This window comes from Oncorhynchus keta, chromosome 31 (genome assembly GCF_023373465.1).
Source record: "Oncorhynchus keta strain PuntledgeMale-10-30-2019 chromosome 31, Oket_V2, whole genome shotgun sequence".
NCBI classification, from domain to species: Eukaryota; Metazoa; Chordata; class Actinopteri; order Salmoniformes; family Salmonidae; genus Oncorhynchus; species Oncorhynchus keta.
Genome location: NC_068451.1, coordinates 21,484,007 through 21,555,439, shown reverse-complemented (window position 1 = coordinate 21,555,439; position 71,433 = coordinate 21,484,007). Strand labels below are relative to the sequence as shown.

Sequence of the window (71,433 nt, the reverse complement as noted above, 5' to 3'; positions counted from 1 at the left end):
GTTGTAGTGATGGCTGGCATGTAATCACACTGCCTTCCTCTTTCCTCTCTGGGTTATGTAGGCTGAAGACCTCAAGACCTTTAGCTCCATCTCCTGTGGCTGCTTGGGAGCCAGATTGACCAGGGAAAGCATTGTGACCTTGCCGCCTGACACGGAGCGTAGCGCCACACAGATACGCCAGCTACAGCTGCTTTAGCAGGGCAACAACAGCACAACAACAAATAATAGAAGCAGGTTAGCCTGTTGTAATTAGTGGTAGGCCAAAAGGGTTGGGATGTAATTCTTTTGCTCAGGGAATGGAGAGACCCAGCAGCCCCTGTGCAGCGCCCTTGGAGACCCTGTAGGGTCACGCGGGGTCGTTTTTCATTAAACAGGCTGCCCTTAGACCTAGAGGGCTGAAAGCGTTAAACCCTGCTATTGGTGGAGATAACATATTGGATGTTGAACATACTATATCTGTCTATCTCTGTCTCAGTCTGTCTCTCTGCTCTAAGCCGATCGGCCCAAGCTGCCGCCATGTTCATTTCAAAATGAAACTTTCTCTGGGTGGTGACAAGTGGCACGCTCTGATCTGTTACGTTACAGTTACTGATCCAACTGTCACCCTTAACACCCCTGTCACACACAGGCAAACACACACAGGCAAACACACATGAGTGCACTCACACACACACACACAACTTTCTATTTCTCTCTTATTGCCCTCCTTTTTCATTGCAGTGCTTATTGTATTACCCTATCTCTGCTTCTGACCTCAGGGCCGGCCCTAGCTTTTTGGAGGCCCTAAGCAAGATTTGGTTTGAGGGCACCCCACTTCACAGGTAAAACATTTAAGTGGTGCCCTTCTGGATGGCAGAGAGAAGTAATTTAAGTTTTAAAGCACATTTTGCCACATTTTTGCCATGGAGTGGACAGAAAATGTTGCAGCACATGACCTGCGTGCCTGGTCAGTAATTTGGACATGATTGCTACAAGGTGTAGATAGCTGGCTAGATTAATTTACCAATTAAACATTTTTTTGCTGAAATGAGCAAATTGACTGAATGTCAGTGACTGACATTACAAGACAAAAACTGCTGATGCATAACCACATTTCGAGCACAGACTGAGTTCCAAAATATATCTATATATTTTTGGTTGGGGTCCCCCTAGCGGCCGGGGGCCCTAAGTGAATGCCTGCCCTGATTTGCATCCAAAGACTTTCTGTTCCCTTCCATCTTTTTTCAAAACAACTTGTTCATGACGATCATCTCTCTTATAGAAACTCCTTTCAGTTTCTCTCTCATTCCTTTCATTCCTTCTACACCCCTCTCTTCTATCTTGAATTTTCCTCCTTGTTTCTCTGTTTCTTTCCATCCATCCCTCGTTTCCCTCTTTCCATTTCCTCTTCCCTTGTTCTTGTCTGCCTTCCTCTCACTATTTTCCCTCTACCCCTCCCCTTCTCTCCATCTCTCTGTCTGGCCCAGTCTCTCTCTCCTCTCCCCCTGTCTAGCCGCAGAGGCTCCTGCGTTAGCCGTGTTGCTGACAGTGCTTTTTGTGTGAGCAGTGAGCTCCTCCATGGCCTCCCTCGCCTCTCTGCCTCCTCCCCTATCTACCCCCTCCATGCAGTGGAATTAACCTTTCAGCCCTGGGTTTCTGTATTTAATGACTGTCTGAGGGGCCACCTCCAACTACATGCCCCCCCCCACTGCGCACGCAAACACACATGCGCACACACACACACACATGCACACACACACACACACACACACACACACACACACACACACACACACACACACACACACACACACACACACACACACACACACACACACACACACACACACTAGAGGGGCTCCATGCTGCTGCCCTCTCTTTACTACCTGCAGAAGCTGTGGAAAGCTTATTAACACCACAGACAATGCCTGCTGCAGAGGGTATATTCCTAATGCATGGCTGAGCACACAATGAATGTACTGTACAACGGTCGTAGGTGAGTACTGTATAATGTATGCTGTTTGTACTGTATGTGGTTGAATATGGACTGAATACTGCAGATTGTACATAAAAAGCACTCTAAGTGGGGTCAAATAAAAAATACGTACTGGTAGAAAAGAATATGTTTTGTCACTGTAGAAAGGTTCCAATATGCCTCCCAGTCTCCAGTCCCCATTCACTTTCAGGTGTACACTTTATGGTAATATGTATATGAAAATGATTTTTATACATATATATATAGTATACACCTGAAAGTGAATGGTGACTGGAGACTGGGAGGCATATTGGAACCTTTCAGCACGAAATCAAATATTCTGAAGTGGAAAATGAATTCAGCGTAGTCTCCAACTCTACAGCAGCGCAGCTGAATCCCCCCAGGAGTATTCAGTATATAAAATAAAGTAGAGTGGATACTCGCTGTCCCATGCATTATGTATGAGCATAAATGTTACAAAACGGGCTGCAGTGGAGACATCCATGTTGCCTTTGTATCTTTGAAGGTTCCCTTGCTCCCTCAAACCCCAGACACTATGAGTTCTGTACTCCCTCGGAAAGGATGAGCAGAGGAATCATATTCTCTCCTGCTGCTGCAGCTGTTTAATACAGCTACACTGTACAGGCATATTGAAGCGTTTTATTAGAAATGTAGAATATTCTAGTAGATTTTAAATTATGTTGTTTCTCTACTCCCTATGCCTAGTCTATATAATCCCTATCCCTAGCCAATATAATCCCTGTTCCTAGCCTATATAATCCCTAGCCAATATACTCACTATCCCTAACCTATATAATCCCTGTCCCCAGCCTATATAATCCCTATCCCTAGCAAATATACTCACTATCCCTAGCCTATATAATCCCTAGGCAATATACTCCCTATCTGTAGCAAATATATTCCCTATCTCTAGCCCAATATACTCCCTATCTCTAGCAAATATATTCCCTATCCCTAGCCCAATATACTCCCTATCTCTAGCAAATATACTCCATATCCCTAGCCCAATATAATCCCTATTCTTAGCCAATCTAATCATGTCCCTAGCCCATATACTCACTATCCCTAGCCTATATAATCCCTGTCCCTAGCCTATATAATCCCTATCCCTAGCCCATATACTCCCTATCTCTAGCCCATATCGTGTTAACGGTACAGGTTCCCCTAGGGGTACCCCCCTCAACTGAAACAGTGGCGCACAGAATGCAAAAATATTCTTAGAAATATTTAACCTCCACACATTAACAAGTCCAATAGCTCAAATGAAATATAAACACCTTGTTCATCTACCCAGCAAGTCAGATTTCTAAAATATTTTACGGCGAAAACATAGCACATATTTATGTCAAACCACCACCAAAGACACAGCTAATTTAAATAGCCATTTTGTCGAACAAAATATGTAATCACAAACGCAGGATTAAAAGAAAAATAATTCACTAACCTTTTGAAAATCTTCATCAGATGACAGTAATAGGACGTGCTACACAGTACATTTATCTTTTTTTCAATAATATGCCATTTATATCCATAAATCTCTGTTTACAATGACGACATGTTCAAAAAATGCTACTAAAATGTCCGTAGAAATTATGATAACTCCACCAGATAACAGCAATACACATCATAAACTTTGACTAAATATACATGTTCTACATATAGTTAGAAAGATACACTGCTTCTTAATGCAACCGCTGTGTTACATTTATTTTTAACGTTACAGAATTTTTTCACTAGGCAATAATCTGAGACGGCGCTCAGACATTAGCAATATTTCTCCGCTATGTTGGAGTCAACAGAAACACAAAATTACCACATAAATATTCCCTTATCTTTGATGGTCTTCGATCAGAAGTCGTGCAAGGAGTCATACTTACCAAAAACAGCGTTTGGCTTTCAAGTCTGCATCTTTGGGTTATCAAACGCAACAAATTCCGGCTGAAATGCAGCCAAAATTCCAGGAGTTGCGCATCAAAACTTCAAAATTACATATTATATGTCGACTAAACTGGTCAAACTAAGTGCAGAATCAAGCTTTAGGATGTTCTAAATGTGCAAAACAATTCTCAACTCGAACAGCTGTCTGAATCGCTGTGACAAACCAACCTCACTACTCACTGGACCCTTATGATCACTTGGCTAAGCATGCCTCTCCTTAATGTCAATATGCCTTGTCCATTGCTGTTCTGGTTAGTGGTTATTAGCTTATTTCACTGTAGAGCCTCTAGCCCTGCTCATTATACCTTATCCAAACTTTCAGTTCCACCACCCACACATGCGATGACATCACCTGGATTCAATGATGTTTCTAGAGACAATATCTCTCTCATCATCACTCAATGCCTAGGTGTACCTCCACTGTAGTCACATCCTACCATACCTTTGTCTGTACATTATACCTTGAAGCTATTTTATTGCCCCCAGAAACCTCCTTTTACTCTCTGTTACGGATGTCCTAGACGACCAGTTCTCATAGCTTTTAGCCGTACCTTTATCCTACTCCTTCTCTGTTCCTCTGGTGATGTTGAGGTGAATCCAGGCCCTGCAGTACCTAGTTCCACTCCTATTCCCGAGGTGCTCTCTTTTGATGACTTCTGTAACCGTAATAGCCTTGGTTTCATGCATGTTAACAGTAGAAGCCTCCTCCCTAAGTTTGTTTTATTCACTGCTTTATCACACTCTGCCAACCTGGATGTCCTAGCCGTGTCTGAATCCTGGCTTAGGAAGACCACCAAAAACTCAGAAATCTCCATCCCAAACTACAACATTTTCAGACTAGATAGAATGGCCAAAGGGGGCGGTGTTGCAATCTACTGCAGAGATAGCCTGCAGAGTTCTGTCCTACTATCCAGGTCTGTACCCAAACAATTTGAGCTTCTACTTTTAAAAATCCACCTCTCTGAAAACAAGTCTCTCACCGTTGCCACCTGCTATAGACCACCCTCTGCCCCCCGCTGTGCTCTGGACACCATATGTGAACTGATTGCCCCCCATATATCTTCAGAGCTCGTGCTGCTAGGTGACCTAAACTGGAACATGCTGTTATGGCTGCTGTCCCTGTACAGGGTCCAACATCAGGGGAAATTTCAGAGTGACTAAACTAAAAATACAATTTCGTAACATTAAACATTCTTCAAAATGCAAGTGTCTTACACATTTCAAAAGATTAGAATCTTGGTAATCAAACTACGTTTTCCAATTTAAAATAGCTATTACAGAGAACAAATCCCATGCTTTTGTTTGAGAGGAGCAATCAAGAACAGAAACATTTTCTGCCATGATAGTTATTACACATTTACATCTGAAGGTAAAATTCTGACTTACATTCTGATATCTTGCTCTTATTTCTCTTCCTGAGTATCCCATTGATCAAATTAAGTGCCGCTTTCTTTGATAAAATCCATTTTTATAGCCTAAATCTAAACATTTTGTAAACTATTTGTGCAGTGAATTCCATCTCTATCAATTTTTTACGGAGCATCTATGGCGTTCTGCCTGTTATGGCTGCATCCCTTTGTTCTCAATTTCCGCCTGAAGACATACCCTAATCTAACTGCCTGTAGCTCAGCCCCAGAGGCAAGGATATGCATATTCTTGGTATCATTTGAATGGAAACATTCTGAAGTTTGTGGAAATGGTAATTGAATGTAGGAGAATATAACACAGTAGATCTGGTGGAAGAAAAGAGAAAGAAAGAGCATACGTGTTCTGTTTTTTATTGTTGTAGTATCATCTTTCACATGTACTAGAATAGCCACACAGTCAGATAGGAAGCTGGAGATAATTTTGATGGATAACACAAGAGGGCAACTGTAGGTGTGCAAAGTTTCAGACTGATAACTTCAGAAATGGGTGAGCTACATGACATTTAGCATGAAGTCACCCAGGTGTCCCACACAAGTTGCCCAAATGTACCCAAGTGGCCGAATTGGTGAAATTACCTATAACTATATACAGCAGTGCAAATAACTGTATACAACATATCAAAAAGCAATTCTAAAACACACACACACACACACAAAAAATGTTTAAAAAAATATTTGAAAAAAAAATATTTAAAATAAAACAGTACACACCCCTTGGAAGTCCTCGTCATAATATTTTGCTGCCTGTGCCATGTCCCATAGCAGTCTCTTTCTGATGTAAAGCAGAGGCAAACTGAACAAGTGGTGCATTTCATGCGACACAGAACACAACGACGCCTCCATGCTATGCCCTTTTGGCTCTGAGGCACAGTCATGCCTGCAGTAATGAACTGTGGCATATGAACACCACTGGGGGCACAGGTAGAGCGGGCAGCTTGGCACGTGGGCCTCCCAGTCGGAGTCGCTATCACTGTGAAAGAAAACATTTAAAAAATATTTGTATTGTATGAGCCTTTTATCATCACATAAAATAAACAGATATGTATTGATTGTATAGAGCAGAGGGAACAGTCACTAAGGTGTTGCATTCAACTCCGGCCATTGTATATATATATACACACACACACACACACACACCCAAACAAACCAACACACACACACACACACACACACAAAAACAAACTACACATTTCATTGCAAAAAAATATATATATATATTTTATTTTTTATATATAATATATATATATATTTTTATATTTCATAAAACGGCATTAGCACTTACCCGTCCAGAAGTACGTCCTGTCCTTGCAGAAACAGCTCCTCAGTTCGTTTGAATGATAACACTCCAAGATTACTCAAACAAAAAATCTGTGTCACTTTCACTTTTACTTTAGAGTTTGACTTCGCTTTACATGAAGTATTCACCAAATCTTCAACGAAATCGTTGAAACTACAACTTTCCTAAATACAACTGCGCGTAAAAAGCATTACAGCAACCCCTCTGATCGTCAAGGCAAAAATGGAGATCCCTGCGCGTGCGATTACAACCAAGGAATTGTGATCCAACCCCAAACCATTACATACTGGCGTTTACCTCAGCTCATTGGCTATCTACCCAGCTAGATTTCAAGAAGATCAGTGGTCATTGGGCAGAACTATAGTCAATCAATGAAGCTTCGCTAAAATTATTGGTGCGTCAGGTAGTCATTTATCGGTGTCTTCAAATCAGCTCACTTCGGTCAATTCTCCCCGATAAAAAAAACAATGAAGTTTGACTGTGTTGCAAACATCCAGAGGAATGCACTGACACCCACCATGACTATATAAACGATTGTTTACAGGGGCGAATCACGCGGAATGCTCCGTAAAAAATTGATAGAGATGGAATTCACTGCACAAATAGTTTACAAAATGTTTAGATTTAGGCTATAAAAATGGATTTTATCAAAGAAAACGGCACTTAATTTGATCAATGGGATACTCAGGAAGAGAAATAAGAGCAAGATATCAGAATGTAAGTCAGAATTTTACCTTCAGATGTAAATGTGTAATAACTATCATGGCAGAAAATGTTTCTGTTCTTGATTGCTCCTCTCAAACAAAAGCATGGGATTTGTTCTCTGTAATAGCTATTTTAAATTGGAAAACGTAGTTTGATTACCAAGATTCTAATCTTTTGAAATGTGTAAGACACTTGCATTTTGAAGAATGTTTAATGTTACGAAATTGTATTTTTAGTTTAGTCACTCTGAAATTTCCCCTGATGTTGGTCCCTGTACAGGGACAGCAGCCATAACAGGTTCAACCCTCCAGACGAGCTTCAATGCCATACAACTCTCCTTCCGTGGCCTCCAACAGCTCTTAAATACAAGTAAAACTAAATGAATGCACTTCAACTCATCGCTGCCTGCACCTGCCCGCCCGTCCAGCATCACTACTCTGGACGGTTCTGACTTAGAAAATGTGGACAACTACAAATACCCTCGTAAAACTGACCATCCTACCGATCCTCGACTTCGGCGATGTCATTTACGAAATAGCCTCCAATACCCTACTCAATAAATTGGATGCAGTCTATCACAGTGCCATCCATTTTGTCATCAAAGCCCCATATACTACCCACCACTGCGACCTGTATGATTTCGTTGGCTGGCCTTCGCTTCATACTCATCGCCAAACCCACTGGCTCCAGGTCATCTATAGGTAAAGTCCCCCCTTCTCTCAGCTTGCTGGTCACCATAGCAGCACCCACCCGTAGCACTCGCTCCAGCAGGTACTGTATATCTCTCTGGTCACCCCCAAAACCAATTCTTCCTTTGGCCGCCTCTCCTTCCAGTTCTCTGCTGCCAATGACTGGAACGAACTACAAAAATCTCTGAAACTGGAAACACTTATCTCCCTGACTAGCTTTAAGCACCAACTGTCAGAGCAGCTCACAAATTACTGTACCTGTACATAGCCGATCTATAATTTAGCCCAAACAACTACTTCTTCCCCTACTGTTTCTATTTATTTATTTATTTTGCTCCTTTGCACCCCATTATTTTTCTCTACTTTGCACATTATTCCACTTCAAATTTACCATTCCAGTGTTTTACTTGGTATATTGTATTTACTTCGCCACCATGGCCTTTTTTGCCTTTACCTCACTTATCTCACCTCATTTGCTGACATTGTATATAGGCTTATTTTTCTACTGTATTATTGACTGTATGTTTGTTTTACTCCATGTGTAACTCTATGTTGTTGTATGTGTCGAACTGCTTTGCTTTATCTTGGCCATGTCGCAATTGAAAATGAGAACTTGTTCTCAACTTGCCTACCTGGTTAAATAAAGGTTAAATAAAATAAATTAATAAATATACTTACTATCCCTAGCCAATATACTCCCTGTCCCTAGCCTATATAACCCTGTCCCTAGCCAATATATTCACTATCCATAGCCAATATACTCACTATCCATAGCCAGTTTACTCCCTATCCCTAGCCAATATACTCACTATCCCTAGCCAATATACTCACTATCCCTAGCCAATATACTCACTATCCATAGCCAGTATACCCCCTATCCCTAGTCAATATACTCCCTATCCCTAGCCAATATACTCCCTATCCCTGGCCTATATACTCACTATCCCTAGCCTATATACTTACTATCCCTAGCCAATATACTCAATATCCCTAGCAGGTATACTCCCTATCCCTAGCCAATATACTCCCTATCCCTGGCCTATATACTCACTTTCCCTAGCCAATATACTCCCTATCCCTAGCCAATATACTCCCTATCCCTAGCCTATATACTCCCTATCCCTAGCCTATATTCTTACTATCCCTAGCCAATATACTCACTATCCCTAGCCAGTATACTCCCTATCCCTAGCCAATATACTCACTATCCCTAGACTATATACTCACTATCTCTGGCCAATATACTCACTATCCCTATCCAATATACTCACTATCCCTAGCCAATATATTCACTATCCCTAGCCAATATACTCACTATCCCTAGCTTATATTCTTACTATCCCTAGCCTATATTCTTACTATCCCTAGCCAATATACTCACCATCCCTTGCCAATATACTCACTATCCCTAGCCAATATACTCACTATCCCTAGCCTATATTCTTACTATCCCTAGCCAATATACTCACTATCCCTAGCCTATATTCTTACTATCCCTAGCCAATATACTCACTATCCCTAGCCTATATTCTTACTATCCCTAGCCAATATACTCACTATCCCTAGCCTATATTCTTACTATCCCTAGCCAATATACTCACTATCCCTAGCCTATATTCTTACTATCCCTAGCCAATATACTCACTATCCCTAGCCAGTATACTCCCTATCCCTAGCCTATATTCTTACTATCCCTAGCCAATATACTCACTATCCCTAGCCTATATTCTTACTATCCCTAGCCAATATACTCACTATCCCTAGCCTATATTCTTACTATCCCTAGCCAATATACTCACTATCCCTAGCCTATATTCTTACTATCCCTAGCCAATATACTCACTATCCCTAGCCTATATTCTTACTATCCCTAGCCAATATACTCACTATCCCTAGCCTATATTCTTACTATCCCTAGCCAATATACTCACTATCCCTAGCCTATATTCTTACTATCCCTAGCCAATATACTCACTATCCCTAGCCTATATTCTTACTATCCCTAGCCAATATACTCACTATCCCTAGCGTATATTCTTACTATCCCTAGCCAATATACTCACTATCCCTAGCCTATATTCTTACTATCCCTAGCCAATATACTCACTATCCCTAGCCTATATTCTTACTATCCCTAGCCAATATACTCACTATCCCTAGCCAGTATACTCCCTATCCCTAGCCTATATTCTTACTATCCCTAGCCAATATACTCACTATCCCTAGCCTATATTCTTACTATCCCTAGCCAATATACTCACTATCCCTAGCCTATATTCTTACTATCCCTAGCCAATATACTCACTATCCCTAGCCTATATTCTTACTATCCCTAGCCAATATACTCACTATCCCTAGCCTATATTCTTACTATCCCTAGCCAATATACTCACTATCCCTAGCCTATATTCTTACTATCCCTAGCCAATATACTCACTATCCCTAGCCTATATTCTTACTATCCCTAGCCAATATACTCACTATCCCTAGCCTATATTCTTACTATCCCTAGCCAATATACTCACTATCCCTAGCCTATATTCTTACTATCCCTAGCCAATATACTCACTATCCCTAGCCTATATTCTTACTATCCCTAGCCAATATACTCACTATCCCTAGCCTATATTCTTACTATCCCTAACCAATATACTCACTATCCCTAGCCTATATTCTTAATATCCCTAACCAATATACTCACCATCCCTTGCCAATATACTCACTATCCCTAGCCTATATTCTTAATATCCCTAACCAATATACTCATTATCCATAGCCAATGTAAACCATCTAATAGTGTGGCATCACTTTTTTGTTGTCAGCTGTTTTTTTGTCATCTATTTTTCCTTAAGATGACCCCCCCCCAACCCTCATACACACTCCTCTCTCTCTCTTCCTCCTGTGTCTTTCCCAGTCTAAGAAGAGGAGGATACAGTATATGTGGAGTCAGAGAGTGGGAGAGTCCTATTGGCATTCTTTCTTATCCACACTGCACACTTTCGTTCCAAGCGACATCGTGAGATCAGGCGAGACATAGAGAGTGGCTCCGGGGCCTCGACGTTGCTCAACAGGTAAGCACAGCTTTTCTCTCTCTCTCATGCAAATCCCTACGCATATTCAAAGACTAGTGGCTTCTTTATGAGAGATGCACTGTCTCTCTCACTTTCGCTCTCTTTTTCTCTCTCTACCACAGTCTCTCTGTGAGCTCTCAGGAGACAGTAGGATGAGTCAGTGGAAGTTTGAAAGGAGGTCTTCTCTCCTTCTGTCTCTCTTTTTTTCTCCCAACTTTCTCTCGAGGCAAGTGACATGTGAGGGAGTCAGAGAGAGAGACACATTGAGTCGAAGTTGACGACCCTACAGAGCAGAAACAGAAACCAAGCCAAGCAGACAGACACTCTGCTCAGGTTGGTGAGAAGAGCTTCTCGGAGACATACTGTCCAGCTGCCACTGTAAATTGCTGGACGAGGCTGATGCAATCTGGCTCGTCCACCTGCCCGTCCTTGACTTGGCTTGAAGTTTGCTCTGTCTATTTGCGTCTGGAGAAGCAGGCAGGCTCATCCAGGCAACACTAATCAGACTGTCAGAGGGCCACCATGTTTTCATGCACAATTAATGATTTTAGTTCAATTAAGCCATGTGGATAACCTAATCTGCATCTTTGGCCTATAACTGATTCTGCTGGTGAGTGTCGGTGGTGTAATGGGTTCACAACAGACCTCCCTTATGAGGCCCTGTAATTGGGCCCACAGGTTAATGGTGAGATTGGCGGTGTGTGGGTGAGTCTGATATTAAGATGTAGGACCATATCTGAATTGCATGGTTGCATGTGGTTGAGGCTTCATTTTCTGCACATTGAGTGATTTCATGGGGTTTTGCATCAAATTGGTCCAGGATTGAGTGTATTGAATCGTTTGATGATGTTATGAAAGAAGCCATTAAAAATCTACCTGTCGGGGTCACGCCTGATGCCTCTGCTCTCTCCAATACCCTGGAGGGGAGAACGACTGACTTGTCTCCGAGAGCGAATCAAATTTCAAATCAAACTTTCTCATTTGCATCTGTGGAAAGCTAGTGAGGGACAAGGTCAGAAACTGTAGTAGCAGTGAAGGTAGAATATCTACTGACTTATACAGGCAAGTTACAACAATGCTTATCCTGGGTGGTGAGCACCAGTTTTCAATCTCTTCCTGGCTCATACAACTCTTTTGTTATCAGTGAAATACAGATTATATTATACAGGTACAAGGTTTTCCTAGACAAATACATTATTTAGTTTGATAGCACTTGAATAAATGTGGAAAAATTCATGGAGTGTGAGTACTTTCTGAAGGCACTGTAGATACTGAATGAATGTAATTGTTCATGTATTCCATTATACTGTGTGCATGCGTGCGTGTTATGAAGCTTGTTGAGCTAGTTATGGATAATGACAGAGATCTGTGCAAGGACAAGAACTCGATTAGCAGCCAGGGCTGAAGGCCTGCTTTTTTAGCTGTTTGTGTCTCATATTGTGAATTTTGAATATGTGTTTGTGTGTGTGCTTGCATGCATGTGTTCATGCATGCATACTCGTGTATATGGTTTTCTCCGGTAGCCTAGTGATTAGAGTGTTGCTGGTTTGAATACCTGAGCCGACAAGGTAAAATATCTGCTGATATCTGCTGATGCCCTTGAGCAAGGCACTTAACCTACCATAGCTGACCCTGGAAATCAACACATTCCACTGCACCTATCTGGTGTTTGTGACAATAAAGCACAAATGATTTATTTTCTGGATGATTGTTTTCTGCAATTGTTTTGTCCATTAATTTGAATTCTTACATGACTTCATCAGAGTCCATCCAACAGACACAGCCCTGACCCAACCCTAAAATAAACATTGTCAAGGACAATGAAACGAAACAAAAATACACACTAGAGAATGAACCAATTCTCCATTTTGTGCACGGACCTATTTTCCCAATTAATTAAGCCCTGTGTTTGGGTTAGCAGTGGTGGTGGCAGTGCGGGGAGGGGACGGGAGGTCAGAGTCAGTAGGCTGCGGCTCTTTTCATTAATATGTCCGCTAGAAACGTGTTGAGTCATGTAGCCTTCCTCTCCAGACCAGTTTCACCTCTCTCCCTCTCAGCCAAGTTGTGCACTTGTGCAGTTCTGCATTAACAGCATCACTCCCACAACAGAGGAGGGAAGGCATGGGGAACTTTCATTACACATATAGAAACCAACCAGCCAGCACTTTACTCTCTCTGGTATTTAGATCTCAGATGTGAGGAAAAGGGCAGACTGGGATGGTTAATAAGTATGAGGAAAATCAATTTCATGAACATCGTCGGGGTTGAAATGCTTATGGTGTTTTAAAGGGGCAATCAGCAGGTCAGGTTAAAACAAAGCGTCTCTCTACCCATGTTTTCATCAGGTATTGGGCAGGACAAATGTCACCACTCTCAAATTCATAAACAGAGCAGGGACTGACAATCCATGATATCAAAAGTATAATTTTAACCATGTTTTGAGGCTATGCAGTGTTAGTTTACATTTGCGCTTTTGTTTTGGGATTCTGAGGGGATACGACAATTGAACCAAGCTCATGAGGTTAAGTTATATTGAAGTTATATTCTTCAAGAATCATTGGGTCCTGCATACAGTGAGTCCAAAAATGTATATACATGTAGCAACTGCAGATTGACCCTTTAATAAAGGTGTATTAGAAAGAGGGAAAGGGAGGCAGAGAGAGAGAGAGAGGGAGAGAGAGAAAGAGAAACAGACAGGGAGAAAAAAATAGTGAGAGTGAGTGAGAGAAACAAAGAGAGTAATAGTGTGTGAGAGAGAAAGGGAGAGGGGGGGAGAAGGCAGATTTGTTTTTAATAGCTCAGAACAGACATCTAATGTGGTGAAGGGGGATCAAATTGCCCTTGTGTGTTCAAAGTGCATGTTGGGGGCTCTGAAATGCACTGATGTTTCTGAGAGCCAGGAATAATTGAGTGTGAGCTAATTCTTATCAAAGCCTGTTGGAGTGCAACTAATCGACTGAGGGGAGATGCCTCAAAGAACCGTTGCTTTTAATTCATTTTGTTTATTCAGATGAGAAAATGTTTAGTTTTCAATCAAGTAAATCACTATTATTTGTTCCACCGCGACAGATAAGTTGATTGAATGCAAACTAACTTAAAATGCACATCGGGTCCCTTTCCAAAAGAAACAGGCAGAGGGGGAGTGTTAGATTAGAACAGAATGTAATGGACATAGACATAGTGTTACTCATGGATTTATCTAAGAAACTGTTGATGGGTTAATTCACTAGTGCATGCAAGAGTCATCCAATGATCAGCAGCCAGGTTAGTCTGTCTTCACCAACATAGCCAGCTACAGTAGCTAGCACAATATGTGGCTAATATCGCTTTGAGAATACTTTGTATGTGCTCGGGAACTCAAAACTTGACATTGAGTCAACTAAGCCTTGACTAACATAACCAACATGACGGTAGGCCGTCATTGTAAATTAGAATTTGTTCTTATCTGACTTGCCTAGTTAAGTAAATGTTAAATACAAAATAAATAAATTGACAAACAGTTCACTGTCTGTCATCTCTGTGATTTGTCGTTTCAGGATTCCGCAGGGCCTGGATTAAACGATTGGAGCCTGAGGTTTGAGATGGGTTTGTCATCAACAACGTGCTTCTCTAGTCCACTTCTTCTTCTCCTCACTCTGCAATGGGGTAAGAAAAACTGCCACAATGGACCTATTGTCTCCTTTCGAACTCAGCAAGGCCTTCTGTTAAGTTACACACCATTACTCTAGTCTATAGCACTGTGCTCTCATTGACTTTATGAGAGGCATAACCTAGAGTTCTGTTCAACTCAATGGATGAGTTTGCATCAAGGTTTCTGTGGACTGTTGTAGTGTTGTTGATAATTGTATGCAGCACATCAGGTATTATTCCTCGCTAATACCCTTTGCTTTTCACTTACCTTGCATTGTACACTTCTGGCATTGGATTGTTACTCATCGACAATCACATTGATACAATGAGACATTGTGCTCAGGCCTCAACATTACGCTTCCTTGCCAATGTACCAGCTGCTTCTCAGAAGAGCAAAACCAACTGAATGGGAGCAGAAACAGGACATCTTAACGACAACACATTGTCAGAAGAGAAGGATGCTGTGACGAGTGGCTAATCGTTTTCTCAAAATACGCTGTCGAATCACCAAGCTGTCAAAGTTGTTGTTCTTCCAACCGTCTGTTTACTGCTGCTGGACCTCCTCCGACAACGACAATCTGTTCGGATTATTTTGTAAATCATATTCAAAAATGGTGGCCGTCAATCAACATGAAATCCCACAGTACTTGTAAGCCTTTGCTCTGTGAAACAAATCTAGTTCCAGTGTTGATCGCATCATTATGCAGTTACAGCACATTTACTGACACATACAGTAAATCAGCTCCAAAATAAATCTAACAATCACAATGAATATTTATCATCCACACTAATCTGTTAATGGAACATATCCCACTGCACTGCTGACATAATTATTTCAAGTTGATGAGGTCTGATAGCATGGATTTACATTTACATTCTCTCTCTCCTGCCTTTCAAAACATCACAGAGAGAAACAGAGAGACATTGTTCAGTAAGTTAACAAGTGGCCGGTATCATCTTCTCTTAACCTGCTTTCTGTTGACCCTGTCCAATGTTTTGATACTAATAACTTCAACTGCAATTATTACAGATGCTTTTCATAGCGGTTCAGCTTGTACTCCAGAGTATGGCTAGCCTCTGTTTCCATCTCGTTGTGACAGCGAAGGCCAAAGAGCTTTGTGGGCCGCATCAGCTCCATAGCATAATTCCAAGCCATTATCTCGTTCAAATAGACACCAAATCCTTGGATGGGGAAAGGAAATCAATGGCCTACGGTGTTTGCCTGTCTTACCACTTCCATCCCCCATGCACCTCTCTAGGCAGTGGCAGTAGAAGAAGAGAAGAATCCATTTGGTTCCTGTTTGTTTTTCAACTTCCTTTTGCTGCTCATTTGTACACGGAATTGTTGTGTATTCATTTATGTAAACTGATATGCAAATGTGATTTTGTGGCTGTTTGTTTGTATGCGTCGTCTATAATGGCCAATCTTTCCCTTCACGTTTGACGTGAGGTGACTGATGTCCCCTTGATCTGAGAGTTCTCCCTCTCACTCACATTGCCGAGGCGCAGCCGAGCATGCAGTTCGCAAACAACTTTGTGATTGGCTCAAAGAGGGTCAAGATTCAAGCAACCTTCCAGAAAGAGGCGGTGTAAATAGCTCCTCTCCTCTCCACTGCATAGTTTAAAAATAAGATGCATGCTTATATATTAGGGCCCCTAATTAGCATAGGACTTTGCATGCAGAGCTACAATCGCATTATCTTGTGATCCTGGTCTCATTGTTCTAGCCTCCACCTCACTCACTCCCAGGCTGGCTGAGTGGCGGTAAGGTTACCTTCCAGCCACCAGTGCAGTGTACCGGAGCATTTCACTTCATACAGGGAGTGAGGGATTGCCCACCCCCACCTCCCGACACCCCCACACCACCTATGACAGACGACGTCATTAAACCAAATATCATTACTCTCACCTGTAGAAATTAGCCGAAGGGACATCGCAAGTGAAGAAAAAGCAATGGGTGAACGAGGGCTTGTTTGGACCCCCCTGCCCTCTCTTCCTTTCCATTCCTTATCTCCTGGACCGAGGAGGGGTTTCATTCGCAGTAATTACATTATTGACTCATTTGCAGAGCCGAATTGCTCCAATTTCCCATCAATAAAACATATGATGTGATGAATAATGTGGCCCGGCTCTACATTCTTTATTTGAGCCCTCATCCCCTGCCTTCCTAGCGTTCCCTTCTTCCCCTCCATCTTCTCACCCTCCTCCGCTCCCTCCATCCATTTCACAATCCTCCTAACCCATCCCTCCCTTTGTTCCCTCTTTCCTCTCCATCCTCTCACCATCTTCCCTCCTTTCCCTCCCTCTCTTCTTCAGGTGTGGTGGAGGTGGGGGCCCAGCAGGCGTTCAGGACCCAGCCCAAGAACATGACGGTGCGTGCGGGGACTACGGTGATGCTGAGGTGTGAGGTGCTGAGGCCCTCAGGGGTTGTCCAGTGGGTGAAGGATGGCCTGCTTCTGGGTCCACAACAGAGCCTGCCGGGGTTCCCTCGCTACAGCCTGTTGGGGGACCCTAAGAGAGGTGAGAGCTTCTGGTTGATGGTTAGGGCTAAACCAGGATGTGGACTTGAAGCTAGGGTTAGGGTTATGGCCAGGATTGAGCCGGGCTGTGGACATGAAGCTAGGGTTAGATTTAGGGTTGTGTTTGAGGCTAGGGCTACGGTTGAACCAGGATGCAGACACATAGGGTAGGGTTGGTGTTTGCATTAGGGTTGAATACAAAGTAGGGACATTTTAATAGTAAGGGCAAATGGTTGGGAAAAGCAATATATCAAAATTGGGTAAGAAATAATGACAGGGAAGCAGAAAATGATAACACACATGGGTAGGAGCCCAACACATGTGTTTTTACAGCTTGTGCAGATGCAGAACACAAGCTACCAAATTAAAACATTGAGTGGTAGACAACCCATGGACAAGATGAACATGAGGAATATGTCTAAATTATGGAGCACAGAGATGCAGTCGCAGAATGAGGGCCTACACAAGCCACGCAAACAGGTCAAAAGGGCCAAGAGTTCAAGCATTGTGTTGCTCTAAGACGTGTGTGAATTTAATGGTTCTTTATTGTGACATATTTCAAATGACAGGTTGTTCACTGTGAGGGTGAACGGTGCGTCTGTCAGGATTAATTGCATTGGCTGTAAGACAGACATAGTAGCAGTAAGCCTACACTGTATAGCCTTGATATGCATGGAGGACACAGTCACAGGCCTAAATGAAGTTACCACGGAGACCTGATGGTAGTGGCTTAACAGAGGACGTCTAAACAGAGGCCATCTGTGACTACAGAGACTATGTGACTGTGAAATAGCCTCGCGTGTACCAACATTGTCACCCTCAGAAGCAAATAAAGGGAAAATGAAAGTGGCAAGAGAGCGTGGGAGATAAGAGATAGAGAGAGATGACAGCAATACAATTAGACCCAACCCAATCATGAAAAAACTAAAAGATAATTACTTGATACATTGGAAAGAATTTACAAAAAAACAGAGCAAACTAAAATGCTATTTGGCCCTGACCACTGTGCCTGACCCAAAATATAGGACATCTGTGACTATGTGCAGACTCAGTGAGCATAGGTTTGCTATTGAGAAAGGCCGCTGAAGGCAGACCTGGCTCTCAAGAGAAGACAGGCTATGTGCACACCTGCCACAAAATTAGGTGGAAGCTGAGCTGCACTTCCTAACCTCCTGCCAAATGTATGACCATATTAGAGACACCTATTTCCCTCAGATTACACAGATCCACAAAGAATTAAAACCAAATCCAATTTTGATTAACTCCCATATCTATTGGGTGAAATACCACAGTGTGTCATCACAGCAGCAATATTTGTGACCCTGTAACGGTTTTCTTCCGTTGAAGGAGAGGACCAACATGCAGCGTGGTTAGAGCTCAACAAAGACCATAAACACTACAAAATAACAAATGTGGACAAAACAAAACAGTCCTATCTGGTGCATAGACACAAAGACTGAAGACAACCACCCACAAAATACACAAAGAACATGGCTGCTTAAATATGGTTCCCAATCAGAGACAACGATATACACCTGCCTCTAATTGAGAACCAATCTAGGCAACCATAGACTTACATAAACACCTCGACTAGAAAACACCCCATAAACATACAAAACCCCTAGACCAGACAAACACATAAATCCCCCATGTCACACCCTGACCTAACCAAAATAATAAAGAAAACAAACATAACTAAGGCCAGGGCGTGACATACCCTTTGCCCCAAGAAAAGTGCAACCAGTGAAGAACAAACACCATTGTAAATACAACTTATATTTATGTTTATTTATTTTCCCTTTTGTACTTGAACAATTTGCATATCAACACTGTACATAGAAATAATATGACATTTGACATATCTTTATTATTTTGGAACTTTTGGAATGAGTGTAATGTTTACTGTTCATTTTTATTGTCTATTTCACTTTTGTTTATTACTATTTCACTCGCTTTGGCAATGTAAACATACAGTACCAGTCAAAAGTTTGGACACACCTACCCATTCAAGGGTTTTTCTTTATTTGTACTATTTTCTACATTGTATAATAATAGTGAAGACATCAAAAATATTAAATAACACATATTGAATCATGTAGTAACCAAAAAAAGTGTTCAACAAATCAAAATGTACTTTATATTTGAGATTCTTCAAAGTAGGCACCTTTGCCTTGATGACAGCTTTGCACAATCTTGACATTCTCTCAACCAATCACCTGGAATGCTTTTCCAACAGTCTTGAAGGAGTTGACACATATGCTCAGCAATTGTTGGCTGCTTTTCATTCACTCTGTGGTCCAACTCATCCCAAACCAACTCAAATGGTTTGAGGTATGGTGACTGTGGAGGCCAGGTCATTTGATGCAGCACTACATCACTCTCCTTCTTGGTCAAATAGCCCTTACACAGCTTGGAGGTGTGTTGGGTCATTGTTTTGTTGAAAAAAAATGCTAGTCCCACTAAGCGCAAACCAGATGGGATGGCGTATCGCTGCAGAATGCTGTGGGAGCCATGCTGGTTAAGTGTGCCTTGAATTTTAAAAAATACTGACAGTGTCACCAGCAAAACACATTTGATCTTTATTTAACTAGGCAAGTCAGTTAAGAACAAATTCTTATTTTCAATGATGGCCTAGGAACAGGGGGTTAACTTCCTTGTTCAGGGGCAGAATGAAAATAATATCCATTGCTCTTGTTTCTTGGCCCAAGCAAGTCTCTTCTTATTATTGGTGTCCTTTAGTAGTGATTTAGTTACAGCTATTCAACTTTGAAGGCCTGATTCACATTAGTCTCCTTTAGTCTCCTTTGAAGAGTTGATGCTGAGATGTGTCTGTTACTTGAACTCAGTGAATCATTTATTTGGGCTGAAATTTTTGAGGCTGGAAACTCTAATGAACTTATTGTCTGCAGCAGAGGTTACTCTGGGTCTTCCTTTCCTGTGGCATGCCTCATAAGAGCCGGTTTCATCATGGTTTTTGACACTGCACTTGAAGAAACTTTCAAAGTGCTTGGCATTTTCCGGATTGACTGACCTTCATGTCTTCAAGTAATTAATGACTGTTGTTTCTCTACATGATTCCACGTGTGTCATCAAAGTGTTGATGTCTTCACTAGAAATTATACTACAAAATCAAAAATAAAGAATAAACCTTGAATAAGTAGGTGTGTCCAAACCCCTTTAAATTGAAATGGAATTGAGAGAGAGAAAGAGAAGGAGAGAGAGAGAGAGAGAGAGAGAGAGAGAGAGAGAGAGAGAGAGAGAGAGAGAGAGAGAGAGAGAGAGAGAGAGAGAGAGAGAGAGAGAGAGAGAGAAAACAACGAGAAGGAGAGAGAGAGAGGGAGAGAGAGAGAGAGAGAGAGAGAGAGAGAGAGAGAGAGAGAGAGAGAGAGGAAGAGAGAGAGAGAGAGAGAGAGAGAGAGAGAGAGAGAGAGAGAGAGAGAGAGAGAGAGAGAGATGAGAATAAAAGTATGTAGCAGGATCCGCACACGGCATGTATAAAAAGTAATCGCCAATTAGAAGGCAATCCTAAATATGAGCATTGCATTTGCTCATGATCAACCAGCACAGAGCCGCATGGTCCTATTCCATGGTGCCTTGGCTGTCGTGAGACACACAGCACGAGCAGACAGGCACACGGGAGCTGACAGACATTCAGGGACACACTAAACTCTAGAAATTGCACACATATTCACAGACACTGATAGGCAGAATGGCATGCACTGCACACACACACACACACACACAAATCTATAGAAGCAAAAACACAAGCGTTATCACTTGACGCCACTCGATGATACTTGTCACTGATTTTCACCGTCAGTGATGTCTGTTGGCGCTGAAAGAGCTCTCACACTCTCACATACGCTCACACACACACTTGGCAAGTTGATTGCAGCATTTGTGGTGAGTAGTTTCAGGAAAGAGGGAAATTATTCATAATTCGAAGTCTTCCCGATGTATGATAGCATAGATGTGAAAATTGCTGCTGGTTGGTATTAATTATCTTGCCAACTTTGTTGATGAGTCCTTTTTTAGGACTGGGAGGTTGTCACACCAATATGTTATTTTATACATGTTAGTACACTGTGAGTCAGAGTGCAACACAGAGCAGGAAGAAGCCTCCCAGACCCCAAACATCCTATAATACACACGTTTAATTGCATCAGTCAACATATTAACCCGTGGATGGTGAAACACTATCAGGAGAGAAATAAAGATGGAGAGGTACTTTGTCTGTCCTCCTCAATCGATACATACCATATTCCCACCAATATAGAACAACATGACAGATCTGGAGTCAGACTTCATACACCACACAGCTATCCCTCTTCGTTGGTTAGTGTGCTATTTTCCAAACCAAAGTATCCTAATGGTAAATCAACAGGGTGTGAGACCAAGTTGCAAGCCAAATGTCCCCGGATTCGTGTACACGACGCTAGAGAAAATATTTACTGAATTGGACTAAAGCCTCTTGTGTTATAAACAGATGGAATTCCAGTGTGAATCTGGTGCTAAGATCCTCCTCAGTATGTGTGGAAACCAAGCTCTCTCACAGTGGTCGGTAGTCAATACCACTCTCTCTCTCCTCTTTTTGAAGGGCTTCAACTTGGTGCCTGATAAATGAGAATCCGAGAATCTGTTTCCCCATAGGTATCAATGATGCAGGCAAACATTACGCTGAATCTACAGTATTATAACAGCTCTGTACCAACCACACCATCTGGCAGCATTACAGATATTCAAGTCTTTAATTTCCCACACAAAACATCTGTGTTCATTCAACCATGTTTCCTCGGTTGAAGGTAATTCAAAGCTCAGTGCTTTTTGGACCCAGTTCCCCATGGAGACACAGGGGCTTGGTAGTAAATGTTCATAGATGTGTACAAAGAGAGCTATTTCAGGTGAAGAGTGAATGGTAGAGACTAAATGGACCACCTCTCATTGTAATTACAGTTCATTGTGTGAAGCTTCACAATTACAACATAATGTGTCATTAAAACATGAATTACTGTCTTTGTGTCTCTCTCTACTCCAGGACAGTACTATCTCCAAATCGAGAAAACCGAATTGGAGGACGACGCCCCCTACGAATGCCAAGTGGGCCAGTCCGAGAGCAGCCGGGCAATCATCTCCCATACAGCGTGGATCAATGTGCAGAGTGAGCAAAACCACTGTTACTCCACAGGGGGGCACGTCGGGTGGTGGGTCATCTTATTCAAGACAAAGCATGACATTAATGTATGAAAATCTTCAGGAGCTCAGCCACACACTGAACATCCTAACCTGTAATCTACAGGTCCTTGTCCTTGACACAATGTGTTATTTGTTGCTATGCACCTTGAGTCTGCTGTTTAGGCTTATTTTGGGCTCAAAATTATAGAGATTAAACCTATTTCTTCCTTTTATTTGGACATAAACAGAGTACAATAACATAAAGTGGCCATTTTTGTTACTTCTTGGATATTTAAGCAATAAGGCCTGAAGTGGTGTGGTACTGTATATGGCCAGTATACCTGTTCTTAGGTACTACGAAAGCGGAGTTATATTTGCCATATACCACAAACCCAGGAAGGTTCCTTATTGCTTTAATATACTGCTTACCAACATATTAAAATAATGAGTGACATATTCTCATTAAAAACATTATTTTCACAAGTCAATTCATACTATTTCATCCTTCCACCAAAGGAAATATTTTCCCATCATTGCTATGCAATCAAAGAATGCTTTCCATTCCGCCTGGCTAACATTCTTGTCTTTTGTTTGTTCGCCATCGACCGAAAACAGATTCACGTCAATCTCTGCCATTGAAATGACAGCAAACGAGCTGTATTTCCTTTTGTTTGAGTTTTTTCCATTGAACATTCTTTGGATACATCCATAATAATGATTCTGATTTCGCCTGGCTCAGTCAGAAAAGTTGCTGTCTCATCAGGACACCGTTCACTCTCTATGACAGAGGACGATCTCATTTGTGAATTGCAAAATGTTTGCAGAATTGCAGAGAGGCAGACAGCAAGGTGAATACAGTAACCCCAACCCAACAGTTGCACAGTCCATCTGCTAATCCCATGACCATGAACTGCAGGACATATCTAAGATTATTCCTTTATCGCACACAACAGAGAAATATGACAATTGAGATATGTTCTTGATTCTATGGACCACACACAAGCAGTGTGTGAGCCTCCGTCCGTAACAGCCACTCATGGTGCTCTGTGTCAGTAGCTCCTGGGTAAGTAAATCATAATAGAATGGGAGTGAATGAGAAGTATCCACACAGACGTGGGAAGGAATGGATGTAATTGTGTGAGTACACCAGGCCGCCTGTTGTCACTTTATGATGAACAGCATACTCTCATTCTCTCTCTCATTCTCTCTCTCATTCTCTCTCTGTCTCTCTCTCTCTCTCTCTCTCTCTCTCTCTCTCTCTCTCTCTCTCTCCTCTGTCTCTCTGCTCTCTCTCTCCCCCTCTCTCTCTCTCTCCTCTCTGTCTCTCTCTCTCTCCCTCTCTCTCTCTCTCTCTCTCTCTCTCTCTCCCTCTGTCTCTCTGTCTCTCTCTCTCTCTCTCTCTCTCTCTCTCTCTCTCTCTCTCTCTCTCTCTCTCTCTCTCTCTCTCTCTCTCTCTCTCTCTCTCTCTCTCTCTCTCTCTCTCTCTCTCTCTCTCCTCTCTGTCTCTCTCTCTCTCTCTCTCTCTCTCTCTCCCTCTCTCTCTCTCTCCCTCTGTCTCTCTCTCTCCTCTCTCTCTCTCTCTCTCTCTCTCTCTCTCTCTCCTCTCTCTCTCTCTCTCTCTCTCTCCTCTCTCTGTCTCTCTCTCTCTCTCTCCTCTCTGTCTCCCTCTGTCTCTCTCTGCGCTGGCTTTCTCTGTCTCCCCCTCTCTGTCTCTCTGTCTCTCTCTCTCTCTCTCTCTCTCTCTCTCTCTCTCTCTCTGTCTCTCTCTCTCTCTCTCTCTCTCTCTCTCTCTGCGCTGGCTTTCTCTGTCGTCCCCCCCCCTCTCTCTCTCTCTCTCTCTCTCTCTCTGCGCTGGCTTTCTCTGTCTCCTTGCTTTTGGGAGCTATGCCATATGTGGAGAGCATGGTGACTCTGAAAGAGCTTTTCTTCTCCTGCTACGGTGTATTTATTTCCCCTTCTCCATCTCTCGCTCTTTCGCTCTTTCTTTTTGGGAGCCATGGATTGTGTATACCGGGGTGCTGGGGTGGGGGGTGTTGCCTTGGTGACTCTCACTGCCTCTCTCGCTCTCCTGGGAAGGGAGCAGATTTTTCTGACATCAATGGGAGAGACTGAGAGAGAAAGGAAGGAAGGGGGAGTGAACCCCAGCTCTCTCTACACTTCCCCCTGTTCCAACCAGCTCCGTCTTTATACACCTGCAGCTACAGCAGGACTCAGTCCCACATTTATCACTGCTGTGACGTGAAGTGTGTTGTTGGGTGGGTGTGTACACACTCATTCCCAATACGTAAAGGCTATCCACCCAGGTGCCTATGAGGCACCAGATCAGAGAGGTCCAGGCCCAGATCAGAGAGCTCAGGGTGTCAGGAGACTGTAGTGTAATAGTTTGTCTGGAGGAGACCTTCAACTCTCTTGTCAGTCCAACATGCGTAGATCCTAATGCTCCCACACTTCCCAGCTGCTATCCCTGCATATTTTCCCTGAATGTTTTCCAACTGATTCCATGACAGATGGATATATTGATACAATCAGACAGGCAGACAGACCAGCCTGAGGCCACAGACTAATCTAAATCCTGCAACAGCAGTGGACGTCAGTCCTGGGGACCCAGAGGTGTGCAGACGTTTGTTCCAGAACAACACTAAAACACTTGCTTCAACTAATCACAGGTTTTAATATAAGTTGATGAGTTGAATCAGATGTGTTATTATTGTAATACTGGTTTAGAACCAAAGCCAGTACTGTGAGTGAAATGAGTAACACAGCTTGACAGCCTTCCAATGAGTTAAGAGTTCCTCCAGACTACCACAGCTCCCATGATAACACAGACAGCCTTTACCAGTCAGCCAACCAAAACACTATCGCACTATCTCCTTTAAGAAAAGAGAGATAGAAGTTGTCACGCCCTGATCTGCTTCACCTGTCTTTGTGATTGTCTCCACCCCCTCCAGGTGTCGCCCATCTTCCCCATTATCCCCTGTGTATTTATACCTGTGTTCTCTGTTTGTCTGTTGCCAGTTCGTCTTGTTTGTCAGCTCTTGTCTTTTCCCAGCCTCTCTTTTTCTCGCCCTCCTGGTTTTTGACCCTTGCCTTGCCTTGCCTGTCCTGATCCTGAATCTGCCAACCTGACCATCTGCCTGCCCCTGGGCCTGCCTGCCGTCCTGTACCTTTGCCCCTTTCTGGATTTCCAACCTCTGCCTGACCTGAACCTGAGCCTGCTTGCCGTCCTGTACCTTTGCCCCTTTCTGGATTTCCAACCTCTGCCTGACCTGAACCTGAGCCTGCTTGCCATCCTGTACCTTTGCCCCTTTCTGGATTTCCAACCTCTGCCTGACCTGAACCTGAGCCTGCTTGCCATCCTGTACCTTTGCCTCTGTTGCTGTAATAAACATTGTTACTTGTTCAAGGATTGCATCTGGGTCTTACCTTATCCTGATAGAGGTAGCAATGCAAAGAGAGTGAGAAAGCATAGAAAGATCATGTAAAACCAAAAGAAAAGTGAGCCTTGCTCTCTAGTTGGATTCCCCCAGGTCGGAGTGGTGGATTGTGGGTATCATCATCACCAGCTAATTCAGGACGGATCACCACACGCATCGAACAGTCGAGAGGGAGGCACATAAATGTCAATAAGTCCTCTCAGCGGGCCAACAAAGAGACATTTGAGACATTTCTATCAGGGGCGAGATAATTCCTGTGTGTTTTTCCTAACCTGCCGAGTTCAGATAGGGGATTACGGCAATAGGCAGATCAAGCCGCAGCAAGTAATCCATGACAAAAACAACCTCTCCACCACCCCCGCGTCCTCCCGCCGAAACTTATACCCCCGGCCCCCGCCCGTCAGAATACCAGAACACCTGACACATCCACTGTCTTTTGTTTGAAACCATTAGCGTTACCATATAATCCTATTAATTAACAAGTCCCTCTTTCCATTTTCTCCTCTCTCTCTCTCTCTCTCTCTCTCTCTCTCTCTCTCTCTCTCTCTCTCTCTGTCTCCCTTCATCTCGCTCTCGCTCTCTCTCTAAGCACAGGCCTGCCTGTATATCCGGATCCTGCAAATAATATTCTAAATGTTTTTGTTTGATGTGTCCCGTTTTTAAGAATACGTTACTCATGCAGTTAAGCTGCAGTTAGGTATTTCTGTGGGAGAAGACGGGGATTGGGGGAAAGGGGGGTGTTTAAGCTTGTTATCAGTGTTGGTTGGGGGTTAGAGACAACAGTTAGAGGTGCGAGTATACTGCACAATGAGCCTTCATGTTATGGCACTTCTTTATGAATAATGCAGCAAGTCATAAACGGGGGCATTTACACAAGCAGAATGGAAGGCAGAGTGACTTTGTTCAATGGGTATACCTTTGTTCTATTTGCCTGTGAAATTGGCCCTCTTTTTCAGCACAGTGAGCAAACAGGTACTAGCTGCCCAAGGCTGCGGACCAAAAAATGAGCCTTAGCTAGGTATGTGGTGTGCTGCGGATATGAGAAGGATTTTACGATTTATTGCTCAATAACGTCAAAGATGTGGCATTCAAGGCCAGGTCAAAAAGCTAGTGAGTGTTCTGTTGTTGTTTCGTCTGTCTCTAGTATCCAGTTCTCACTCACAGGGAAGATGCTGTGCCTTTGTGACAGGGGATGGAGGTGGGGGTTGTTGAGTAAGATGTTGTTTCTTATGTAATGTGAAAGATGAGGGGGAGAAGGACTGACTGAGGCCTATTTCTGTCTTGGACACCTGCTTCGCTTACTGTTCAGCACTGGGGAGAACGGAGGAGTGGAGGAGAGGGATGAGGAACGAGGGAGGAGGATGAAAGGGGAGGACCGCTTCAATGGCTTTCAGCCTCAAAGCTCACACACCTGAGTCCTTAGTGTGTGCGTGTGTCTGTGCGGCGTGCATGAATGCATGTCTGGTTTGATCTAGTGTGTCTGCACATGAAGAGTTTCATTCCAAAAAGATACATATCCATTTTCAAAAATGTTGCTAAATGAGCTTTTAATGTTTAAAGAAATTAGGAAATAGATTGGTGTGTTTATCTAATCATGGCATGGGGTTGTTCAATGACTGACAGGTATTTGTTTAAAATATAATTTGATGGTTTCTTGTCAGAGTGACAAACAATCATGTTTTTGGAGGCAAAATGCTGTAAATCTGCCTCACTCTCATATAAATAAGTAGTACTGCTTGGTTCTACACAGCCAAATATAACAAATAAGTACATTTAAATGTACTGTATTACTAATTTAGCAGATGCTCTTATCCAGAGCAACTTACAGTAAGTGCGTTTAAGATAGCGAGGTGAGACAACCACATATCTGAGTCAAATATACAGGTTACAAACATTCCATTCCAGCAAAACAATGGTTATATAGAGTTTTGCAAAAAAACACAATTGTAATTCACAGATGGCAATAATTTCTGAGCAAAAAACACAGGCTCTTTAAAGTGCCTTCTTGTTTATCTGTTTCCCGTTGATCAGATGTTTTATTCAAACAGATCAGAGGAGCTTTGTGTTCTCTATGAAGTTACTGTATGGTGACCACCTGCTGTGTCAGAGGCACACAGCTACCTGAATCAAGATAGATCAGGGGGATTCAGTCAGGGTCTGTGTGTGCAAATGTGTTTTCAGACTTGTTGATCTGTCTGTCTGTCTCTTTCTCTTTCTCTGTCTCTGTCTCTCTCTGTGTGTGTGTGTGTGTGTGTGTGTGTGTGTGTGTGTGTGTGTGTGTGTGTGTGTGTGTGTGTGTGTGTGTGTGTGTGTGTGTGTGTGTGTGTGTGTGTGTGTGTGTGTGTGTGTGTGTGTGTGTGTGTGTGTGTGTGTGTGTGTGCTTATCGCTGTGTGTCTGGCTAATCTGCTTCTTATCCGCCTTTCCATCCATCCATCCGTCTATATTTGTCTAATGAATGGAATTTTGCGTCTCGTTGTCTCTCGCCTTCATGGCAGCAGCATGTCTGCATGTTTGTCTATGTTGAGAGTGGGTGTGTGTGTGTGTGCGCACATGAGTTTGTGTGTTTATGCATGACTGTGCATGTTTGTGCACATGTGAACATGCATTTGTGTATGTGTGTGTGTGTGTGTGTGGGGGGTGTATGTATGTGTGTGTGTGTGTGGATGGGGGGGGTGTGTGTGTGTGTGTTTTGGGAGGTAGTAGGGGGGAACTCAGCTGGGGGTCACATGGTCCACCTGAGTGGCTGTGGTGGATACGGGGCTCTCATTCCCATCACAAGCTACAGCACACCCTCCACTATACTGCACCTCCCTCTGCAGATTTAACAGCAGTGAAAGAGAGAGAGATGGAGGAAGGGGGTTGGCTAGGGCTGGGGAAGGGGAATAGGGGATGATGGAGTAAGTGTGAGATAGGAAGAGGAAGCGAGCATGAGAGTGAGAGAGAGGAAGCAAGAGAGAAGAAATGACATACCTGCCCAGCTCGTTTGCGAACATCATCATTCTTATTTTAGGAGATATGTTAGATGGCGAGACTCTCCTGGAGCACAACAAGTGATGCAGCCGTGTGAATCATGTGGGTTTGAGTAGATTGAGCGTGCAGGAGCCTGTCAATAGACACATGGCCCAGTCATCGGCCAAGCATCCCGGGGAGTGGAGACTGGTGAGGGAGGGGGAAAAAACACACAAACAAATGCATCTCATTATTTCAGTGCTCACCTCTGCAGTGCTCAGGATAACCCATCACAGTCCACACAGATCCAATTGCTTCCATGAAATCAGTTTGAAGCTGCAGCCAGATCTCATCTGTCTCAATAGCAGGGCTGGCGCCAATAGGACTACTTTACTACACACAGCAACAGCTCCTCCCAGTGGCACTAGGTGAATTACCCAGATTTGAAGGAGAGGAGAGAAACTATCTGGCTGACTGTTTATCCAGCCATAACCATTGGATTTATGTCAGCATTCAGCAGCGGATGACAGAATGACCCCTTGATGAAACATATAGCTTTTCCCCTGGATGACTCGCATGATAAACAAACAATAGCTGCTTGTTTGTCTCTCTTTCTTCCTCTACTCTTCCATTCTCTCTTTCTCTCTCTCTCTCTCCCTCTCTCTCTCTCCCTCTCTCTCTCTCCCACTCTCGTCATCCTCACTCTGCTTCTCTATCTGCCTCTCTCTTCTCACGAAACCATGCTGTAAGTTGATATCTGTTGAAAAGTAGCAGTGACCTTTTTTTCTTGTGTGTTATGCTGGCTCTCACCCATTCACAGAAAGCTTGCATTTGCTTGGTAAAATAACAGTTTAAAGATCTCTTTCCTCTCCTCTTTCCATGTCCCTACTCCTTTACCCTCTTCTGTGACAGTTTGTTGTGGAGTAGATGATCATGTGTCCAGAGTAAATGACAGTTGTGCTGAAGCCTGTTTGTTGATTAGCACATCTGGTGACAGTTTCCCTCTGAATTCCCGTCCAAATAACTTCCACTCTCTTCAACAAAGTTTTCTTTCTCTGAATTCCTGCATGGTCCGAAAGAAATGAAAGAGAGGGTGGGAAGAGAGAACTAGGAGTGGGAAGTGCTTTGATCTGCTGTGTAAGCATGTATTCAGCTGGGGGGTGATCTGAGAGGAGAACTGTTTGGCGCTAACACAGATTATCATCTGTCTCCTTTCATCACCAACCCATCTCTGTATGCAGATCCCAGTCTTATCTACTGTACACCACACTAATGATATGGACCCACTGATTCTCCAGGAATATAACAGAACCTGCCTTATTGGCTTGGTACAACTGTCTTTCTTCAACATCTAAGGGTCTCAAATGTTTTTAATGCATTAATGACCAAAATCATATTTTTCTGTGATCTGTAAACAGAATCACCAATTCTGGTCAAGACCTAGTCTGTACTGTATATCTCTTACGACGACCCAGAACCACTGTTATAGACACCAGTCCTCTGTTCTCCCCTCAGTTCCTCCCTCTAAACCTTACTTTGAGCTGGAGACCACAGAGCCATGGGTAGCAGGGAAAAGCTACATGGTCACATGCATCGCTCCAGACGGCAAACCAGAGGCAGTGATCACTCTGTTTAAAGGTAGGTCACCAAGTACGCTATCAACCCACTGCACACAAACTTAATAATGCTAGTACATACATGTTTTTCCATTAGGAATAGCAGAGACGTTAAATGTGAATCAGTACTGAGTTGAGGGAAAAACATGTTTGCAAAGACATGTTTCAACCTACACTATAATTGTAGTACACTATATCTCAATGTCCTGTTTTTACAATGACATTTGAAAACTATGGCCGTGTGTGAAATCTGTCTTGCCTACTACTTACTAAAACAACATACTGTGTACTAATAGTACTACATACTAGTTAGAATTTACTGGTTAGTATAACACATGCAGTAAGCAACAAATATCGTAATACTTATCATCCATACTGAGAAGGCGTCATATTTTTTCAATAAATGTTTTACCTTTATTTAACTAGGCAATCTAATGCGCAATCGTGCTTGTTCCCTGCCATTCGTTCATTTTTGTAGAGCACATCCCCTATTCTGATTATCAGCTCTCGTCAAACACCCTACACCCCAACCCTGGCACTCTGCCACCTCTGGTCTTTTGTTCCTCCCACCCCTACAAGGTGCCTGCTTCTACTCATCCCAGGCAAAGCTCTTCTCTGTCCTGGCACCCCAATGGTGGAACAAGCTTCCCCCTAACGTCAGGACAGATAAGTCCCTGCCCATCTTCCAAAACGTCGAAACCCCCAACTCAAAAAAGTATCTTTGTAAAAATGGTGGGGAAAAAACAAACACCCTGGCCTTGTTGTCTCTAACACACACTCTTTCCTCCTCCCCCTCCTCTTTCTCTCTCAGATGGAGTTGAGCTGACAGGTGTAGAGTCTTTCCCTATGTCTGGCTCTGAGGACAAGCTCCAGAACACACACGCTACAAAAGAGTATGTGTTCCTGTTCTCTGTCTTGTGTGTGTGTGTGTGTGTGTCTCTCTCTGTGTGTGTGTGTGTGTGTGTGTGTGTGTGTGTGTTATCCCTAATTGAAGCACTTCTGCATTCCCACAGAACTACAGTACAGTGTAATGAATTGGTGCCGACTGTAAACTGTCACTCGGTGCCTTGTGTCAAATCAAATGAGCTTTTGTTATAGACACAGAATTACCTTTCAGTTGCTAGACAGATGCAATCCTATCTGATTCACCTGGTGGTACATACATACATTCACCAGTGCTGCAGATGAGTCTAATCCAGCTCCAAAGATAATAACCCCTTGTCATCTGCAAAAACACGATGTAGAAGGTATTAAGAAGATAATTCAGCTCTAACGCAGAATAGCCTGGTCGCCAACTAAATCCTTTATATGTAGATAGTGGTTATAAATAGCAACCATATTTTGTATAGGAGCTTTTAAATCTGGAGATGAATCTAGATAACATGGTGGACTTTGGGTTTGTCATATGTCTGGAGGTATAATGCCCACATTGTTGTGATGTTTAGCGGGGTTATAATGCTCTTGATATCCAGACCCGAGATTTGTCCTATGTTAAGCCATGACCTTTAATGTTATCCATCATCTATTCTTCTCTTCCATCCTTCCTTCCCCATGACCCCCTTTCCCCCACGCTCCTCACCCACCCCTCCATCGCACACACACACACCCCTCAATTGCACACACACACCCCTCCATTGCACACACACACCCCTCCATTGCACACACACACACACACACTCCCCACCCCTGCAGGTTCATGTTCTTAAGCAGTTCGGACAACGGGAGGGAGCTGGTGTGTCGTGCGAAGAACCCGGCTCTCCCTAGGGCCCTGGAGACCAGCCTGGTGATGAATGTATACTGTGAGTGTGTGTTGTTCCTTACCTCATGGACTCACCGACACCTTTACCTTTCCTTATTCCCTTCTCCAGCCACGTGTGGACCCCGACCCCGGGCTGGCATTGGGGCAAACATCCTCACACTGAGCAACCACTCCGAGGGGAGACTTTCAACCACGAGCAAACTCACACCTACTGGGGACTCAATCCCAATGCTCAGCCTGGAGTGTTTTATTATTATTATTTTTTCACCTTTATTTAATCAGGTAGGCTAGTTGAGAACACCTTTATTTAATCAGGTAGGCTAGTTGAGAACACCTTTATTTAATCAGGTAGGCTAGTTGAGAACACCTTTATTTAATCAGGTAGGCTAGTTGAGAACACCTTTATTTAATCAGGTAGGCTAGTTGAGAACACCTTTATTTAATCAGGTAGGCTAGTTGAGAACACCTTTATTTAATCAGGTAGGCTAGTTGAGAACACCTTTATTTAATCAGGTAGGCTAGTTGAGAACACCTTTATTTAATCAGGTAGGCTAGTTGAGAACACCTTTATTTAATCAGGTAGGCTAGTTGAGAACACCTTTATTTAATCAGGTAGGCTAGTTGAGAACACCTTTATTTAATCAGGTAGGCTAGTTGAGAACACCTTTATTTAATCAGGTAGGCTAGTTGAGAACAGGTTCTCGTTTACCTGGCCGAGATAAAGTAAAGCAGTCTGACACAAACAACAACACAGAGTTACACATGGAATAAACAAACGTGTAATCAATAACACAATAGAAAAAAGCAATATACAGTGTGTGCAAATGAGGTAAGATTAGGGAGGTAAGGCAAAAAATTGGCCGTAGTGGTGAAGTAATTACAATTTAGCAATTAAACACTGGAGTGATAGATGTGCAGAGGATGAATGTTCAAGTTGAGATACTGGGGTGCAAATGAGCAAAAATAAATAAATAACAATATGGGGATGAGGTAGTTGGATGGGCTATTTACAGATGGGTTACTGTATGTACAGGTACAGTGATCTGTGAGCTGCTCTGACAGCTGATGCTTAAAGTTAGTGAGGGAGATATGAGTCTCCAGCTTCAGTGATTTTTGCAGTTCGTTCAAGTCATTGGCAGGAGAGAACTGGAAGGAAAGGCAGCCAAAGCAGGAATAGGCTTTGGGGGTGACCAGTGAAATATACCTGCTAGAGAGCGTGTTACGGGTGGGTGCTGCTATGGTGACCAGTGAGCTGAGATAGGGCGGTGCTTTACCTAGCAAAGACTTATAGATGATCTGGAGCAAGTGGGTTTGTCGACGAATGTGAAGCAAGGGCCAGCCAACGAGAGGATACAGTTTGCAGTGGTGGGTAATATATTGGGCTTGGTTGATGAAACGGATGGCACTGTGGTAGACTGCATCCAATTTGATAAGAAGAGCGTTGGAGGCTATTTTATAAATGACATTGTCGAAGTCAAGGATCGGTAAGATAGTCAGTTTTACAAAGGTATGTTTGGCAGCATGAGTGAAGGATGCTTTGTTGCAAAATAGGAAGCCAATTCTAGATTTAATTTTGGAGACATTTAATTTTGGAAATGCTTAATGTGAGTCTGAGGAGAGTTTACAGTCTAACCAGACACCTAGGTATTTGTAATTGTCCACATATTCTAAGTCAGAACAGTCCAGAGTAGTGATGTTGGACAGGCGGGTAGGTGCAGGCAGCGATCAGTTGAAGAGCATGCATTTAGTTTTACTTGCATTTAAGAGCAGTTGGAGGCCACGGAAGGAGAGTTGTATGGCATTGAAGCTCGTCTGGAGGTTAGTTAACACAGTGTCCAAAGAAGGGCCAGAAGAATACAGAATGGTGTCGTCTGCTTAGGGGTGGTTCAGAGGATCACCAGCAGTGAGAGCGACATCATTGATGTATACAGAGAAAAGAGTCGGCTCTAAGAGTGTTAGAGGTCGACATGAAATCATCAACGTCTCTACTGCTGTCACATTCAACCCACTCAACTATGTCAATTCCTCTGGCATCAGTGCAATCCAAACTCAAACTCAAGCCTGCTACACTCTGATAATACTGATCAGAGGAGCCTGGGAATGAAACTCAAGCCTGCTACACTCTGATAATACTGATCAGAGGAGCCTGGGAATGAAACTCAAGCCTGCTACACTCTGATAATACTGATCAGAGGAGCCTGGGAATGAAACTCAAGCCTGCTACACTCTGATAATACTGATCAGAGGAGCCTGGGAATGAAACTCAAGCCCAACTGTTACACTCTGATAATACTGATCAGAGGAGCCTGGGAATGAAACTCAAGCCTGCTACACTCTGATAATACTGATCAGAGGAGCCTGGGAATGAAACTCAAGCCTGCTACACTCTGATAATACTGATCAGAGGAGCCTGGGAATGAAACTCAAGCCCAACTGTTACACTCTGATAATACTGATCAGAGGAGCCTGGGAATGAAACTCAAGCCCAAATTCTAAACTCTACTGATGCTAAATATAATTGTCAGGACTGTGAGACCATAACATCTCCTACAGTGTAGAACATACAGTACACAACATATTAGGTGTGGGTGATTTAACATCTCAAAGGATCGTTTCCTTGTTTACCCTTTGTCTTGTTTGGACAAACAGTATATCTTTGAAACAATTTGGCAACCCAGCCTATTGTTTTCTAGTTTGAGTTGTTCCTCAATATTTTGTAGATCAATTTCAGTAATTGATTGTTCTGGAGTCCACCCACCTGGTTCTGTCCCAGGTCTAAATCAGCTGCTGATTAAATGCTACTGTTACTGAAGACACCCAATGGTGAACATTCCCATTCTACTCTTTCCTTTCCTTCCACCCCCGCCATATTATCCACAGCCGTCCATATGAAATACTGTCTCTATCTATCTCCCTCTGCATTAGACGCTGTCCTATTCTATCTCCTACACTTCAACCACCGCCCAGAACTGGAAATGCTTCTACACCTCCTCTCTCTCACTCCCTCCCTCTTTCTTTCTTTCTTTCTTTCTTTCTTTCTTTCTTTCTTTCTTTCTTTCTTTCTTTCTTTCTGTCTGTCTGTCTGTCTGTCTGTCTGTCTGTCTGTCTGTCTGTCTGTCTGTCTGTCTGTCTCTCTCTTGTCTCTCTCTCTCTCTCCCCTCTCTCTCTCTCTCTCTCCTCTCTCTCTCTCTCTCTCTCTCTCTCTCTCTCTCTCTCTCTCTCTCTCTCTCTCTCTCTCTCTCTCTCCCTCTCTCTCTCCTCTCTCTCTCTCTCTCTCTCTCTCTCTCTCTCTCTCTCTCTCTCTCTCTCTCCTCTCTCTCTCTCTCTCCCTCTCTCTCTCTCTCTCTCTCCCTCTCTCTCTCTCAGGAAGGATCTCTCTCTCTCCTCTCTCCTCTCTCTCTCTCTCTCTCTCTCTCCTCTCTCTCTCTCTCTCTCTCTCTCTCTCTCTCTCTCTCTCTCTCCCTCTCTCTCTCTCTCTCTCTCTCTCTCTCTCTCTCTCTCTCTCTCTCTCTCTCTCTCTCTCTCTCTCTCTCTCTCTCTCTCTCTCTCCACTCTGTATTAAACAACATCCCTCCACAGTAAGTGCTAATGTTGCAGAACCCGTCGACCACCGCAACAGTAGTCCTTACTCAGCAAGCCAGCCCATCAAAGCCTGGAGCACCGTGTCCATTTTCAGCCAGCCAGATTGTTAGTGAGGTAGCAATTTGTCATGCCGGCCCAGGGTCCACATACAGCCAGCCGCCTGCGCTGCACGCGCTCCCAAACTCATTGCAGCAATAACAAAGGCTGGTCCTCCCTTAATTTATTTTACGCTGTATATTTTATTCAGGAAGGATGTAATTTATTCATATTTCCAAACGTTGCTTTATTACTGTTTAAACATCTGTTATTTTGCTTTATGGAGTCGATCTAGCTGGCTGCTCCCTTAATACTTAATGCTTTCATCAGAGCTAGAGCCCTTACTCTGCAGTCAGGGTAAATGTTGCCAATTTATTGGCCCTGTCTCAACAAATAGAGAGGATGCTCCCTTGCTCATAAAGCCAAGTGTCCGCTCATCCCAGTGCATATTTCTCACCCTCTCAATTCTCTCTTTCTGTCATCTTCTCTGTTTCTGGTGATTCATCTCTCCCTCTCTCTCTCCCTCTCTCTTTCTATTGCTCCCTCTCTTCCTCTCTCTTTACTTTCTGTCATCTTCTCTGTTTCTGGTGATTCATCTCTCCCTCTCTCTCTCCCTCTCTCTTTCTATTGCTCCCTCTCTTCCTCTCTCTTTACTTTCTGTCATCTTCTCTGTTTCTGGTGATTCATCTCTCCCTCTCTCTCTCCCTCTCTCTTTCTATTGCTCCCTCTCTTCCTCTCTCTTTACTTTCTGTCATCTTCTCTGTTTCTGGTGCTTCATCTCTCCCTCTCTCTTTCTATTGCTCCCTCTCTTCCTCTCTCTTTACTTTCTGTCGTTCTTTCCCAAGATGTTGTTTCATCTCTCTCTTTCCCTCTCAACATCAGTCCCACCCCAGAATCCAGTAATCCAGGGCCTGGACAGAGAAGGCCTGGTGAAGAGGGGGACCACATTGAAGCTGTTTTGTGTGTCCCAGGGAGGGAACCCATTGGCCACCCTACACTGGACCAAGGTACAGAGACTACACTCGGCTAAAGCTTATAATCAGTCGTTTTTGGTGTATTCTCCATATTCTACTTCTGTACTCTTTCTTTCAGAACTCAATCCCTTCCTGCTGCAACCAGTCAGTCACCTATTATGGTAGTGAATAACCCATAGCCCTGTCCTGTCCTCTGCTTGTTACTAACTCCTAGCCCTGTCCTGTCCTCTGCTTGTTACTAACTCCTAGCCCTGTCCTGTCCTCTGCTTGTTACTAACTCCTAGCCCTGTCCTGTCCTCTGCTTGTTACTAACTCCTAGCCCTGTCCTGTCCTCTGCTTGTTACTAACTCCTAGCCCTGTCCTGTCCTCTGTTTGTTACTAACTCCTAGCCCTGTCCTGTCCTCTGCTTGTTACTAACTCCTAGCCCTGTCCTGTCCTCTGCTTGTTACTAACTCCTAGCCCTGCCCTGTCCTCTGGTTGTTACTAACTCCTAGCCCTGTCCTGTCCTCTGTTTGTTACTAACTCCGAGCCCTGTCCTGTCCTCTGCTTGTTACTAACTCCTAGCCCTGTCCTGTCCTCTGCTAGTTACTAACTCCTAGCCCTGTCCTGTCCTCTGTTTGTTACTAACTCCCAGCCCTGTCCTGTCCTCTGCTAGTTACTAACTCCTAACCCTGTCCTGTCCTCTGCTAGTTAGTAACTCCTAGCCCTGTCCTCTGCTAGTTACTAACTCCTAGCCCTGTCCTGTCCTCTGCTAGTTACTAACTCCTAACCCTGTCCTGTCCTCTGCTAGTTACTAACTCCTAGCAATGTCCTCTGCTTGTTACTAACTCCTAGCCCTGTCCTGTCCTCTGCTAGTTACTAACTCCTAACCCTGTCCTGTCCTCTGCTAGTTACTAACTCCTAGCCCTGTCCTCTGCTTGTTACTAACTCCTAGCCCTGTCCTCTGCTTGTTACTAACTCATAGCCCTGTCCTGTCCTCTGTTTGTTACTAACTCCTAGCCCTGTCCTCTGTTTGTTACTAACTCCTAGCCCTGTCCTGTCCTCTGCTAGTTACTAACTCCTAGCCCTGTCCTCTGTTTGTTACTAACTCCTAACCCTGTCCTCTGCTTGTTACTAACTCCTAGCCCTGTCCTCTGCTTGTTACTAACTCCTAGCCCTGTCCTGTCCTCTGTTTGTTACTAACTCCTAGCCCTGTCCTCTGCTTGTTACTAACTCCTAGCCCTGTCCTGTCCTCTGCTAGTTACTAACTCCTAGCCCTGTCCTCTGTTTGTTACTAACTCCTAACCCTGTCCTCTGCTTGTTACTAACTCCTAGCCCTGTCCTCTGCTTGTTACTAACTCCTAGCCCTGTCCTGTCCTCTGCTAGTTACTAACTCCTAACCCTGTCCTGTCCTCTACTAGTTACTAACTCCTAGCCCTGTCCTCTGCTTGTTAATAACTCCTAGCCCTGTCCTGTCCTCTGCTAGTTACTAACTCCTAGCCCTGTCCTCTGTTTGTTACTAACTCCTCGCCCTGTCCTCTGCTAGTTACTAACTCCTAACCCTGTCCTGTCCTCTGCTAGTTAGTAACTCCTAGCCCTGTCCTCTGCTAGTTACTAACTCCTAGCCCTGTCCTGTCCTCTGCTAGTTACTAACTCCTAACCCTGTCCTGTCCTCTGCTTGTTACTAACTCCTAGCAATGTCCTCTGCTTGTTACTAACTCCTAGCCCTGTCCTGTCCTCTGCTAGTTACTAACTCCTAACCCTGTCCTGTCCTCTGCTAGTTACTAACTCCTAGCCCTGTCCTCTGCTTGTTACTAACTCCTAGCCCTGTCCTCTGCTTGTTACTAACTCATAGCCCTGTCCTGTCCTCTGTTTGTTACTAACTCCTAGCCCTGTCCTCTGTTTGTTACTAACTCCTAGCCCTGTCCTGTCCTCTGCTAGTTACTAACTCCTAGCCCTGTCCTCTGTTTGTTACTAACTCCTAACCCTGTCCTCTGCTTGTTACTAACTCCTAGCCCTGTCCTCTGCTTGTTACTAACTCCTAGCCCTGTCCTGTCCTCTGTTTGTTACTAACTCCTAGCCCTGTCCTCTGCTTGTTACTAACTCCTAGCCCTGTCCTGTCCTCTGCTAGTTACTAACTCCTAGCCCTGTCCTCTGTTTGTTACTAACTCCTAACCCTGTCCTCTGCTTGTTACTAACTCCTAGCCCTGTCCTCTGCTTGTTACTAACTCCTAGCCCTGTCCTGTCCTCTGCTAGTTACTAACTCCTAACCCTGTCCTGTCCTCTACTTGTTACTAACTCCTAGCCCTGTCCTCTGCTTGTTACTAACTCCTAGCCCTGTCCTGTCCTCTGCTAGTTACTAACTCCTAGCCCTGTCCTCTGTTTGTTACTAACTCCTCGCCCTGTCCTCTGCTAGTTACTAACTCCTAACCCTGTCCTGTCCTCTGCTAGTTACTAACTCCTAGCCCCCTGTCCTCTGCTAGTTACTAACTCCTAGCCCTGTCCTGTCCTCTGCTAGTTACTAACTCCTAACCCTGTCCTGTCCTCTGCTTGTTACTAACTCCTAGCAATGTCCTCTGCTTGTTACTAACTCCTAGCCCTGTCCTGTCCTCTGCTAGTTACTAACTCCTAACCCTGTCCTGTCCTCTGCTAGTTACTAACTCCTAGCCCTGTCCTCTGCTCGTTACTAACTCCTAGCCCTTGTTACTAACTCCTAGCCCTGTCCTCTGCTTGTTACTAACTCCTAGCCCTGTCCTGTCCTCTGTTTGTTACTAACTCCTAGCCCTGTCCTCTGTTTGTTACTAACTCCTAGCCCTGTCCTGTCCTCTGCTAGTTACTAACTCCTAGCCCTGTCCTCTGTTTGTTACTAACTCCTAGCCCTGTCCTCTGCTTGTTACTAACTCCTAGCCCTGTCCTCTGCTTGTTACTAACTCCTAGCCCTGTCCTGTCCTCTGTTTGTTACTAACTCCTAGCCCTGTCCTCTGTTTGTTACTAACTCCTAGCCCTGTCCTGTCCTCTGCTAGTTACTAACTCCTAGCCCTGTCCTCTGTTTGTTACTAACTCCTAACCCTGTCCTCTGCTTGTTACTAACTCCTAGCCCTGTCCTCTGCTTGTTACTAACTCCTAGCCCTGTCCTGTCCTCTGCTAGTTACTAACTCCTAACCCTGTCCTGTCCTCTACTTGTTACTAACTCCTAGCCCTGTCCTCTGCTTGTTACTAACTCCTAGCCCTGTCCTGTCCTCTGCTAGTTACTAACTCCTAGCCCTGTCCTCTGTTTGTTACTAACTCCTCGCCCTGTCCTCTGCTAGTTACTAACTCCTAACCCTGTCCTGTCCTCTGCTAGTTACTAACTCCTAACCCTGTCCTGTCCTCTGCTAGTTACTAACTCCTAGCCCTGTCCTCTGCTAGTTACTAACCCCTAGCCCTGTCCTGTCCTCTGCTAGTTACTAACTCCTAACCCTGTCCTGTCCTCTGCTTGTTACTAACTCCTAGCCCTGTCCTCTGCTTGTTACTAACTCCTAGCCCTGTCCTGTCCTCTGCTTGTTACTAACTCCTAGCCCTGTCCTCTGCTTGTTGCTAACTCCTAGCCCTGTCCTCTGCTTGTTACTAACTCCTAGCCCTGTCCTGTCCTCTGCTAGTTACTAACTCCTAACCCTGTCCTGTCCTCTGCTAGTTACTAACTCCTAGCCCTGTCCTGTGCTCGTTACTAACTCCTAGCCCTGTCCTCTGCTTGTTACTAACTCCTAGCCCTGTCCTGTCCTCTGCTTGTTACTAACTCCTAGCCCTGTCCTGTCCTCTGCTTGTTACTAACTCCTAGCCCTGTCCTGTCCTCTGCTAGTTACTAACTCCTAGCCCTGTCCTGTCCTCTGCTAGTTACTAACTCCTAGCCCTGTCCTGTCCTCTGCTTGTTACTAACTCCTAGCCCTGTCCTGTCCTCTGCTTGTTACTAACTCCTAGCCCTGTCCTGTCCTCTGCTTGTTACTATATCCTAATCCTGTCCTGTCCTCTGCTTGTTACTATATCCTAATCCTGTCCTGTCCTCTGCTTGTTACTAACTCCTAACCCTGTCCTGTCCTCTGCTTGTTACTAACTCCTAGCCCTGTCCTGTCCTCTGCTTGTTACTAACTCCTAACCCTGTCCTCTGCTTGTTACTAACTCCTAACCCTGTCCTCTGCTTGTTACTAACTCCTAGCCCTGTCCTCTGCTTGTTACTAACTCCTAGCCCTGTCCTCTGTTTGTTACTAACTCCTCGCCCTGTCCTCTGCTAGTTACTAACTCCTAACCCTGTCCTGTCCTCTGCTAGTTACTAACTCCTAACCCTGTCCTGTCCTCTGCTAGTTACTAACTCCTAGCCCTGTCCTCTGCTAGTTACTAACCCCTAGCCCTGTCCTGTCCTCTGCTAGTTACTAACTCCTAACCCTGTCCTGTCCTCTGCTTGTTACTAACTCCTAGCCCTGTCCTCTGCTTGTTACTAACTCCTAGCCCTGTCCTGTCCTCTGCTAGTTACTAACTCCTAGCCCTGTCCTCTGCTTGTTGCTAACTCCTAGCCCTGTCCTCTGCTTGTTACTAACTCCTAGCCCTGTCCTGTCCTCTGCTAGTTACTAACTCCTAACCCTGTCCTGTCCTCTGCTAGTTACTAACTCCTAGCCCTGTCCTGTGCTCGTTACTAACTCCTAGCCCTGTCCTCTGCTTGTTACTAACTCCTAGCCCTGTCCTGTCCTCTGCTAGTTACTAACTCCTAGCCCTGTCCTGTCCTCTGCTTGTTACTAACTCCTAGCCCTGTCCTGTCCTCTGCTTGTTACTAACTCCTAGCCCTGTCCTGTCCTCTGCTTGTTACTATATCCTAATCCTGTCCTGTCCTCTGCTTGTTACTAACTCCTAACCCTGTCCTGTCCTCTGCTTGTTACTAACTCCTAGCCCTGTCCTGTCCTCTGCTTGTTACTAACTCCTAACCCTGTCCTCTGCTTGTTACTAACTCCTAACCCTGTCCTCTGCTTGTTACTAACTCCTAGCCCTGTCCTCTGCTTGTTACTAACTCCTAGCCCTGTCCTCTGCTTGTTACTAACTCCGAGCCCTGCCCTGTCCTCTGCGAGTTACTAACTCCTAGCCCTGTCCTCTGCTTGTTACTAACTCCTAACGCTGTCCTGTCCTCTGCTTGTTACTAACTCCTAACCCTGTCCGGTCCTCTGCTAGTTACTAACTCCTAACCCTGTCCTGTCCTCTGCTAGTTACTAACTCCTAGCCCTGTCCTCTGCTAGATACTATCTCCTACCCTGTCCTGTCCTCTGCTTGTTACTAACTCCTAACCCTGTCCTCTGCTAGTTACTAACTCCTAGCCCTGTCCTGTCCTCTGTTTGTTACTAACTCCCAGCCCTGTCCTGTCCTCTGCTAGTTACTAACTCCTAACCCTGTCCTGTCCTCTGCTTGTTACTAACTCCTAGCCCTGTCCTCTGCTTGTTACTAACTCCTAGCCCTGTCCTGTCCTCTGCTAGTTACTAACTCCTAGCCCTGTCCTGTCCTCTGCTTGTTGCTAACTCCTAGCCCTGTCCTCTGCTTGTTACTAACTCCTAGCCCTGTCCTGTCCTCTGCTAGTTACTAACTCCTAACCCTGTCCTGTCCTCTGCTAGTTACTAACTCCTAGCCCTGTCCTGTGCTCGTTACTAACTCCTAGCCCTGTCCTGTCCTCTGCTTGTTACTAACTCCTAGCCCTGTCCTGTCCTCTGTTTGTTACTAACTCCTAGCCCTGTCCTGTCCTCTGTTTGTTACTAACTCCTAGCCCTGTCCTGTCCTCTGCTTGTTACTAACTCCTAGCCCTGTCCTGTCCTCTGCTTGTTACTATATCCTAATCCTGTCCTGTCCTCTGCTTGTTACTAACTCCTAACCCTGTCCTGTCCTCTGCTTGTTACTAACTCCTAGCCCTGTCCTGTCCTCTGCTTGTTACTAACTCCTAACCCTGTCCTCTGCTTGTTACTAACTCCTAACCCTGTCCTCTGCTTGTTACTAACTCCTAGCCCTGTCCTCTGCTTGTTACTAACTCCTAGCCCTGTCCTCTGCTTGTTACTAACTCCGAGCCCTGCCCTGTCCTCTGTGAGTTACTAACTCCTAGCCCTGTCCTCTGCTTGTTACTAACTCCTAACCCTGTCCTGTCCTCTGCTTGTTACTAACTCCTAACCCTGTCCGGTCCTCTGCTAGTTACTAACTCCTAACCCTGTCCTGTCCTCTGCTAGTTACTAACTCCTAGCCCTGTCCTCTGCTAGATACTATCTCCTACCCTGTCCTGTCCTCTGCTTGTTACTAACTCCTAACCCTGTCCTCTGCTAGTTACTAACTCCTAGCCCTGTCCTGTCCTCTGTTTGTTACTAACTCCCAGCCCTGTCCTGTCCTCTGCTAGTTACTAACTCCTAACCCTGTCCTGTCCTCTGCTAGTTACTAACTCCTAGCCCTGTCCTCTGCTAGTTACTAACTCCTAGCCCTGTCCTGTCCTCTGATAGTTACTAACTCCTAGCCCTGTCCTGTCCTCTGCTAGTTACTAACTCCTAACCCTGTCCTGTCCTCTGCTAGTTACTAACTCCTAGCCCTGTCCTGTCCTCTGCAAGTTACTAACTCCTAGCCCTGTCCTGTCCTCTGCTAGTTACTAACTCCTAGCCCTGTCCTGTCCTCTGCTAACTCCCAGTTACTAACTCCTAACCCTGTCCTGTCCTCTGCTAGTTACTAACTCCTAGCCCTGTCCTCTGCTAGTTACTAACTCCTAGCCCTGTCCTGTCCTCTGATAGTTACTAACTCCTAGCCCTGTCCTGTCCTCTGCTAGTTACTAACTCCTAACCCTGTCCTGTCCTCTGCTAGTTACTAACTCCTAGCCCTGTCCTGTCCTCTGCAAGTTACTAACTCCTAGCCCTGTCCTGTCCTCTGCTAGTTACTAACTCCTAACCCTGTCCTGTCCTCTGCTAGTTACTAACTCCTAACCCTGTCCTGTCCTCTGCTAGTTACTAACTCCTAGCCCTGTCCTCTGCTTGTTACTAACTCCTAGCCCTGTCCTCTGCTTGTTACTAACTCCTAGCCCTGTCCTGTCCTCTGCTAGTTACTAACTCCTAGCCCTGTCCTGTCCTCTGCTTGTTGCTAACTCCTAGCCCTGTCCTCTGCTTGTTACTAACTCCTAGCCCTGTCCTGTCCTCTGCTAGTTACTAACTCCTAGCCCTGTCCTGTCCTCTGCTAGTTACTAACTCCTAGCCCTGTCCTCTGCTCGTTACTAACTCCTAGCCCTGTCCTCTGCTTGTTACTAACTCCTAGCCCTGTCCTGTCCTCTGCTAGTTACTAACTCCTAGCCCTGTCCTGTCCTCTGCTTGTTGCTAACTCCTAGCCCTGTCCTGTCCTCTGCTAGTTACTAACTCCTAGCCCTGTCCTGTCCTCTGCTAGTTACTAACTCCTAGCCCTGTCCTGTCCTCTGCTTGTTACTAACTCCTAGCCCTGTCCTGTCCTCTGCTAGTTACTAACTCCTAGCCCTGTCCTGTCCTCTGCTAGTTACTAACTCCTAGCCCTGTCCTCTGCTCGTTACTAACTCCTAGCCCTGTCCTCTGCTTGTTACTAACTCCTAGCCCTGTCCTGTCCTCTGCTAGTTACTAACTCCTAGCCCTGTCCTGTCCTGTCCTCTGCTTGTTACTAACTCCTAGCCCAGTCCTGTCCTCTGTTTGTTACTAACTCCTAGCCCTGTCCTGTCCTCTGCTTGTTACTAACTCATAGTTCTGTCCTGTGGATCAGAATGGGGAGGTGATTTCCACCAGCTGGGAGGTGGACACAGAGTTGCGACGGGCCATCAGCCACTTGACCCTGCAGGTTAAACCACAGGACAACCAGGCCGAGCTGTGCTGTGAGAGCGTCAACCAGGTGACCCCTGTCCCTCTGTCCGACAGCCGCAAGATCACTGTCCTCTGTGAGTCCCCGACTGCTAAGAGATACATGCACTTGAATGCTAGAACACACACACAGACACAAAAGCGATGGAATGTTTGTGTTTATTCAAATGTTTGCTAACCCAAATCATTAAAGTTATTTTCAATAGCATTCATCCCAATCACAATGACATTAACATTAGTCCTAGCTCCAATACTGAAACTAATTCTGCATTAACACAAACTCTAATATCAATATCATTAATGAAACTAATGGCAATTATGACCCATATTATGGCCCATATTTCACACAGAAACTCATTTGAATCCCAGCTTGGTCTTTTACAGTGAGCTAATTTAACTGAATCGCTTCAATGCACAATCCAAAGGCAATAAAGCTGGCACTTTCTGTGGCGATAGTAATGCCAGGTAATAAATTATACATCTTCACTTCACTGCATAGGAGATTTCTCAACTACCACGACTGGAAAACAAACAGAGAATGAAGGTTCCTTCGCATCACACTGACTCTTCCTTCACGCCATCACTCACTATCTTGCTGCGTCAGTTAATGGTCTAAACCGCTCTCTTCTTCCTCTCCTATTCAGAGCGTCTGCTAAATGACTTAAATGTAAAAGCCATATTACATCCTAGCTATTCCTATTCACGCCTCATACACGTCGGAAATGAGTTGCAGACCCTTTATCAATGTATCTCTCTTTCTATTGCTCTCTCTCTCCTTTTAGTTTTGAGGGCAGAGAGAAGAACTGGTATGTTAGGGATATGCCAGCATCGCCCTAAGGCATGTGTGTAACCTAACACACTGTCTGTCTATGAGTGTAGCCCTCATGTCTGCATGTGTCCCGTGTATAACGTACATGACCCGGCATTCATGTCTACCTGCTCAGTCATTAGCCTGTCTTACTGCAGCCCCTCAGGGATTACTGCTCAGCTGCACTTCCTCTGTGCCAGTAAAGTTCCCTCCTTTGAAAAGGAGTTTGATAAAGTATGATTAGAATTTATACATAAATGTCGGGAATATTTTAATTTTGGTGAATCTCTACAATGGGTTAAAGTGATGTACAGCAACCCCAGATGTAAAATAGTAAACGGTGGTTACTTCTCAGAAAGTATTGAGCTTTTAATAGGGGTAAAACAAGGCTGTCCGTTATCTCCATATCTATTTATTATGGTCATTGAAATGCTAGCTATTAAAATTAGATCCAACAAGAACATCATGGGGTTAGAAATTCAGGGGTTAAAAACACAAGTGTCAATGTACGCTGGTGTGTAACGGCGTTCTTCGTTTGTGGAAAGAGAGTCGGACCGAAATGGTTACTGGTGGTTACTCATGACTTTAATAGAAAAAGTGACACATGAAATAACTATACAAAATACAAAACAACAAACGGAACGTGAAACCTAATTACAGCCTATCTGGTGAAACTACACAGAGACAGGAACAATCACCCACGAAATACAAAGCGAAACCAGGCTACCTAAATACGGTTCCCAATCAGAGACAACGAGAATCACCTGACTCTGATTGAGAACCGCCTCAGGCAGCCAAGCCTATACAACACCCCTAATCAGCCGCAATCCCAAATACTACAAACCCCAATACGAAAATACAATAACATAAACCCATGTCACACCCTGGCCTGACCAAATATATAACGAAAACACAAAATACAATGACCAAGGCGTGACATGGTGACTCTAGTTTTTTCTTAAGTCCGCAATCTGGATCTCTGCACAGTCTCATTGAAGATCTTGATCACTTTTCTGCCTCTCTGAATTAAAACCTCATTATGACAGGTGTATCATATTACGTATTGGATTGTCAAAAAATACAGTGTTTACACTACCTTGTAGTTTACCAATAAAATGGGCGGATGGTGAAGTAAACATACTTGGTATTCACATCTAAAAAATATATAAATGAACTTACCACAATTAATTTCAATAGAAAGTTAGCAAAAATAGATACGATTTTGAAACCATGGAAAGGTAAATAGTTGTCTATTTATGGAAAAATACATTGATTAACTCTTTGGTCCTATCACAGTTTACTTACTTACTAGTGGCATTGCCTACTCCAGATGATTCATTTTTAAAATCATATGAGAAAAAAATACAAAATTAACAAAATTAAACATTAAAATTAAATGTGCCTATTTATAGAATGAATATGAGTTTGGGGGCTAAAATTATTACATATTAAAGCTTTAAACCTCTCACTAAAAGCTTCACTCATATATAAGTTATACTTAAACCCAAAATGGTTCTCCAGTAGATTATTAAGAAAAGCTAATTCTTTGCTCAAAAATTGCATTTTTTTTTGCCTTCATACAGATTACAACTTCTCATTTCCAACTAATTTAACATTTAATTTTGTTTAAAGCCCTTTCTTAAACAAGCCATACAAAGCTGGTTACAATTTCAGTTTTATCCTCCAGAAAAGATAGAACAAATATTACAACAAATGTTATGGTTAAGATCAAATATATTCATTAGTAAAAAACTATTCATTATCGAAAAAATGTTTTAAAATTGTGTTATATTTATCAATGCTATTATGAATAGAAATGGAGGAGTTATGTCATATGTAGTTATCAAAAAGATATGGGAATATCTGCTCAAAACAAATGACCATAAAAAATAGAGGAGGCAAGTGGAAAAGGGAGAAGGTAAGGAACGTGTTTGCCTGCCATATATTAAAGATACAAATTGGCTGAAAGAATTGGTATAAATAGACAAATATAGCAGTTTCATCTGAGGACAAACATGTTGACAGCTGCAACATACAGGTTGCAAAATAAGTGGGATGAGATTTTCGATGTACCAATTCCATGGCACATGGTTTATGAACTGGTACCAAAAACTATACATAACTCAACACTTAGAGCTTTTCAATTTAAGTTATTATATAAAACTCTTGCCACCAACAGAATGCTATATATATGGGCCATACAACAGTCTCAGCTCTGTAGATTTTGTTGGGAAGAGACAGTTATTCAAGTATTGGCCCTATGCAGCTTGTCTCTGGTCACAGGTTGAGGAATGGTTAAAAAAATCAACCATACATACCATTAACCATACAAATAGCAGTGTTGGGCATAGCCAGTCAATAAATACTATAATAATAGGTTTTCATCTTTAGCTCACAATCTGTGGATAATATAAGATTAGAAAGATTCAAACATGTTGTAAAACATCACAGCACAATTGAAAAATATATGGCACATGGAAACCAAACAAGGGCGGTCTATGGAGACAGGTGGGATGGGCTGAGAGTGGCTGAGGGTTGGGATTAAAGAGTTTGATTGGTAATGTATTGTTGTTCTATATAACAGTACCATGTATGTCAAATGTATAAGTAAAATGTATATGTAAAATGTGTATGTAAAATGTATAGGTAAAATGCATGAATATGTAGCATAAAAGCTGTAAAAAAAAAGCCAAGATATTTGTCCTCGAAGAGGGGTGGTGGTGAAGGGGTTAAAAATAATAATAACAATAAAAGATCCCTCCTGGTATAGCTGAATATAGACAGGCTTTGGTAACTAGTATGGGTCTGAAATGGATGGAAAACTTCAGGAGAGGACAAGACTTCATAAAGTGATGTTGATAGATTGGAAATGGTTTATTTCTTTACTGTGTGTGTGTGTGTGTGTGTGTGTGTGTGTGTGTGTGTGTGTGTGTGTGTGTGTGTGTGTGTGTGTGTGTGTGTGTGTGTGTGTGTGTGTGTGTGTGTGTGTGTGTGTGTGTGTGTGTGTGTGTGTGTGTGTGTGTGTGTGTGTGTGTGTGTGTGTGTGTGTGCGTGCGTGTGTGTGTCAGTTGAGCCAGAGAAGGTGATGGTGCTGGGGTTGTTCGAGGCGAGAGAGGGAGAGGAGGTGACCCTGTGCTGTTACACCTCCTCCAGTAACCCGCCTGTACACATCCGCTGGTGGTTGGGCTTCAGGGAACTCAACACCACCGTGGTCAATGTGGAAGAGGTAGGGAGGGGGCCTGCATTCACTTCGACACACACTTCTTCTCACACTGAATCACAGTGGCAGTTCAAGCTTGCATGGCTCCCTGGCTCAAGACGCTGAAGCGGTATGATCCCACCTCCTCTGACAAGGCCTGGGCCTCAATCTTTATTACAGGGTCTTTGGTTTGATCACTCACCTCAATCAGTGCCTCTCTCAACGCTGCTGCCTGATACCTCAGTGGCTCGACACGCTTAACTTTACTCTCCCACCTTGTCTCAGTCCACATCTTCAAAGTGATGTCCACACATTTTTTTCAGGATGGCCTATTGCTGTGTGGAGGCTGAGATCAAGGTGTACAGTTTGTGGAAGACGCCAAAGTAACCCATGGCATCAACAGAACTTTTAGCAGCATCAAACATAAGCAGGTTCAATGTGTGAACCCCACACGGCACAAATAGAGCTCTTGGATTCATTTCCAGGAGTCTGGCTTGGACACCTTCATTTTTGCCTCTCTTGTTGGCCCCATTGTCCTAAGACTTCCATCTGCAGTCTGCAAAAGGAATTTTTAGATAAATGTTCCTTTATGTGGGGCTCCTCCTTCAGTGACACAATTCTAATCACAACAGACAACAACATTTGTGAAGACACCTGTGTGGGTGAGGAGGTAGATGGCTCCTCATCCTGAGGCTCAGGCTCAGGCAACATTTGTGAAGACACCTGCGTGGGTGAGGAGGTGGATGGCTCCTCATCCTGAGGCTCAGGCTCAGACAACATTTGTGAAGACACCTGTGTGGGTGAGGAGGTGGATGGCTCCTCATCCTGAGGCTCAGGCTCAGACAACATTTGTGAAGACACCTGTGTGGGTGAGGAGGTGGATGGCTCCTCATCCTGAGGCGCCGAGATAATTCTGAAGAGGTCTGTGTGACTGAGGAGGTAGATAGCTCCTCATCCTGGCCAGTGCTAGAGGGTGCTGGCCTCTGAATTTGCATTGAAATACAGTATATGAGTCTGACACCCTAAATACATTTGTTGCACAATTAAATATACATGTCATTATGTCATTCATTTTCAGAATAGGAACCAATTGAACCATACAACCTCCTTGGCTAATTCTAGGCATAAGTCACTCCAAAAGACTCAATATGCAGTTTTGCTGTTCTGGACTGCTGTCGTGTGAAGTCAGCAGTCCAAAATATCAGCATAATATAGATAGATGTCTTTTAATTTAGCCTTCAGCATTGGAAATTCCCCTTACTGAGCTCAGGACCTAGTCAATACAATCACAGAAAACCTTTATGATGTCACCTCAATGAAAGTTAACCAAATCAATAATGTGCTAGTTAGGTTGTAATCGTTTTGCTGCAGGCTACACACATTATCATGATGAAACTGTGTGAAATAATATATCCAATATTGCGTAAGTTAGTTGGACAGAAAACTGAATATTGTTGCCCTATATGTAATAGCATTGCAAGTAACATAGCAACATACAGTATGCTAACATACATAACACTAGCCTATTTCATTACATGCATAATATTATACTCATAAAGAGATGACATAGCTGCATACCTTTATCTTTTGCACGTTTCTCCTCTTCTTCTTTCCTCTTCTTCCTAAACTGGGCATCTGACGCCTTAGACCTTTTCTCATCCATTTGTGTTGATTTGTCACTCCAGCAATAATACATTACCCATCCCCCAACACTGTCAACCAAGAGTCAAGACTAAACTAATTCACCTTGGTGGTGTGCAGACTGCTTTTATATTATTCTTAACGATTTCGCACAAACCCCCCCGAATAAGCAACAATATGTCTGTGAAACTATATATTCACAGTATTATGAATGAATTGTGGTTTATTTGGGAGCATTTTGTATTGTAACTGATTTTACTAATTGCATTAGTACTGTACAACGTTATATGTGCGCTATTTGATAGATTCCACCGCTCCCCCTACCTCGGGCTTCCAGTACGGAGACTTGAGGTCAACCAATACCCGCCCCCCTCTCCATCTCGTACTTCTGGGTGGGAGACCTTCCCAGGTAGTAGCCTGCCTAGCTTACAAGCTAGATAAAGGAAGCTTCCAGAAAACACTTCCAGTAGCATTAGTGCAGCCTCACTTTGGTGTGTACTACCTGGTACAGCAGCTACCCTAAGTTCTTCAAGAACCAGCTACAGACAGCTCAGAATAGAATGTCATGTTGGCCCTTCTCAGCTCAGCGAACTACAGTGGCTATCAGTTGAAGCTGAGATTAGCCCATGAAACTGTGTATGTACAGTCCCCCAGTGTCTAAAGAACTCTCTTACTACTGTTAGGGACTCTCATTCTTACACCATGAGAGGCAGTGCCACAGATTTCGTGCCATGTTGGTTCCAGAGCAGTAGAGTGGAACAAACTCCCGGCTGAGATAAAAACGGTTTCTGACAGTCTTAGGTTCAAACACTACTGCAAGGCTTGGCTAATGTTGACATAGCCTCCTAGCAAAGTGTAAAGCCACTCTGCACTAGAGGAGTGATTGGGTAGTTGTGCATATCTGCTTTTTTTTGTAAATACGTAAATATGTGTATAATGGAATGTATGGCACAGAGTGCCCATGTCAATTGTATTGCCTTGCAGCCACTTCAAATCAAATCAAATCAAATTGTATTTGTCACGTGCCGAATTCAACAGGTGAAACCTTACCGTGAAAAGCTTATTTACAAGACCTTAACCAACAATGCTGTTCAATAAATAGAGTTAAGAAAATATTTACCAAATAATCTAAAGTAAAAATGTAAAAACAGTAACACAATAAAAGTATAACAATAACGAGGCTATATACAGGGGTTAATGGTACCGAGTCAATGTGCGGGGGTATAGGTTAGTCGAGGTAGTATGTAAAGTGACTGTGCATGGATAATAAATAGCGAGTAGCAGCAGTGGAAAAACAAGGGGTGGGGTCAATGTAAATAGTCTGTGTGGCCATTTGATGACTTGTTCAGCAGTCTTATGGCTTGGTGGTAGAAGCTACTAAGGAGCCTTTTGGTCCGAGACTTGGCGCTCCGGTACCGCATACCATGCGATAGCAGAGACAACAGTCAATGACTTGGGTGACTGACTGGAGTCTTAGACACCGCCTAGTATATAGGTCCTGGATGTCAGGAAGCTTGGCCCAAGTGATTTACTGGGCTTTAAGCACTACCCTTACAGTCAGTTGCCATACCAGGCAGTGATGCAACCGGTGAGGATGCTCTCGATGGCGCAGCTGTAGAACCTTTTGAGGATCTGTTTGTGGTCGTGCGCTCTTCACAACTGTCTTGGTGTGTTTGGACCATAATAGGTTGTTGGTGATGTGGACACCAAGGAACTTGAAACTCTCGACCCACTCCACTTCAGCCCCGTCTATGTTAATGGGGGCCTGTTCGGCTCTCCTTTTCCTATAGTCTACGATCAGCTACTTTGTCTTGCTCCCATTGAGGGAGTGGTTGTTGTCCTGGCACCACGCTGCCAGTTCTCTGACCTCCTCCCCAAAGGTTGTTTCATTGTTGTCGGGGATCCGGCTTACCACTGTTGTGTCATCAGCAAACTTAATGATGGTGTTGGAGTCGCAATCTTGGGTGAACAGGGAGTACAGGGGGGGACTAAGCATGCACCACAGAGGGTTCCCAGTGTTGAGGATCAGTGTGGCAGATGTGTAGTTCCCTACCCTTAACACCTGGTGGCGGCCCGTTAGGAAGTCCTGGATTCAGTTACAGAGGGAGGTGTTTAGTCGCAGGGTCCTTAGCTTAGTGATGGGCTTTGTGGGTACTATGGTGTTGAACGCTGAGCTGTAGTCAATGAACAGCATTCTCACATAGGTGTTCATTTTGTCCAGGTGGGAAAGAGCAGTGTGGAGTGTGATTAAGATTGCGTCATCTGTGGCTCTGTTGGGGAGGTATGTGAATTGGAGTGGGTTTAGGGTTTCCAGCATGATGGTGTTGATGTGAGCCATGAGCCGCCTTTCAAAGCACTTCATGGCTACTGGGTGGTAATATTTTAGGCAGGTTACCTTCACTTTCTTGGGCACAGGGACTATGGTGGTCTATTTGAAACATATAGGTATTACATACCCGGTTAGGGAGATGTTGAAAATGTCAGTGAGTACACTTGCCAGTTTGTCTGCGCATGCTTTGAGTACACGTCCTGGTAATCCGTCAAGCCCAGTGGCTTGTGAATGTTGACCTGTTTAAAGGTCTTGCTCACATCAGCTACGGAGAGCGTGATCACACAGTTGTCCGGAACAGCTGGTGCTCTCATGCATGCTTCAGTGTTGCTTGCCTCGAAGCAAGCATAAAAGGCATTTAGCTCATCTGGTAGGCTCGCGTCCCTGGGCAGCTCACGGATGGGTTTCCCTTTGTAGTCCCTTTGCCTACCAATAGAGGACCACAATGGAAACAAGACTGACTTTTTGTGTATATAACCCTCTGTAATTTCGGTACATGTATTGGTTGCCTGCTGTGGCCTCTTTATGTACCGTAAATTGAATTGAAAATTACCTTTCAAACCACACCTCAGAAGTCAATGCACAGTTAAAATACTTAATTCAGACTTCAGGCAGTCTGATTTGCACATCTCGAGCGCCCAATGACAAGCATCTGTGAGAGAAGCCTTTGATTCTGAAAGAACTCATATTATTCTACTCCGTGTAGAGTTTCCACCTTAACCCCATTAAATCTGTTCTTCATTCTCTGTCTGCTCTGACCAAAGAACATTCAGTCTATAATATACAAGGCTTTGCCAATGAGTGAATCCTCAAAAAGGGTTCCAGTATTCTTCTCTCTCGGCTTTTGAGCATGTTAATGAGATAAAAGTGAATAAAAGCTGACATGGGAGTTGAGAGAACCATTATTTCGGCTCTTTGTTCATTTGGAGAAATAATTTTCATTTGATCTAGCATTTACTGCTGCATTCTATCCAGCTTTAATGTGCCTGAATACGTCTGAGGGTTAATAAAGACTGACACCTCAGTGGTGGTTCTTTGTGAACGCGTTCCTTCTTGTGTCTGTTTCTCTCTGGAAAAGGCTTTTGCACTAATCATCTCAATGAAAGCCTTGATGAACCCTGCGTGCAAAGCAGACATGACTAGCATCGTGCAGAAGCAAATAGGGGTTTGATTAAATTTATTACGGGTTTTGCGAGCAGGAAGAAGTATATGCATGTGATTTTTTTGTTTGTTTATTATCAGGGACCAGGCACAATGTAAGTAGAGCACAAGAGTTAGAGAGACACAAAGCTCATTCCATCATCAAAACAGTATTATTATTGTATTTCCTGTGAGCAGCTTACTGTGTATTTAACATTTTTTAAAGGAACATGTTAAGGACACTAGAACTTCCTGTCTCTTCCTGACGTTGTCATGTGTCCTTTCCTGTCTCCAGGGAGACCACGGGGGGAAGACAACCATGTCTAACCTGACCCATGTTGTCTCTCGGGAGGAGAACGGGCTGCCCCTCACCTGTGAGACCTTCAACAAGGGCACACGCTTCTCCAAGAGCCAGTCCAACAACCTCATTGTTTTCTGTGAGTCTCTGGATAGGACTGTGACAACAACAACCCTACAAGCCTAATGGTTGTAGGGAATCTCTATTGAATGACTATGACAAGTACATTCGTGAAAAAACCTTGCACAACCAGAACATAACTATGCATTATACAGTAACAATTGCAACACTCTCAATCTGTGCTTTATGTAACTATAACAATATAGACATAACCCCTCTCTCTTTCCCCCCCTCCCCTCCCCCCCCTCCCCCCCCCTCTCTCTCTCTCTCTCTCTCTCTCCTCTCTCTCTCTCTCTCTCTCTCTCTCTCTCTCTCTCTCTCTCTCTCCCTCCCCCATGTCTCTCTCCCTTACACCCCCCTCTCTCTCCCCTTCCTCTCGGTACTCCCCTTCACCCCTATCTCTCTCTCCTCCTCCCCTCCCCCTCCCCTCCCAGACCCTCCTCAGAAAGTGTGGATAGAAGCCCCTCCCCCAGGGCTTCCTCTGAGATCAGGAACCATCATACGCCTCATCTGCTTCTCTATTGGGGGAAGTCCCAAAGGAACCCTCAACTGGTACAAGGTGTGTACATGTGTGTATTGTATGCCAACATACATTTTGATTGGTTAAGTTGTCAAAGGTTGTAACAGTTATGACTCTCTGTCTGTACAGTACCATGTCCTCCACTCTCTACTCTCCTCTCCACACTGCAGGATGATAAGGCGTTATCAGACTACCCCAAACAGGTGCCCTCTGATAAAGGCGTGTCCAAAGAACTGGCCGTGCGCCTCCAGCCCAGTGACAACATGGCTACCTACCGCTGTAATGCCACCAATAAGGCCAAGATTGTCCTCAACGCCTCTGTCAAACTCATGGTCCAGTGTGAGTCTTACAGACCTACAGACCGGGCTCTGGGCATGAGTGGATTAATACTAGCCTTTATGGACCTGACTAATAGAGGAGGAAAGCATTAGCTATATTCAAGATGATAGATAATTAATTCAAGATGATAGGTAGATTCAAGATGATAGGTAATTAATTCAAGATGATAGGTAGATTCAAGATATAGCTGCAAAGACACGGAATCAGCAGCCTCAGTATGTTGACAGTGGTGTCTTGTCCTCTCTCCTCTACCCCTCCACCCCTCCCCAGTCCCTGCAGTGAGTGTGACAATCATAGCCAAGCAGAAGGAGCTGCGTCGGGGCCAAAACCTCAGTCTGGACTGCCTGTCTGGGAGCAGCAACCCCCAGGCCAACATCTCCTGGAGCCTGGGCTCAACCAGGTGAGGGGAGGGCAGGTTAAGCAGAGCCGGTCTGTGGGCCGTGGAGTTAATGGAGACCCTAGACTACAGTCTTGTGCAGGACCATTTTTTGCAAACCGCACCTGCCACAATACCGCGGCTGCACCGTAACCCACCAATCATGACAGAAAGCTGTCGCAACCCAGCCCGTATTTTGTACCCAAACCCGCCCGCAAACCGCCAGATCATATCAATTGATTTCATTGTTATGACTAGTAGTAGGCCTAGGGCATATAGGCCTATAGACAGTAGTAGCCTATCCCAATGACATAGCCTATTCAAAGAATTACGTGATTGCATGCAGCCATTTGAAAAGACAAAAGCAAGTTGTAGCTTACTAAAGCAAGCAATAGGCCTAACTAAGTTTTGAAAAGCCTTGTTCTACCTGCTGGACGATGGGTCTGTTTTGGACTGCCCTCATCAACACAGACTTGCTGAGTCAAAATCCATCCATGGGCTAACGTGAATGATTAGACAACAATATCCTGTTGACATAAATGTAACTTCACTTGTGAACTGTTTTCTATAAGTTGGCTTTACACTTGCATTAATTGTGTTATCAAACGCTGCCATTACGTGTAGACGTTAGTTAGCTAGCTAGCCCAGGTAAGATCGGTGAGTAGTGAGTGAAAGTCACATGAGGGGAAGAGCAAGAAGAGGGAAAGCAGGAGAGGATAATGCGTTTTACAAGATAGTAAATAGATAGAGGGCAAATCTTTATATCTGTGCCATTATAGCATCTGTGACAGCATGGGCACCGCCACCGAGGCTACAACCCATAGTAATCCCCACCCAGTTAAATACTTTGACTACTTTAAAATGGAGGAAGCATGGTGGAAGCCCTCATTGACGCTGCCCATGATAAAACGGCCATTTGGCCACAAGAGGCCTCTATCGTTCTCTGACGTTTTCCTCAGCACCACTGTGAGCATTCTGTGCAAGCAGCCTGTCTCAGTGCCGCTCTGATGGCACGCACACACAACAGAATAAATTAATCAACTGTCAGAGCACAGAAAAAATGTGAAGTTGTTATTTTATTAATTAAAACAGCAACCCTGCCACGGATTTATCGAATGTTCAGTAGACCCGCCAAATGTTCTCCTCTCATCTCTCCCTCTCCCAGGCTGAAAGGGGCGGATCTGCCTCCTAAGAACACAACGTTTGGGGGCATATCAGTACGCAGTACTCTGTCCCTCCCCCTGTCCTCCCAGCACCATGGCCAGAGGATCACCTGTCAGGCCTACAGCTCTCTGCTGTCTGAGGGAGTCAACACCTTCTACAAGCTCAACGTCCTCTGTGAGTGGTGAAGAGTGTGTGGGTTGTATACATGTGTCTATTTCTCTCTGTGTGTTATACAGAGCTTTTGAATACTTTATATGTTTCACTGTGAATATTTTATTTGTTTCACTGTGAATACTTAATTTGTTTCACTGGGGATCCAAATAAAGTATTGAAAATGTGTGCACAGTTATGAGTAGGAGAAAAAGAAAGTGTGTGCTGGTGTGTGTGAGGCTTGAAGCATGATGGTAATGTGACACGATAGTGTGCATGGAAGGCAGTTTGTGTGTGTGTGTGTGTGTGTGTGTGTGTGTGTGTGTGTGTGTGTGTGTGTGTGTGTGTGTGTGTGTGTGTGTGTGTGTGTGTGTGTGTGTGTGTGTGTGTGTGTGTGTGTGTGTGTGTGTGTGTGTGTGTGTGTGTGTGTGTGTGTGTGTGTGTGCGTGTGTGTTACTGTATTCCTTTGTTGTGACTGTGGGTTAGTCAGGCTCTGTGGCAGTGTGTTCTAATTGTGTGTGTGCTTTGCAGCACAGCCATGTTATTCTTTGATGCCGTTTCACAGGCTGTAGCCAGCCAGCTCTTCAAAGCCTGCTGCTCCGTGTGAGCATGAAGGAATGTCACTGTGTGTTTGTGTGCAGCTGCTGTTGGACAACACTACTGTCACTCTGTGTTTTAATGCCTGTCCCTCTCCCTTCCTCCCTCCCGCCCTCATTCTCTACCTACCTCTCTCTCTCTCCTTCCCTCTCACCCCGGCCTCCTGTGTGAATTCAGTATTTTTGTGATATTGGTGGACACCGCTTCTCAACAGGTTTTTCTTTCATTTGCACTGCTGTCGCCTTTCATGCCTTTCATGGCTGACATGGTTTCTTTGTGTCTGCGCTTGTATGTTTTTTCCCCTTTGTGTGCATGTGTGTGTGTGTGTGTGTGTGTGTGTGTGTGTGTGTGTGTGTGTGTGTGTGTGTGTGTGTGTGTGTGTGTGTGTGTGTGTGTGTGTGTGTGTGTGTGTGTGTATGTCAGATCCCCCTGAGTTCATCCCTGACCATCCCCAGAAGATACAGGTAGTGGAGGATGATACAGCCATCCTTCCCTTGCTGGTCTCGGCCAATCCAGATGACGTCTCCTGCAGTTGGCTCTACCGCAAGGAGGAGCTGCACAAAGGTGATCCACCCTGTTCTCGTCCTTTCTCCCTGTGGTATCTCTACATAGCCAGCCAACTCTCTACAGCTGAGCTAGCAACTGTGCTCGTATCAGCCGCCATTCATGCTCTAAATAGAACATGGCAGGTCGGTCAGCAATGTGAACCTGCCTGATGTGATTCTCGTTCAAATCAAATCAAATTGTATTTTATTCATCACATGCTTTGTAAACAACAGTGAAATGCTTACTTCCTTACGGCCCTTCTCAACAATGCAGAGAGAAAAAAGATAGAGAAATAATAGAAAAGTAAAACACAATAATAAAAGTAATAATAAATACAAAATGAGTAATGATAACTTGTCTATACACTGTACACGTGGTACCGATACCGAGTTAATTTGCAGGCGTACGAGGTTGATATGTACATGGAACAAGGAATAAAGAGACATATAATAAACAGTAGCAGTAGCATATTTAAAGTTAATGCCAAAAGGGTCAACGCAGATGGTCCGGGTAGCTATTTGGTTAGCTATTTAACTAATTATTTAGCAGTCTTATGGCTTGTTCAGGGTCCTGTTGGTTCAAAACTTGGTGCATCAGTACCACTTGCCGTACGGTAGCAGAGAGAACAGTCTATGACTAGGGTTGCTGGAGTCTTTGACAATATTTAGGGCCTTCCTCTGACACCGCCTGGTATAGAGGTCCTAGAAGGCAGGGAGCATTAGGCCGTACACATTATCCTCTATAGTGCCTTGCGGTTGGATGCCAAGCAGTTACCATACCAAGCGGTGATGCAGCCAGGGCCCATGTCAAATCCTTTCAGCCTCCTGAGGGGGAAGAGATGTTGTCGTGCCCTCTTCACGACTGTGTTGGTGTGTGGACCATGATAGATCCTTAGTGACGTGTACACCAACGAACTTGAAGCTCTCGACCCACTACAGCCCCACTACAACCCCATCAATGTGAATGGGGGCGTGCTTGGCCTCCGTTTCCTGTAGTCCACGATCAGCTCCTTTGTCTTGTTGACATTAAGGAAAAGGTTGTTGTTCTTGCAATCTCTAACTTCCTCCCCTATAAGTTGTTGTTGTCGGTCGTCAGCAAACATAATTATGGTGTTGGAGTCATGCGTGGTCACGCAGTCGTAGGTGAACTGGGAGTACAGGAGGTGACTAAGTGTTGAGGGTCAGCATGGTAGATGTGTTATTGCCTACCTTCCTGACCTATGGGTGGCCTGTCAAGAAGTCCAGGATACAGTTGCAGATGGACACGTTCAGTACGAGGGTCTTAGCTTATTGATGAGCTTTGAAGGCACTATGGTGTTGAACGCTGAGCTGTAGTCAATAAATATAATTCTCACGTTGTTCCTTTTGTCCAGGTGGGAAAGGGCAGTGTGGAATGCAATAGAGATGTCATCATCTGTGTATCTGTTGGACAGGTATGGAAGTTGGAGTGGGTCTAGTGTTTCTGGGATAATGGTGTAAATGTTGATCCATGACCAGCCTTTCAAAGCACTTCATGGCTACAGATGTGAGTGCTACGGGTCGGTAGTCATATAGGCAGGTTACCATAGCGTTATTGGGCACAGGCACTATGGTGGTCTGCTTAAAACATGTTGGTATTATAGATTTGGACATGGAGAGGTTGAAAATATCAGTGAAGACACTTGCTAGTTGGTCAGCGCATGCTCGCAGTACACGTCCTGGTAATCCAGTGAATGTTGATCTGTTTAAAGTTCTTACTCACATCGGCTGCGGAGAGCGTGATCACATAGTCTTCCGGAACCGCTGGTGCTCTCATGCATGTTTCAGTGTTATTTCCCCCGAAGCAAGCATAGAAGATCGTCTGGTAGGCTCGTGTCACTAAGCAGCTCTCGGCTGTGCTTCCCTTTGTAGTCTGTAGTTCCCTGTCATCGGGCCACAGCCACCACTCTCCTGTCCCTAACCTCCCACCTCAACCTCCACCACTGCACCCACCTCCCGGAGGGGTTACCCAGCCATTAAAGGAGGGGTGCTGTGGTACAGTGGTGGTCTGTCACCTGGGCTGTTGTTTCTGTGGGAATTTTGCCAGGCCAATCAATAATATAGCATTAGATGTCACTCATAAGCCATGAGTGGCTTAGGGACATGTGGTTTATGCATTTATAATGAATATTTTTGTGTGGCTGTGGATGGCTGTGTGTGTGTGTGTGTGTGTGTGTGTGTGTGTGTGTGTGTGTGTGTGTGTGTGTGTGTGTGTGTGTGTGTGTGTGTGTGTGTGTGTGTGTGTGTGTGTGTGTGTGTGTGTGTGTGTGTGTGTGTGTGTGCGTTTATGAACAGAAATGGATCCTCGGTACCACTTTACTGAGAGCACAGCGTTTGAGATCTGGAATGTGACAAGGAGAGACACCGGGGTCTACACTGTGAACTGTACCAACGAGGTGGGGTCTGACAATACCACCATCACTCTGGACGTACAGTGTAAGTCTCACTGGCGTTGAATCTGGTCTGTCTACTCACCTCAACACCGTGTGTCAAGTCTAGGCATTAGCTCAGGGATTGAACACAAGTCTTCAGGACTCAGGACAGGCAAGGTTACTCAGTCCTCATGCGAGTGTGGTTCATCAAGCCACCTACATTACATGCTAGTGTTGTATACCCAAAAACACCAATTCTGTCACAACCTTGAATCCACCGACCGACACATCCCCATCCCACTGCCCTCTTAATGATGTAACAATCGCACTGTTCTGAATGTAGGTCTGAATGTTCCAGTAAAACCTACAGTACAGTACAAGCCTAATGGACAGACAGCACAGCGCTGTCCTGATCCGATGGAACCTGACAGTTGGAGGTTTCCATAATGTATAGAGGATTGTAATAGCTTTAATGGGTGGCGCTGTAGCCTACTTAACAATGTTGTTCCTGGTTAAAATGAATGTGGTGTGTGAGAAGGCCGTAAGTGTCTCAGTGTGCTGTGTGTATGAACACAGACGGGGGCATTGGGACACTAATGCCACTACTGTTATAAGTAGATACCCACAGGAAGAGAAGAGCACACAGTCAGGTGGAAAGGGATTACACTACAGTATGTTGATGGAGTCATAGTGCTGCTGTATTCAGGACATAGTGACTGACTGAAGGAGGGATGGAAGGGGGGAAAGTGGGCCATGATGACTGCACCCTCCCTGCCTCTGTCTCGCTCAAAGTTAAAGTGGAGGACAGGCGGCATGCAATGGGGAACCTCCAGGGTGATGTGGCCCAATTTAGGGACATTGAATTGGGCAGGGGTGTCTGACAGTAGGGGGATGGGACAGTTCTAAAATATACTGGGGTTAAATTGATTGGCAAATATTTCATATAAAGTGGTCACTTAGAGAAAGGTCATTATTTACAGTATGTACAGGGTGTCTGTAGGATCAGTGATGCATAGAATAGAATAGAATAGAATGAATAGAATTAGAGAGAGAGTTGGAGGTCGGTGGGTGGTGAGTGACTGATTGTTCCTTAAGTTCTAAAGTAGAATTTGACTTTCCTACTGTTTCTCTCGTCCTACTTTCTTATTGTCTACTCCCCAGATGCCCCTAGTGTGAAGATGGAGAAGGATCCAGTGTATGTGGACGTGGGGGAGACAGCAGACCTGTTTTGTGTAGCAGATGCCAACCCCATCATCAACACTGACATGTTTTCCTGGAAATGGCTGGTGAGAACCCCCATATCCCCATCTCATCTCACCTCTCCTTTCTCCTGATTTGATTTCCCTTTATCTGGCCTCCTTTCTTTTATTTGACCATTTCTTACCGTTTATCACTCCCCCTCTTAAATGCAGAGATGTGCCATATTTCAGCGGCTCTAACTATCCTTCCGCCCCACCACTCCCGGCTCCCGGCTCCACACTTGGCCCAAATCCAGAAAAATTGCTTTCATTATGGTGCGGCAACTAAAGGGCACATTCATCAACGTACGCTCTCTATCCTGTATCTACTGCTCTCTTTTTTGTTGTCTCTCTTACTCTTTTTCTCTCTCTCTTTCTCCACTCCCCCCTGGAGTACCTGTACTGATCTTGCACAGGAGGGGGTGGGGGTGTACGAAGATGTGCATGCTGTCCTCCTGTCTTCCTCTCATTTGCCACTATCCCTGTCTTCCTCAGGGTGAGGGGGAGATGGAGGAGATGGGGGAGCAGAGCCAGGATGAGGCTACTGGGCAGCTGACCATCCAAGGGGCGACTCGGGCCCACGCCGGACACTACCAGTGCACTGCCGACAACAACATAGAGCCCCCTGCCAGCGTTTCAGTCCAGCTGGTGGTGCGCTGTGAGTCTAACGAGCTCTACCAAGATCTATCAATCATGTCGTGTGAATACATCATGGGTGCAGTGGAGTGGAAAAGTGTTGTGGGTGTCTTTGTTTGTGTGGCACCATTCACTATGTCTATGCATATCTGTATTCATTTGCTTGTATTCCATGTTTCTGTCTATCCATTTCTGTTTGTACATGTACAATGTGAACATCTCTGGCTGTGTGTTTGTCCTTTCCTGTGTAGTTAAGCCGGAGCTCCAGAAGGGGGCTCAGTGGAATAAGGTGGCGAGCAGAGGGGATGGCACCAGAACAGCTGAGGTGGTGTGCCAGGGAGAGGGCATCCCGCGGCTCCACTTCTCCTGGGCTAAAAATGGCGTGCCCATAGACTTCATACACCCCAGGTGAGAGCAAATCCCACCCCTCACTCTCCATCTGGTTCTCACCTTCTCCCCGTTCCACACACACACACGCTCACGTACTCAAACATAGTCAGTCACACATGACCCTAACAATGTCGAAACTTTAAACTACTGTGTCATGAGAATGTGGCAAAATATTCATGATGTTGGATAACTAGATTTGTTTCCATAGTTTATACATTCATTCAGTATCTCACCATTAAATCTTAATTTGGGACTTTGCCTCTCCCTATGCAAATACCTGTCACAGTGCCTGCTGTCTGCCCTATAGCCATATTATGTGTGTGTGTGTGTGTGTGTGTGTGTGTGTGTGTGTGTGTGTGTGTGTGTGTGTGTGTGTGTGTGTGTGTGTGTGTGTGTGTGTGTGTGTGTGTGTGTGTGTGTGTGTGCGTGTGTGCGTGCGTGCGTGTGTGTGTGCGTGTGTGTGTGCGTGTGTGTGTGTGTGTGTGTGTGTGTGTGTGTACTGCAGGTACCAGGAAAAGACAGTTAGGGAGGGCTCATTACACACCAGCACGGTAACCGTGGTGAATGTGAGTGCAGCGCTGGACTACGCAGCATTCACCTGCACTGCTCGCAACACTCTGGGAGAAGACACACTCAACATCCAACTGCTCAGCACCAGTATGTGTGTGTGTGTGAATGGGTAAAAGGTCAAAGGTTAAGTCAGACATCAGGGCCCAGGGATGTTGCTATGATGTAAAACACGTACTTTACAGCCAACTGCTAAAGTCCCATTGGTCCTAATTTAGCTACATCCATAGTGTTTGTGCGTTTGTGTATGTGCTGCCATGTCCACGATTTTATTAGTGTGGGAGGACCCTCCAGCTTATAGAGAAAATGTTCTGTCTCTCTCGACTGTAGGAAGAGCAAGTCCTCAGTGTCAGTCCTCAGTGTCAGACACCCGAGTATCTCTCCTTTATCCCCTGCCTATAGCTCTAATTCCTCGCTCTGTCAGATAGGCTGAGTCGCCCTCTGGCTCACTAGCAAGTGTATTCCTACGCCGGCAATGTCAACACGGCCCCTGCTCCCAGCGAGCCCCCTAGCCTCCATTGGACACATTTAACGTTTAAAAGCGTGAAATACAATTCAATATTCACTGCTGTTTTTTTCTCTCCCTCTGTTTTTTTTACTGCCTTGAATATTCATAATTAATCTGACGCAGCGATAATAAATGTTTTATGCTTCCTTATCATCAGAAGGCCGGGAAAGGAAAGAAGGCTGTATTCTATCCCTGCCCGCCTCGCTGCCGCTGTTTGGATTTAAAAAAGACAGATCCAAATAAGACTGACCCCTCTAACCTCGTATCTTATGAGCGGAACTGATAATGGAAATGATTTACTCTGCAAACAGAGCTGCCTGCTTGCCTGCAAGCACAGCTTCTCTCTCTCATTCTAGTGCTGAACTCTCTCCTTCTCTTCTGCTCTCTTCCTCTGTCATTCTTTTGTTTATCCTTTCACCTACCCTTCAATCTACCCCCCTTCTTTCTCTCTCTCTCTTTCCATTTCTCTACATTTTTCCCACCCTGTTTTCCCCAATTTTCTCTCCCTTTCTCTGCCCCCCCCCCCCTCTCTCTCGTTCTCTTACCTTCCATCTCTCTCTCTAACACACAGATCAACCAGATCCTCCCTCAGAATTCCACCTGGTCAGCTTCACCCATGCCTCTGCAACTCTAGAATGGATCCCAGGCTTCGATGGGGGCTTGGAGCAGAGATTCCGTGTCAGGTGATAGAGCATTGACTACAGTTTGGCCGAACATGATGTGTCAAATATTGTGATCTCTTCTTTGCATTCATAACAAACCAACACATCCTTGATAGGGATATTAGGAACCGGTCTGGATCAAGGGTCAATTCCATTTCACTCCTGTCAGGTTAGAGCCCATCCCTGTACTGACTAAGATACTGTTGATTGACAGGTACCGTTGGGCTGACTCTGTGAGTTTCCTCTACGTGGATGTGTTCCCTCCGAGAGCAAACATCTTCATTGTGACAGGCCTGTCGCCCGCCACTACATACAACTTTTCTGTCAACGCACTCAACTCCATGGGAGAGAGCGGCTACGCAGACAACAACTCAGTACTCACCATCACCACCGAGGGTCAGTCTAGAGCAAGTTCACAACATGACTTCTGGGTCCAAGCTAGGAGAGGGACAATGGTCGGACATTAGATGGTTTGGACTCCTGCCCAGCTGGTGTTGAGATCAGGTTATGTCTCTAATGACATCCTATGCCCCATTTTGTAGAACATTAATAGTCTTGGCACTATATGGTGAATAGGATGTCATTTGACATTTGACCCAGGTTTATCTTGCAGCGTTAGAACAGCATTGATGTTTTTTCCCCTGTCTTCCATGGTTCTTCTAACCAGAGTGGGAAGGAGCAGTCCAGGAAGAGGATCCCTTAGGGGAAGGTAAGTTTACTTCATATTTTTTGGAACTATGGAAAACACCTATTTTCTAAGCTGGCTAAATCATGTTAATATACAGTATGCACCTCAAATGCCCTTAAATGTGTGCTCTTTGAGTAATGGTACTGTAGTTATGGCAGCCGTGGTCATAAATGCTACTTTCTTTCCTTCTGTTAGTCTTCTATCAATAAAGGAAGTGAGATACCAGCTTACATACTGATTATTATTATCCCTTAATAAGTTTGACTCATTATGCAATAAACATATTTACCACAAAAGAGTCAAAACTCAGAGTGAAATTCAATTGTTAAATACCAAAGACGCAACAGCTGTAATGGGCGCCCATCGAGTGGTGCAGCCGTATACGTGCCTTTCGAGTGGCGCAGCACTCTTATATCCCAGCAAAGCTTCCCACCCATACAATGATATATCAGTAGTTTTCCACTCACATCACACAGCACGTTCCATGGAGCTTAAGGACATGGTCAGCTGTTAACCATGACCCAGGAGTTTCAATCATCTCAACCACTGTTGGCACCACTTCCTCTTATCTTGTCACCGGAACCCTAACAGACAGTTATCTAAAACTACACACTCCCTAATATCAACTAACCCTTTCTCTCTACTTTTACTATCACCTTACAATACAAAAACATCCCCAGAGACTTAAGGCCTCTTTCTACTTCCCCTTAATCACACAAAAGCTATTAATCATACAAACAAAAATTATTTACAACCGAACACCCTGTTCCTGGATCTTGCTTCCTATGATGTCATCATGGTGGATCAACTCATTAATGTTCTTGGTTCTCTTGTAAACCAGAGACAAGAGGGTTGTCACTGTATCAGACTGTGATCATGGCGGTGGTTGGTGGGGCTCCGCTGCTGGCTCTCAACTGGCTGGGCTGCTTCCTGTGTCTGAGGTGGAAGAAGAGGCGGGGCCAGACAGGTAACCGTTGGCAATACCATGGTCAAGGTTGTGTGACTGTTTTCTTCTGCATCTGTCTCAGAAACCTCTGCCCAAGTCACCAAAGAGCTGAGCCTGAATCTTAATGCATCTCTCATTTCTTTCTTTCTTTCTCTCTCCCGCTATTTCTCTCTTATCTCTTCTCTTCCTCCTTTCCCTCCAAACACACCCATCTGTCCCTCCCTCCCTCTGCAACCATCCTCCAAGACTGTCACTTCTTCCCTCTATCTTTCCCTTCACCTAATTTATTTTATTCTCTCTCTCTCTCTCTCTCTCTCTCTCTCTCTCTCTCTCTCTCTCTCTCTCTCTCTCTCTCTCTCTCTCTCTCTCTCTCTCTCTCTCTCTCTCACTCTCACTCTTGCTCTTGCTCACTCTCACTCTTGCCCTCACTCTCTCTCCCTCCCTCTCTTCTCCAGAGAGTAAAGGCAGTGTTTCAGATGGGAAGAAGAGTGAAGATGGGTGAGTCATCATCTTAGTCTGTCTCTGTTTGTCCAGGCTAATCAGCACCCAATCCAGTCCAGTGGGTACAGACAAATGACTATACGTCCAATCCCCTCTCAGAGGCCTAAACCCTGCCCTACTGACAGACCACACCCAGTACCCACAACAGCAAAACTACAGGACCCTGTGATGGACAAAAGTCTCCCGTTTTGTATGATGTAATGTAGCAACAAAAGAGTAAAGCAGACTCTCCTGTCAGTCTAACTTTGCAATTAGGGGGCAAAGCAACAGCGCGAATACAGGTGTCACATCCGAATATACTTATAATGCAATACGCCATATGGCATTGACAGTGCTATGCTCTTGTGCACTGTACTGTAGTGTACATGTCTTTGTATGTAGCTATTTTCTCCCTGAGGATTAAGAAAGAGTGACATACGATGAGTGGGTGGGTGATGGGATGGAGGGTGCTGATTGGCTGATGTTGATATGTCTTAAATTACAAATGGAAGGGAAAAAAATAAAAGAGTGAGATGGGAGGATGTGGGTGGGTGGTTGGGAGTCGGGATGTGATGCTGTGTTTTCTAATTAAAAAAGATACAGAAAAGTCAAAAAGAATGGAGAAGGTTAGACGCTGTTCTGTCTGTCATATCCAGGTCCACTGTGTCCACTGCCAGCGGCTCCACCAGGTATGAGGTCAGAGAACTGGTGAATCCTGCGGCCCAGCGCACCCTCCTCATCGACAGCGGATCAGAACCAGACAGCAGCGTCTACGAGAGCTACGCTGGGGTAAGAGGAGAGCGAGGGGGAGGAGGAGGTGGGGAGAGGCGGGGTGGAGGAAAGAGAGGGGAAAAAGGGGGATACTTAGTGAGTTGCACAACTGAGGAGAAGGAGTAAGGAGAGGAAAGAGGGAGTAAGGAGAGGAAAGAGGGAGAAAGGGGGATGACAGAGAGGGAAATAACTGAGAGAGTGAAAAACACAGTACGGTGTGGTGGATGAAGGGCAGAGAAGAGGAAGTTGACAAAATGAAGAGACAGAGGGAGGGGCTTAGAGAGGAATAGGAGAAGAATAAAGTGAGAAAACAGGAGGGATGAGAGGTAGGAGGATGCTAGCAGACAGAGGTGGAGAGGTGAACAGAAAAGGAAGGATTAAGGAAGGGGGAGATCAGTCAGAAGAGAGGAAGTGGAGGAGTCAGGCATAACGAGGGAAACAGAGGAGAGATAAACTAATAAACACCTTTGGCTGTTTTCAGAGTAGGAAAGGGAGATCGATAGCCCACAATTAGCATGCAAAATACACTTCGATCCTGGTGAAATTGCACATTGTAAAAGGCCAACAAGGCATTGAACCCTGCAGAAAAATGGTAAGTAGAATATAACAACACCGGCAGAGAGAGACTATTGTTAGAATAGGATCTAATGCAAGCAAATTCTCCTCAGAGATGTTAGCTAACCCTGAGTTATAATACAATACATCTAGTGTAACAAAATATACTGTTTGTCATGTGTCTCTCTACAGAGTCACCATGTACAGTCGTGGCCAAAAGTTTTGAGAATGACTCAAATATTAATTTTCCCAAAGTCTGCTGCCTCAGTTTGTATGATGGCAAATTGCATATACGGTACTCCAGAATGTTATTAAGAGTGATCAGATTAATTGCAATTAATTGCAAAGTCCCTCTTTGCCATGCAAATGAACTGAATCCCCAAAGAAACATTTCCACTGCATTTCAGCCCTGCCACAAAAGGACCAGCTGACATCATGTCAGTGATTCTCTCGTTAACGCAGGTGTGAGTGTTGACGAGGACATGCTGATTGAGTTCGAATAACAGACTGGAAGCTTCAAAAGGAGGATGGTGCTTGGAATCATTGTTCTTCCTCTGTCATCCATGGTTAGCTGCAAGGAAACACGTGCCGTCATCATTGCTTTGCGCAAAAAGGGCTTCACAGGCAAGGATATTGCTGCCTGTCAGATTGCACCTAAATCAACTATTTATCGGATCATCAAGAACTTCAAGGAGAGCGGTTCAATTGTTGTGGAGAAGGCTTCAGGGAGCCCAAGAAAGTCCAGCAAGCACCAGGACCGTCTCCTAAAGTTGATTCAGCTGCATGATCGGGGCACCACCAGTACAGAGCTTGCTCAGGAATGGCAGCAGGCAGGTGTGAGTGCATCTGCACGCACAGTGAGGCGAAGACTTTTGGAGGATGTCCTGGTGTCAAGAATGGCACCAAAGAAGCCACTTCTCTCCAGGAAAACATCAGGGACAGACTGATATTCTGCAAAAGGTACAAGGAATGGACTGGTGAGGACTGGGGTAAAGTAATGAGGTAATTTTCTCTGATGAATCTCCTTTCCGCTTGTTTGGGGCATCCAGAAAAAAGCTTGTCCAGAGAAGACAAGGTGAGCGCTACCATCAGTCCTGTGTCATGCCAACAGTAAAGCTTCCTGAGACCATTCATGTGTGGGGCTGCTTCTCAGCCAAGGGAGTGGGCTCACTCACAATGTTGCCTAAGAACACAGCCATGAATAAAGAATGGTACCAACACATCCTCCGAGAGCAACTTCTCCCAACTATCCAGGAACAGTTTGGTGACGAACAATGCCTTTTCCAACATGATGGAGCAACTTGCCATAAGGCAAAAGTGATAACTAAGTGGCACGGGAAACAAAACATCGATACTTTGGGTCCATGGCCAGGAAACTCCCCAGACCTTAATCCCATTGAGAACTTGTGGTCAATCCTCAAGAGGAGAGTGGACAAACAAAAACCCACAAAGTCTGACAAACTCCAAGCATTGATTATGCAAGAATGGGCTGCCATCAGTCAGGATGTGGCCCAGAAGTTCATTTACAGCATGTCAGGGTGGATTGCAGAGGTCTTGAAAAAGAAGGATCAACACTGCAAATATTGACTCTCTGCATCAACTTCATGTAATTGTCAATAAAAGCCTTTGACACTTAAGAAATGCTTGTAATTATACTTCAGTATTCCATAGTAACATCTGACAAAAATATCTAAAGACACTGAAGCAGCAAATTTTGTGGAAATTAATATTTGTGTCATTCTCAAAACTTTTGGCCACGACTGTACAGTACAGCATCTGTCTATGTTTTCATCTATGGTCTTTGTCCTCCCAGGAGGGCTCCCACTACTACTACCCCACCAGTGACTACCACCCCTCTCTCTACCCCCACCCCGAGGGCGCACAAGGGCAAGGTGAGAGAAACCAAAATACTACCTATGAATAATACATCACAAGAGAAAAGACAGAGACATTTCTCTGTTTAACTTCAAATTACCTCTTTGGCTCTCTTTTTCAAGATGGCCGCTGCTACCCACTAGAGCCCATAGGCCATGAGTATGAGGAGGTGAGAGACTGGGGCATGTATCAGGACGTGCTGGGGTTGTCTCTCCCACTGCCTCCTTCACAGTTTGACCCCTGGTTACCAGAGCAGAGGCGAGAGTGGAGACCACCCCCACCCAGTTACCCTCAGGTCAGCACAACCCCACTGGGATAAAGTACTAGTTATTGATCCCTGAGGGGTGATGACCCTTATAGTTTCACATATTGGACTAGATGTGTTTTATCACCTTGATTTGTTCCCAAATAACATAGAGATTGGATGGGAAGTTTCACATCAACATTATTTCAAGTTAGGATTTTGTCTACGGTGCTATATAGTATCGTCAAGTCTCTCACCTTCTTGACACAGCTTTCTTCTCCAACAGGGAAGTGGGAGGGGCTTGACTGCCCCACAGCAGCCAATCAGAAGGAAGGATCCGGTGGTTGAGCAACGACCAGAGAAAAACGACTATGATTTACCTTTTGAGCTCAGAGGACAGTTAGTTTAGGAAGCTTAAGCCTTGATTCCAGATTGTGGAAAATACCTCAGACTCAAATACAAACTCTTAGTGCTGTGCTGGTATTGAGTACGATATGAATAGGAAGCCTTTCAACTGATCAAAATGTTACTACCAAAAGGTACAATATTTACAGTAGGTGATGTTGTGGGACAGTCAATCAGTACAAATTAGGCCTCCCGTCGATCCAAAGACGTAAAATGTAAAAGACGAAGCAACAAAACATGCAGAGTTTTTCTTACAGATCTTTTAGTAACAATTGACTATACTCTACTGTACAAATAAAATGGCAAGGATAATCTAGTCCAAGGCCTAACTGATACACAATTCCAACATGCCTCCAGTGTTTTCATACAGATACATGTCATATCCAAAATCTTTCTCCAACAAGAGCCTTTACTGGAAATGTCACTCCAGCAAGATGAGAGGTGAAAAAGCAGCAGCTACTCTTAACCTCTCTGGGATCGTTCGGGACGCTCCCATCTCGCCAACAGCCAGTGAAAGTGCAGGGCACCAAATTCAAAACAACAGAAATCTCATAATTAAAATTCCCCAAGCATACAAGTATTTTACACCATTTTAAAGATACACTTCTCGTTAATCCAACCACAGTGTCCGATTTCAAAAAGGCTTTTCGGCGAAAGCAGAACATATCATTATTTTAGGTCAGCAACTAGTCACAGAAAGCATTCAGCCATTTTCCAACCAAAGATAGGAGTCACAAAAAGCAGAAATATAGATCAAATGAATCACTAACCTTTGACGATCTCCATCAGATGACACTCCCGGGACTCAATGTTCACAATACATGTATGTTTTGTTCAATCAAGTTCATATATATATCCAAAAACTACAGTTTACATTGGCGCCATGTTCAGAAATGCCTCCAAAACTTCTGGAGAAATTGCAGAGAGCCACATCAAATAACAGAAATACTCATCATAAACTTTGATGAAAGACACATGTTTTACATAGAATTAAAGATAAACTTGTTCTTAACTTCTTGACGATACCCATCCCTGTCGCGGGATCATTTTCGTCAGCAACCGCTGAATAGCATAGCGCAGCAGTCAAATAATAATAATATTACTAAAAAATATTCATATTCATGAAATCACAAGTGCAATATTACAAAACACAGTTTAGCCTTTTGTTAATCCACCTGTCATCTCAGATTTTGAAATTATGCTTTACAGCGAACGCAATCCAAGCGTTTCTGTAAATTTTTCGATACCC

At 44.4% G+C, this 71,433-nt stretch overlaps 1 protein-coding gene across 1 annotated transcript; it reads left to right on the top strand.

Annotated features, from left to right (window-relative positions):
• Nucleotides 1-10,953: 10,953 nt before the first annotated feature.
• Nucleotides 10,954-70,521, top strand: nphs1 (NPHS1 adhesion molecule, nephrin). Its single transcript, XM_052489937.1, has 30 exons — nucleotides 10,954-11,102; nucleotides 14,639-14,747; nucleotides 17,049-17,252; nucleotides 22,287-22,409; nucleotides 30,323-30,445; nucleotides 31,235-31,316; nucleotides 32,116-32,222; nucleotides 36,683-36,807; nucleotides 44,509-44,680; nucleotides 48,480-48,637; nucleotides 54,016-54,157; nucleotides 54,573-54,697; nucleotides 54,829-54,997; nucleotides 55,268-55,397; nucleotides 56,539-56,711; nucleotides 57,708-57,848; nucleotides 60,143-60,283; nucleotides 61,381-61,505; nucleotides 61,953-62,115; nucleotides 62,345-62,501; nucleotides 62,989-63,140; nucleotides 64,130-64,241; nucleotides 64,435-64,616; nucleotides 64,888-64,929; nucleotides 65,750-65,875; nucleotides 66,310-66,352; nucleotides 66,991-67,123; nucleotides 69,474-69,552; nucleotides 69,658-69,830; nucleotides 70,066-70,521. The coding sequence occupies exons 2-30, from the start codon at nucleotides 14,684-14,686 to the stop codon at nucleotides 70,186-70,188; spliced, it is 3,789 nt and encodes a 1,262-aa protein (XP_052345897.1). The 5' UTR covers nucleotides 10,954-11,102; nucleotides 14,639-14,683; the 3' UTR covers nucleotides 70,189-70,521.
• The last annotated feature ends 912 nt before the right edge of the window (nucleotides 70,522-71,433 follow it).

Coding starts and splice junctions, on each gene's coding strand:
- nphs1 (XM_052489937.1), top strand. CDS start 14,684: ATGGGTTTGTCATCAACAACGTGCTTCTCTAGTCCACTTCTTCTTCTC. Junction 17,253..22,286: donor GTTGGGGGACCCTAAGAGAG/GTGAGAGCTTCT, acceptor TCTCTACTCCAG/GACAGTACTATCTCCAAATC. Junction 55,398..56,538: donor TGGAGCCTGGGCTCAACCAG/GTGAGGGGAGGG, acceptor TCCCTCTCCCAG/GCTGAAAGGGGCGGATCTGC.